The 60,948-nt window shown below is 34.8% G+C and overlaps 5 protein-coding genes across 6 annotated transcripts; all 5 read left to right on the top strand.

Annotated features, from left to right (window-relative positions):
• Positions 1-21,085: 21,085 nt before the first annotated feature.
• Positions 21,086-23,412, top strand: LOC120118726. Its single transcript, XM_039138728.1, has 2 exons — positions 21,086-21,264; positions 23,175-23,412. Exons 1-2 carry the CDS (start codon positions 21,189-21,191, stop codon positions 23,390-23,392), a joined length of 294 nt encoding a protein of 97 aa, XP_038994659.1. The 5' UTR covers positions 21,086-21,188; the 3' UTR covers positions 23,393-23,412.
• Positions 23,413-41,049: 17,637 nt separating this feature from the next.
• On the top strand, positions 41,050-43,614 carry LOC120118723 (exocyst complex component SEC15A-like). 2 transcript variants are annotated; one of them, XM_039138725.1, is made up of 2 exons: positions 41,050-43,113; positions 43,173-43,360. In XM_039138725.1, exons 1-2 carry the CDS (start codon positions 41,068-41,070, stop codon positions 43,266-43,268), a joined length of 2,142 nt encoding a protein of 713 aa, XP_038994656.1. In that variant the 5' UTR covers positions 41,050-41,067; the 3' UTR covers positions 43,269-43,360. The 2 variants fall into 2 exon arrangements, with proteins under 2 accessions (XP_038994656.1, XP_038994655.1); XM_039138724.1 differs by having other exon boundaries at positions 41,050-43,614.
• Positions 43,615-44,286: 672 nt separating this feature from the next.
• On the top strand, positions 44,287-47,190 carry LOC120118731 (CCA tRNA nucleotidyltransferase, mitochondrial-like). The gene is made up of 7 exons (XM_039138731.1): positions 44,287-44,618; positions 44,952-45,083; positions 45,566-45,683; positions 46,081-46,133; positions 46,320-46,369; positions 46,472-46,570; positions 47,073-47,190. The coding sequence occupies exons 2-6, from the start codon at positions 44,971-44,973 to the stop codon at positions 46,555-46,557; spliced, it is 420 nt and encodes a 139-aa protein (XP_038994662.1). The 5' UTR covers positions 44,287-44,618; positions 44,952-44,970; the 3' UTR covers positions 46,558-46,570; positions 47,073-47,190.
• Positions 47,191-49,257: 2,067 nt separating this feature from the next.
• Positions 49,258-49,743, top strand: LOC120118323 (serine/arginine-rich splicing factor SC35-like). Its single transcript, XM_039138389.1, has one exon. It carries the CDS (start codon positions 49,258-49,260, stop codon positions 49,741-49,743), a length of 486 nt encoding a protein of 161 aa, XP_038994320.1.
• A 2,915-nt stretch (positions 49,744-52,658) lies between these two features.
• On the top strand, positions 52,659-56,628 carry LOC120118322. The gene is made up of 4 exons (XM_039138388.1): positions 52,659-55,644; positions 56,093-56,192; positions 56,337-56,373; positions 56,491-56,628. The coding sequence occupies exons 1-4, from the start codon at positions 52,659-52,661 to the stop codon at positions 56,626-56,628; spliced, it is 3,261 nt and encodes a 1,086-aa protein (XP_038994319.1).
• The last annotated feature ends 4,320 nt before the right edge of the window (positions 56,629-60,948 follow it).

The raw sequence follows: 60,948 nt of genomic DNA, 5'->3' as shown, positions 1-60,948 counted from the left end.
AAAAATATATAATAACTAAATTTTACATATTATAATTTGATTGTGAATCTTTAAATAAATAACTTAGTTTGAATAATATTTCATTAAGAGATTTACTTGATCATTGTCTAATCTGTCAAGGCCAATTTTTCTATATAATCCATAATAATATTATTAATTATATACTGCTTGTATACGAAACATGTCCCTCGAATTGAACTTATAAAATAAATTATTATCGAATAAGATAAGATGGTTTATGATTATGATTAAAACATTATATTTATAGAAGTTCAATGGCACCACAATCAGGAGAGATAAACTGTTTATTTTATGTTGTAATATTTAAAAGTAAATAAAAATTATCATTGATTAAAAATAATAAAATTTCATTTATCTATATTTACAACTTCTTAAGAGCAATAATAAGCGTAAATAAGGAAAGTTGGTTAGTTAAAAAGTTTGAGGTAGCAACAGCTCGAAAATAAATAATTTTATTCTTTAATTTTTTTTCCACTTCTTTTAATCTTTGAAATTTTATTTTTTCATTAAATTAAATTGACCACAGATAAATGTAACAACCTCGTTAAGTCGATATCAGTTATTTTATCTTTTTATTAATACTGACATTAGTTATTTTTTCATTTTGTAAAAAAATAATATTTAAAAATAAAAATAAAAATGTATTTAGATTATTACAAATTTTAAAAAATATAAAATTATAAAGTATAGAACATTAAACGTTTTATTATTTTTTATTAGTTGATTCAATTTAATAAAAAAAATGTTAGGGGAAAATTAAAATGCCTTTTTGAAATATAAATTGAATAATGATAATGAAAAGATTTTATTGAGATTCACCCGTCATTAGCCACCATTACCGTTATTTTTATGTTATTTTATTGTTTTTAATTGTTATATCCAAATTTCACAGATATAAATTGGATAATGACATTAAAAATGAAGTAATTTTTAGTCCTTGGATTTTTTAATTATTTAATCTGGTCCTAAATTTGCTTTGGATACGATTCTTTAAGAGTGTGCATGCCGAACAATACCATAATATAATATTATATAAAATAAAAAAAATTAATTTCAAAAACTAATATAAATGAAATAGAAGTTCATGAATTAATTTAAGAAAAATGGTTAAATTCAAGAATTAAGGAAAAAACGAATATTGATCCAAAAAAGTTGATTGAAATCTAGCCCAAGTCTATTAATCTTGGATCCATTAAATTGACTATAACCCAATAGTCATTGAGCTAGGTAACCGAGTAGACTTTATTTTGTCTATTTAATGTCTAATTTGTGTAAATAAATTAAATTTATAATTAATTTAAAAATGAAAAATAAATCAAATTACTATAATTTCGAATAAGAAAACGAAAAGAAAAATATAATGTTTACTAAAATTACACATGAATTATAAGATTTGTTTGGTTCCGGATTATATTTGTTTAATTTTCTAATATTACTTGATGATAGTAAAGAAAGATTATTAATAGTTATGTATTATTAAAAAAAATATAGGAGTCATGTTATTATCATTTATTTCGTAGGTAACATAACTAGGTTTGTAAACGAGTCAACTTGAGTTTGAGTATTGTTAAGTTCGATTTGATTTGAAAAGTTTAAAATTAAACTCGATCGATTCGAAAGTTTGAGCTTAAAATTGTTAAACTTAACTCAAAATAAAAAATTAAAGCTCAACTCGACTTGAAAAGCTCGCAAACTTAATTTTTTAAAGTTAAACTTGAAATAAAAAATTGAAGATCAACTAGAGTTCGAAAAAACTTAAACTAAAAACAATTTAAGACTTAGCTCAATTGAATATCGAACTTGAGTTTTAACCTAAACCTTAAGTACATGAAATCTTTATATCGTATTTAAAAACAACAACAATATATAAATGTTAATACTATTAATAATTTATTTTAAAAATTAAAATTTTAATATATTACTTTTTAAATTACTCGTGAGCTTTCGAGTATGGTATTAAATAACTATTTCGGCTCGTTAAGAATTCGAGTCAATTTAATTCGAGTATTAATCGAACTTTAATCAAATCAAACTCGAGTAATTCGTGATCTATATCGTCTCATTTACTATCTTAAATATAACATTATCGTAAGAATGCTATATTTTCAGTAATTTTATCTTTAAAATTTCTTATTTCGTTATCTTAATTCTTTTAAATTAGAATCACTACTAGATTAAGTGGAAAGTTTGACTTGGTCCAAATATAAGTTAAATAAATTTAAAAAATATTTAATTTCAATTATAGAAATATATAAATATACTATAAAATAATACTGATTTGTTTTATAATATTATTATTATTATTATTATTATTAATTAAAGTCCTAATGGTATCTAAGGTCCTATTTTTTTTTTAAAAAAACGTGTCCTTCAAACTATTTTTGTATTCAATGTAGTCCTTAAACTCAAGAAAAAACTTAATATAGTTTTTGATCAACGGTTTTCGTCATTTATCTTTACAATGCTGATATGACAATTCTCGATGTTGATGTAATGATTCACGATAATAATGTGACAGTTTATGATGACTAATGATATACTAAATTGAATAGATTAGTTTTTTTCTATCGAGTTTGAGAAGTAAATTGGTTTTTAATTTCAAGGACTTATTTATTTTTTTAAATAAAAAAAATATAAAACATAATAAAAAATTAAAAAAAATTATTAAAAAATTATATATATATATATATATGTTAAAAATATTAAAAATATTGTTAAAAATGAATAAAAACATTTTTTTCTCATTTTTTTTTGTTACATATGAAAGCATTGTGTTAACAATGGGAAAGTCTCATTCTCATAGAAGCCCGATCCGAGTTTAATATTCCTTGTACTTCACAAGGTGCTTGGTGGATAACCGAAAGCCCCAAGCACGTTCCACGTCCAAGGTTAGCCATTTTTTCTGCAAGTCTGTTTGCTTCATGAGGGGTGTATTTAATTGTGACTGGCTGGTGGAGTTGAGACACCGCACCACATCTAGGGATGGGCATGGGATCCGAACTCGAAGGGTTCCTATCCGATCGGGTTATTTTAAAAAAATTTAGGTTCAAGTCGGGTCGAGTTTTTTAAATATGATGTTCGGGTCGGGTCGGGTTTGGGGTGAAAAATACAAGACCGACCCGCCCGAATTTTTTTTTATAATTTTACCTTATATATTTAAGAATAATTATAATAATACCCCTCTATATATTATTATTTTTAATTAAGTCACCGTTTTTATTGAATAAAAATAATATTTTTTTATTATTTTGGGTCGGGTCGGATTTTTAAGTTATGTATCGGTCGGGTTCGGGTCGAATGAAATATTGTTTTGATCTGGTCGGGTCAAGTATCGGGTAGAGGATTCATTGATCTCGGGTCGGGTCGAGTGGACGAAAACCCGACCCATGCCCATCCATAAGGTCCACATCTAGGTTTTCGTTTCCACCTACAGCTAGCGTACGTTACTATTCCAGGCTACTTGGAGGCCATCAAGGAGTGCCCAAACTTCAGCATGAAGCACGGAACAACGACCAATGTTCTTGGCATACCCTAGAATAAAATCTCCGTTTTTGTTACGCAGGGCACCACGGCTAGTCACCTTCATTGTCACTGGAACCACTACGCCGTCAATGTTGAGTTTAAAGTACCCAGGACGTGGGGTCTTCTAATGGTTTCCTTTCTGATTTGCATGATTCTCGAAGACCGTTGTTGGTTGCTCTTGAAGACCCCAGCCTAAGCTTTGGCCGATTGAACTGTTGCCATCGAAGCCCATATTCGCCCATTGAAGATAACATTTGGGTTCTTCCACAACTGCCTTATGAGAATTCCAAAAAGATGTCTCCATTGCCAAGCATCACTCACAATCCTTGCATTAATAGTAAGATTAAATTGAATCTAATGAAGTAAAGAATGAGAGGAGAAGAAAATCGTTCTCAGTCCATCCGGATCAACTGTGTCCAAATGGATTGGGCTTGGTGGCGATATCTGAAGATATGCATGGTCGTCTCTTCTACAGCACTACATATTGAGCAACTTTGGTCCGATGAGATTCCTCATCTCGCTCTTTCTACGTTGGGCATCAGACGATGGCGCAAGACAAGCCATATAAAGTACTTAACTCGTTGCGGGTCATTGAAGTCTCAGGCTAAGTTCCACCTTATCGCTCGGATATCAACCATCTTACTGGTGGATTTTAAAGGCGGACTTGTTCGTACAGTTGTCGGTATGCTCCCATCTCCACGTTGACTTGTTTTCTCCGACCTCATCATTCGGACCAGGTATGCTTAAATCTCATTGAAAGAGATCATCATCAAGCACTTACATAAGAAATCGAGGGTTAGTGATTCGATTGGGGTTGACAAGCTTCGCATGGGTGTTCATATCGGGCATCCACGAATCGAACCAAAAGATGGTGCTTCTACTGTTGTCTATGGACCAGCAAACATTTTCATGGATACACTTCCACAAATGTGAGAAAGACTTTCAAACAAAGGACTCGTTCTTTGCCTCGATGTAAGGCCACATAAACTGTTTAACTTTGTACTTGATGTGCGTAATGCGAACCAACAAGAGTTCAGTTGCATCAAAAAATTATACTCCAGCTTAACTAAAAAGGCTTCATTCTATGATCTGAGAGGACGAAGCCCAAGCCACCATGATTATAAGGTTGACAACAGGTTTTTCATTTTATCACAGCTTCGGATAGCAACCATTTGCATAAAATAGTTGAGTGTGGCTAGAAGTGTAGATCTGGAAAGTGTGACTCGTCCCGTCAAGGATAATTTAGTCACTGTCCAGTTACCTAACTTATTGCAAACTTTGTCGATTATGAACTGGAAAGTGCTTTTGGTTACTCTGCTGTGGAAGAGACATGCCAAAATACTTGCCAAGATCCTTGGATAGTTAAAATCCTATAGAAAATTAATATTGAATAACCACCTCATCATCAATATTGTTCGGAAAAAAAAACTCTTATTTTGTTCAAATTAACTTTATGACCGAATAACCTACTGAATTGGTCCAGGATCGCATTTAGAAGATTGATTTGGTTTGGGTCATCCCTTCAAAATAAAATTAAGTTGTAAGCAAAAAAGAGATATGAAAGAGGGCCTCTTGTGAGGATCATTGGCCCCCAAAGGCCAACATTTGTCGCGTACTATATGCAATGACCTAGATACGGAGAAAAAGGGTATCACTATGGAATTCCTCTCATCGGTTTGAACTCTTTAGTGAGAGCCTTCTTTCATAAGTTTCTTCCAAATCAACTTTAATAACTAGCCATTGAGTTTTACCCTTCTTTCGTTTTGTAGAGTGGATTGCCTCTTGAGCTACAAGGATATTATCAATAATGTCTCGACCTGCAATAAAACTAACTAGGTTCGAAGCAATAATTTTAGAAAATTTGCTTTGAACTTGGTAGCAATAATTTTTATAGCTAGTTTATATAGAACATAATAGAGACTAATCAGATGGAATTCAGCATAAGAAACAAGACTGTAAATTTTAAGAACAATAACAAGGAGGTTTTATTAACCTCGAATTTGATAGAGTTATCGTTAAAAATACCTTTAACCCAATTGCTCACCGAGTCACCTACCGTCTTTTATGAGTTTAGGAAACATACCTCTGATGAGAAACATCCCCATTTTTTTCATCTTATAGAGCATAGAAAAGAAATTAGAGGTCTCTGTACGAAGTTTTTCTTCATCAAACACCACTCTACGTTAATTTTCAAAGCTTGAATACGGTTAGATCTTTGCATATTCATCACTTGATGGTGAAAAAAATGGTATTACGGTCCCTTTGTTGGATCATAAACTTGATACATTATGGGAGCGCCTAAACTCAAACCCAAACTAAATTGATGTCATTGCTTACATCAATTAGATGAAGATGTCATTGCTTACATCAATTTAGTTAGGTGAGAGTTAGGTATTTGTAAACTTTAATGGTTTAAATTATTTTATTTGTGTGGTGTAAGATTGTTCTTGAGTAGTATAAATACCCCTCCCCATTTTAGTTTAAGCATCAAGAAAAATTAAGAGCTTCTAAGTGAGTGAAGAAGCAAAGTCTTATAAGAGTGAGTTGTAGTTCTTGTTTTTGAGTGAGAGTGGTCTTGTAATATTTGTTTGAGTTTTAATAAAAGTTGTTTGTGTGAGTGTTTTATTTCCAACAAAGTGGTATCAGAGCGAGTTGGAAAAATCGAAGGTCTCTACGAGAGGAATCCGCCGCCGCCAGAATTTTCTCAATCTGAGTTCTGACACACTGCCACGCATCGCCGGAAGACTGCTTCCAGAAAATCAAGTTGACTCACCGAGTTGAGCCGATTCAGCCGAGTTGGAGCCCCTTGACCGAGGTGCTCAAGTCCCTTTCAAGGTTTTTCGGCATTCCAGATTCATCCGTGCAATCGGATTTTGAAAAATCTCATTATATTGAGAGATATGGCAAATGATATGGCACCATTCCAAGTTCCGACTCTCAACAACAACAACTACGATAATTGGAGTATCAAAATGAAGGCACTTCTTGAATCACAAGATATATGAGATATCATAGAGAAAGACTATATCGAGATTGTGGATGATGTTGTTTTTGCTACTCTTACACCAGATCAAAAGACAACTTTGAAGGATTCAAGAAAGAGAGACAATAAGGCTCTCTACCTCACCTATCAAGCATTAGATGATGTTGGTTTTGAAAAGATCTCGAGTGCAAGCTCTAGCAAGTAAGTGTGGGAGAAGCTACAAACCTATTATAAAGGATCCAAGCAAGTGAAGAAGGTTCGTCTCCAAACATTAAGAGGTGAATTCGAAGCCTTATACATGAAAGCATCCGAGTCTATTTCAGATTATTTCTCAAAAGTAGTAGATGTTTCTAATAAATTAAAAAGAAATGGTGAAAAGTTAGAAGATTTGAGGATAATAGAGAATATATGCCGTTCGTTGGATCCCAAATTTGAGCACATCGTCGTGACGATTGAAGAAACTAAAAACTTGGAAAAAAATGACGATCGAGCAACTCCAAGGATCATTACAAGCATATGAAGAGAAACATAAGAAGAAGCATGGGTTTACTGAGCAACTCCTCAAGCTGCAACTCAAAGATATGCATGAAACCCAATACAATGATAGAAACCAACATGGCCTAGGTAGAGGTAGAGGCCATGGATGAGGTGGAAGTCGCGGATGTGGACGAGGCTGTAATTACAACAACAACAATTCCAACAACAACTATGAGAAAGGAGAAAGCTCAACACGAGGCCGTGAAAGAATCAATCCAAACTCAAGATATGACAAATCTCAAGTTCGATGTTATAATTGTCAGAAGTTTGGGCATTATACTTCAGAATGTAGAGCTCCCAACAACAAAATTGAGGAGAAGGCAAACTACGTGGAGGAAAAGACAGATGGAAAAGAAACTCTTTTTCTAGCACAAAAGGAAGCTGATGGTGGCCAAGCAAATTCCTGGTATCTTGACAGTGGTGCAAGCAATCACATGTGTGGAAGGAAAGACATCTTCGTGGAGCTAAACGAGTCAGTAAGCGAAAATGTTTCGTTTGGAGATGATTCCACAATAGCAGTGAAAGAAAGAGGTAGCATCCTTATCCGTTTGAAAGATGGGAGACATCAATTTATTTCAAATGTCTACTATGTGCCCAATATGAAAAGTAACATCTTAAGTTTAGGGCAACTAGTAGAGAAATGTTATGATATTCATATGAATAATTATAATCTTTCTATAAAAGATGATAAGAATAACTTCATTGCTAAAGTGCCGATGTCAAAGAATAGAATGTTCTTGATCAACATACAAAATAATGTTGCAAAGTGCCTGAAAGCTTGCTACAAAAATGCATCATGGCTTTGGCATATCAATTTGGGCATCTCAATTTTGGAGGTCTAGAGTTGCTATATAAGAAGTAGATAGTGAAGGGACTACCTTGCATCAACCATCCTGACCATCTTTGTGAAGGGTGTCTAGTCGGGAAACAATTTAGGAAAAGCTTTCCAAAGGAGGCAAAGACAAGAGCCAATAAGCCACTTGAGCTCATCCATACCGATGTCTGTGGACCGATCAAGCCAAGCTCTCTCGGTAACAGTAACTATTTTCTTCTCTTCATTGATGATTTTCAAGAAAAACCTGGGTATATTTCTTGAAACAAAAGTCAGAAGTTTTCGAAGTCTTCAAGAAGTTCAAAGCAACAGTAGAGAGAGAAAGTGGTAGAAAGATCAAAGCCATGAGATCCGACCGAGGTGGAGAATTTATTTTTAGGGAGTTTCAAGAGTTCTGTGAAGCAAATGGAATTCGTCGACCAATGACAGATCCTAGATCCCCCCAGCAAAATAGTGTGGTAGAAAGAAAGAACAGAACAATCCTCGACATGGCACGAAACATGCTCAAAAGCAAGAAACTACCCAAGGAATTTTGGGCGAAAATAGTAGCGTGTGCAGTTTACTTGTCAAACCGATCTCCAACAAGAAGTGTATGGGGAAAGACACCGCAAGAGGCATGGAGTGGAAGAAAACCTGGAATTTCCCACTTGATAATCTTTGGAAGTATAGCCCATGTTCACGTACCAGACGAGAGAAGAACGAAGCTTGATTATAAAAAAGAGAGTTTTATCTTCATCGGCTATGATATTAATTCGAAAGGCTACAAGCTGTACAATCCAGACAATAAGAATTTTGTGATTAGTCGAGATGTGGTCTTCAACAAAGAAGGAGAATGAGATTTTAACTCTCATGTAGATGACTTCAATTTCTTTCCTCAGTTTGAAGAAAATGAGCAAACAATGAGGGAACAACTAGGTGAACCTCAACAAGAGCTTGAAACTCCACCCAATTCACCAACATCAACCACTCAAGGAGACTCATTACCTTTGTCATCGTCAAGTGGGATTCAAAGTGAAAGAGTTGTGCAACGTACAAGAAGCCTTAGAGATCTCTATGAGGTAACTGAACGACAAGATAATATTACATTATTTTGTCTGTTTGCTGATTGTGAACCAGTAAGCGTTCAAGAAGCAATACAAGAAAAGAAGTGGAGAGATACGATGGACGAAGAAATCAAGGCCATCGAGAAGAATGACACATGGGAACTTACCTCACACCCAAGGGACATAAGGCGATAGGTGTTAAATGGGTGTACAAAACAAAGCAAAACGCCAAAGGAGAGATTGAAAGGCACAAGGCAAGGCTAGTTGCTAAAGGCTATAGTCAAAAGGTTAGAATTGACTATGATGAGATATTCACTCCTGTTACTCGATTGGAGACTATCATACTAATAATTTCTTTGACAGCTCAAAACAAGTGCAAGATACAGCAGATGTATGTAAAGTCTACCTTCCTAAATGGAGTTCTTGAAGAGGAAGTTTACATTCAGCAACCATCAGGCTACGAAGTCAAAGGGAATGAAGACAATGTGTTAAAGTTGAAGAAGGCTCTTTACGGGCTAAAACAAGCACCAAGGGCATGGAATAGCCGAATCGACAATTACTTCCAAGAGAATGGCTTCAATAAATGTCCCTACGAACATGCTCTATATATCAAGATCAAATATGGAGATATTTTGATCGTGTGCATCTACGTGGACGATTTGATCTTCACCGGAAGCAACCCAAGCATGTTTAATGAAATCAAGGATGTGATGATGAAAGAATTCAAGATGATAGATATGAGGCTCATGGCATACTACCTTGGCATTGAAGTTAAGCAACAAAAGGATGGAATTTTCATTTCACAGGAAAGTTATGCAAAGGAGATCCTGAAGAAGTTCAAGATGGAGAACTATAAGCCAATAAGCACACCGACAGAAAACGGGATCAAGATGTCCAAACATGAAGAAGGCGAAAGTATAGATCCAACATTCTTCAAAAGTTTGGTGGGAAGTCTACGCTATCTAACTTGCACGAGGCCTGATATTCTTCACGCAGTTGGATTGGTTAGTCGTTATATGAAATCTCCAACAACCACCCATTTTAAAGCCGCAAAGAGAATTTTTCGCTATCTGAAATGTACAATTAACTTTGGCTTGTTCTATTCAGTTTCTAATGATTACAAGCTTGTTGGATATAGCGACAGTGATTGGGGTGGAGACATAGATAATCGAAGGAGCACTATTAGATTCATATTTTTCATGGGAGATACTCTTTCACATGGATGTCAAAGAAACAACCGATTGTCACATTGTCCACTTGTGAAGTGGAATATGTTGCTACTACCTCATGCGTTTGTCATGCAATTTGACTTAGAAATCTATTGAAGGAGATATGTTTGATATAAGAAGAGCCTACCAAGGTTTGTGTCGACAACAAGTCAGTCATTGCCTTAACAAAGAATCTAATATTCCATGATCGAAACAAGCACGTCGATATTCGCTACCACTATATAAGGGAGTGTGTTGCAAGAAACGATGTGGAAGTTGAATATGTGAAGTCAAAAGATCAAGTTGTCGATATTTTTACCAAACCACTGACAAGGGAAGACTTCATAAGATTAAGAAACTTACTAGGAATCACAAGATCATGTTTAAGGGGGGTGTTGGATCATAAACTTGATCCATTATGGGAGCCTAAACCCAAACCCAAACTAAATTGATGTCATTTATTACATCAATTAGATGAAGATGTCATTGCTTACATCAATTTAGTTAGGTGAGAGTTAGGTATTTATAGATTTTAATGGTTTAAATTATTTTATTTGTGTGGTGTAGGATTGTTCTTGAGTAGTATAAATACCCCTCCCCATTTTAGTTTAAGCATCAAGAAAAATTAAGAGTTTCTAAGTGAGTGAAGAAGCAAAGTCTTATAAGAGTGAGTTGTAGTTCTTGTTTTTGAGTGAGAGTGGTCTTGTAATATTTGTTTGAGTTTCAATAAAAGTTGTTTGTATGAGTGTTTTATTTCCAACACCCTTTCAAGGACCCATTAGCTTCTAGATTTTTGCTTCCAGAAGTTTTTATGGTAAAATATTTCCTCCAGATTTAATGTATTACTCCCCTGCGAGAAGCTGATCGTTGTTGCTACTTTCTTGCACACTTTGAACCATGTATAGCTGCTTTTTAAGTTTCTGCTTTTCCTAGAAGATTTGCCCTTATATCTTCATGTTTCAAAGGTTAAGAGAGATGGTAATATTATGTAAAAAAAATAAGATTACCTTTGGTTGTCTAGTTGTCACAGACAAATTTGGTGAAGTCGGGGTGTTTAGTCCAATTAATTAGGAATTTAACGGTCGAGAATAGTGCGAGGTGATTGAACATGCCAAATAGAGGAGCAAGGGCTGGTGGTCTAACTTTATACGGGGGAGATGCTTGACGGATAAATTCGAAAAAAAATCCTACCGTTCCACATTAGTCACTGTCTTGTCCAAACTTTTGGATAAGCCCATCGAGACCAAGTAAACTAATGGCCTATGAACCCTAAATTTGATAAGATTTATTTATCTATGAACTCATAAAAAATGTTACACTCGAGCCCTCTTCTAGATTCACATTTCTTCTCGCCACTAGAAAGGATCACATTGAAGTCTACAACCAAAATTCATGGGACTCCCATAGTCAGCTAGAATATGTCACTTAAATCCCTCCAAACAACCTTTCATTTTTTTTCTTCGGGCTTCCGTAGACAATAGTGAGAAAAAGTGATATGGAGGCGTGTTCTAAGAGACTTTAACAATGATTAACTATAGATGCACCGCCACCACCTCCACCGGAAGAGACTTATTCCAAGGCAACCAAATTCTTTCAGAAAAATCGACTACCTCAACTTTGTACGAATTATCGAAGCACGTTCATTGGATGGAAAAATCATCTTTGTATCCGCTAATACGAGTTTCCAGAAGGTCCATCATATGAGGGTTATGCTCCTGGGTATATTCTTTAAGGATTCTTGGAAATCTCTGTCCACCTCATCCCTGTCAATTTCAAGTCATTAATCTAAAATCCATGAACAATGAGATGAGAGGTACCTTCAGTGGTTGTTGTTTTGGACAACGTTTACTTACTCTCGTTCAACACCTTGGGAATACAATTATAATTGGATTGTTGCGGAAGACGGCTATTGGATAGAGCAAAATCGCAACTGATAATTTGAGAAAATAAAAATGAAGATAAAATAGACACAAAATTTACGTGGAAAACCCCTAAAAATTTAGGGTAAAAACCACGGGTAACGGTAGAAGAATTTCACTATGAGAAAATAGGAATTACAACCTCTCTCGATCTACCAAAGAGAAAACAATGATAATTCTCTCTAGATAAAAAGGAGAAAACAACTCTCAAGAAACTCTCTAAAATCTCTCTAGTATTGGAAGAAAGCTAGAATGCTTTGGGATGATTTTGAAGCTAAATGAGCTAGAGTATTTATAGTTGAAACTTAAGGACTAATCTTATAAATACCCTAAATTACAATGACTAAAATTAATTATCTCATTACCCAATTTCAACAAAAATTAGGTGCCTAATTTTTGACTTTGACAAAGCACCATTTGGTGCCTAAATTATTTGACTTTTAACAATCTCCCACTTGAAGATTTGATTGGAATAATCATATCTTCACACCATTCTTTCTACCTTGTACCTTCATGTTGCTTACGTTTCTGACAGGCCACAGGAGGATCGACACCAGGTAAATTTATCAGGATTGATTGCCTTCGTCATAAAATTTGCTATGTTGTTTTTGGTATGGATCTTCTGCATATCTACCGTTCCTTCTTCCACCTTTTCACGAATGAAATGGTATTGAACTGGTATGTTCTTTGTCCTTGAATGAAATGCTGGATTCCTTGCTAGATGCAAGGCGCTTTGACTGTCACAAAACAGAGAGACATACTCTTGATTGTGCCCAAGCTCCTCCAATAGCATCTTCAACCAAATTGCTTCTTTACTGGCTTGTGTAGCTGCTACATATTTTGCCTCTGTTGTGGACATAGCCACAACTGACTGCAATTTTGAAACCCAGCTTATAGCTCCACCAATAATTTTGAACACATATCCTGTAGTATATTTGCTTTTATCCAAATCCCCTGCATAGTCAGAATCTACATAACCATTGATTAGTAAGTTTGATCCTCCGTAACATAATGCAACATTTAAGGTCCTTTTGATGTATCTGAGGATTCTCTTTACAATATTCCAATACTCTTTGTCTGGATTCGCCATGTACCGACTAACCACTCCCACTGCTTGTGCAATGTCTGGTCTTGTGCATATCATAGCAAACATTAAACTTCCCACTACTGATGCATATGGTACTCGAGACATCACCATCCTCTCTTCTTCACTGCTAAGACTCATACTGGAGGATAATTTGAAGTTAATAAGAAGAGGGGTAGAAATTGGCTTACAATCTTGCATGTTGAATCGTGACAAGATCTTCTTCAAGTAATTCTTTTGTGAAAGCCAAATCTTCCTATTACTTCTGTCTCGGTGAATTTGCATCCCTAGAATCTTGTTTGCTGATTCCAAGTCCTTCATTTCAAATTCCCTAGCCAGTTGTTCCTTCAATTCTTCAATATAATCTTTGTTGGGTCCTGCAACCAACATGTCATCCACATACAACAACAATATAACAAAATCGTTATCACCAGACCTCTTAAAATAAACACAAGGGTCTGCATTAAGTCTGTTGTATCCAAGGCACATAATGAAGGAATCAAATCTCTTATACCAACACCTCGGCGCCTGCTTTAGACCGTACAGAGATTTGTTCAACCTGCAAACCAAGTTCTTCTTTTCTTTTTCTTCAAAACCTTCAGGCTAGAGCATGTAAATCTCTTCTTCAAGATTTCCATGAAGAAAAGATGTTTTAACATCTAGCTGCTCTAGATGTAAGTTCAATGTAGCACGCATTACCAAAATTACTCGAACTGTTGTTAGTCGAACCACAGGAGAAAATATTTCATTGAAATCAATACCTTCTTTTTGAGCATATCCTTTGACCACCAGTCTTGCACGATACCTCTCAACTTGATCGTCACCATTTTGCTTGATTTTGAAGACCCATTTGTTACCAAATGGCTTCCTTCCTTGTGGTAGTGGCACAAGGTCCCATGTATTATTTTTATGGAGGGCTTCGATTTTTTCTTGCATCGCCATCATCCACAGTGAAGCATCTGAGTTGTTTATTGCCTCCTGGTATATTGATAGCTCACCGTCCTCTGTTAAAAGGCAGTATGCAATATTACCTTCTATAACATAATATGAGTGCCAATTGGGATGTCTTCTCACACGATCTGATTGATGAGTTGTTGGAGCTTCAGAACTCTCTGGTTCTTGTTCATCATGTGCTGGTTCTGCTTCAGAAGAATCTCCTTCTTCAAACTCTTTTTCCACATGTATCTGAGTAGTCTCTGACTTTTCAGCGCTATCATCGTCTTCTTTTCTTTGTAGTTTATCTTTTACAAAGATAACATCTCTACTAATGATCACTTTACGGGCAGTGGGATCCCATAAGCGATACCCCTTTACTCCATCAGCATACCCCAAGAATTTGCATTTTCTGGATTTTGGATCCAACTTTGAAATTTCTTGGGAGTTGTACATCACGTACACTATACTTCCAAATATATGGAGGTTTGAATAATCAGCTGGTTTTCCAGTCCACATCTCCATTGGTGTCTTCAGCTCTATTGCAGTTGATGGAGCTCGATTCACCAAATAACAGGCGGTATTGACTACTTCTACCCATTATGATTTTTCTAGGCCTGCATCCCTCAACATTGCTCTTGTTCTTTCTAACAAGGTTCTGTTCATCCGCTCTGCCACTCCATTTTGTTGAGGAGTGTTTGCCACTGTGAACTGTCTTTTGATGCCTTCTTTCCTGCAAAAGTTATCAAATTCTTCACTTGTGTATTCACCTCCATTATCTGTTCTGGAACACTTGATCTTATTTCCAGAATCAAGTTCCACCCGTGCTTTGAAGTTTTTGAAAGTGGAAAACACATCTGACTTCTTCTTAATATGGTACACCCAACATCTCCTGGAGTAGTCATCAATAAATGAGACAAAGTATTTTGCTCTGCCTAGGGATGTAACTGGTGCTTGCCATACGTCAGAGTGAACCAATTCTAGAACACTTTTGCCTCTAGAATTTGATGTGTTGAATTTCAACCGGTGCTGCTTACTTGTTATGCAATGCTCACACAATGGAAGTAATACCTTTGTTAAGCCTGGAAGTAGCTTTTGCTCCACAAGGACTTTCATTCCTTGTTCTGACTTGTGTCCAAGTTTCTGATGCCATAGCATTGCCGAATCTGAACTACATGAGGCAACAGAGGCTTCTACTTCTACCAAAGTCTCTCCCTTCAGTATGTACAAGTTTGCAGCTATCTTTCACCTTTCAGCACCACAAGCTCTCCACGGAACACCTTCATGATTCCTTTTCGTGTTTCAATCTTGCTTGCATTATTATCCAACAATCCGTAGGATAATAAATTTTTCTTCAGACCTTTCACGTGCCGCACATCTCGAACAACTTTAATTGTTCCATCATACATCTTCAATTTGATGGTTCCCACGCCAATAATTTCTAAGGCATGATCATTGCAACTATACACAGATCCTCCTGAGACAGGTTCATAATGATGGAACCATTTTCTTCTTGAGGTCATGTGATATGTTGCTCCCGAATCAATGAGCCATATATCTGCAAATCGTTTTCTTCCTTCCACAGTGGTTGACGCTTCACAGCATAGAGCATCTCCATCATCTGAAGTGTTTGCGGTATTGCCTTGTGGATTGAAGTTTTATTTAGACTCCAACAATCCTTCTTCAAATGACCCTTCTTTCCACAGCTGTAACACTTTAAATTCTTCTTGCTCCTCGACTTCGATCTACCATGTTTATGATTGTTGCTTTGGCCACGTTCTGTTGATCTCCCTCTCATCGTTGTCATCGTTGTCAACGCTTCTGCTTGTTGCAGATTTACTTGTCTGTCTTCCTTGTTCTTGCGCCTTTTCTTCTTGTAGAACAGCAGCTGCAACATCATCAAAGACTAGACTAGTGACATTACTGTTTGTCAAGTTGATGATGAGTTGATCATACGAATCCGGTAGACTTTGAAGTAGAAGTTCAACATGTTCTTGTTCTCCTATTTTACAGCTTAAGGATGTAAGCTAAGAAAATAAAGTATTCAGTGTATTTAAGTGCTCCGTCACTGAAGTAGATTCTGGCATACGGAGAGTGTACAATTTTCTCTTAAGGAAAATTTTATTGTGCAGCGATGTGGCCTCGTACAATTTGGTGAGATGGTCCCATATCTCCTTAGCTATCTTCTTCTCCTCGATGCTTGACAATACTTCATCTGCTAATGCTAGATGAAAGTTTGTCATAGCATTCTCGTCCATTTCGATCCATTTGTTGTCATCTGTGAAATCCACTGGCCTTTCACTGATAGTTGCTAGACAACCGTCTTTCCTCAGGATGGCCTTCATCTTCAATTTTCACAATGAGAAATTTCTCTCATTGAATTTTTCAATATCAAATTTCGTTACCATAGCTTCTATTATTGATAGCTCCCACTATTTCACTATCGTGAATAGTTCTCTAGAACCTCAAAGAATGGGTAATACCTTCTTATTTTCTTATATTGGAGGATCCACCTTTTGGTGGCAACCACAAAGACAATAAGCAGATATTACGCACTCAAATCTGGCTCTGATACCAATTATTGCGGAAGACGGCTATCGGATAGAGCAAAATCGCAACTGATAATTTAAGAAAATAAAAATGAAGATAAAAGAGACACAAAATTTACGTATAAAACCCCTAAAAATTTAGGGTAAAAACCACGGGCAACGGTAGAAGAATTTCACTATGAGAAAATAGGAATTATAACTTCTCTCGATCTACCAAGGAGAAAACAATGATAATTCTCTCTAGATAAAAAGGAGAAAACAACTCTCAAGAAACTCTCTAAAATCTCTCTAGTATTGGAAGAAAGCTAGAATACTTTGGGATGATTTTGAAGCTAAATGAGCTAGGGTATTTATAGTTGAAACTTAAGGACTAGTCTTATAAATACCCTAAATTATAATGACTAAATTTAATTATCTCATTACCCAATTTCAACAAAAATTAGGTGCCTAATTTTTGACTTTGACAAAGCACCATTTGGTGCCTAAATTATTTGACTTTTAACATGGATACCTTGCATAACATTGTTCGTTGTATCCTAGATGGATAGATGAGTCGGGGAATTACCTTTTGTTTTGATCCCTTCGTTCCTAAGAAAGTAAGGGGAAACTTTATCTTTTGAAACATAGTGTCTTTGACTACTAGAATTTAGGCTTTCGTTGAAGACGATGACGTTGTGCATCTTAGGGTTAAAGATGGTAGGCAACGATTATCCTTCTAAGCCAAGAGAGTTAACGAACATTGGGTTGGTGCTCGAAAAGAATTTTGCATCGTTTAACTTAACTATCTCAATCGTCCGAGGGTCATTAGAATGCATAAGATTCGTCTATTGTATGAAAGAATCATGGTCAAAATAGGGCAGTCAACAATCATATTTTGAGGGGGTATGAACACTTATTATTAGCGTATTTTGTAGGATTGTGGTCCCCAAAGAAATGATTTGGATCTTCTTCTACCTTTTTAGGTTGAGTTATGACTTTCCCTGGTTTTGTGGGCTTCGAACTTGATTGTCTATTGGAAGAGTCTCGAACTGTGATTGCCCTGCAATATTGGGTGGAGATTTGTTGTTTCCAGCATTTTTGAGAAGTATCGTAGAAGCTAACGGAACATGATTTGCTATCATACTTTCTCTATTTTTTGCTAGGTAACTTTCCATGCTTACGAGAATCACTATTTAAGGCATCAAATCGTTATCCCGACCCCTTAGCAGCTTATATTTGCTCTGATTTTTTGGTCGTCCCGAAAGGCTATTTTCGACGTCGTCTTTCTACCACCATCCAAGGACCATAAATAGCTTACTTCGGATTATCAACTTTGTTTCACTCTACTTCCTTTGCCACATTAACTAGATTGATCTCTTGTGATGTAGAGGTATGCAAGGAACTTGTCTGGCCGGAGGGGTTATGGTCGGAATTTTGGTTACTAGGCTTAGAAGCTTCCTTCAAATGGCCAAATCTTCTACATGAGAAGTAGATGAGAGGGAGTTTCTCGTATTTGACCATTTGTATCTTATTCTCAACCACCATTTTAGAGATCAAATGATGTATAAGATCCACATACACTACGACTCTAGCGAATCGTTTTTTACTGCTAGTATCTTTGTGAAAGTCTAGTTTAGCCACTTTGCCAACGAGACTCCCAATACTTCTTAGAATCATCATGTTACACATATATGCTGGCAATCCGGAGAGACGGACCCAGGCCACGACAGTAGTAGGATAAGCTTGAGATGTCAAAAATCCATCGTGCGCATGGTTGCATCATTAAATATTGACCGTATATAGTCCAAAGACCCTCAGCCAACACCTTGATATATGATCTTCTTCAGATTGAAAACACGTGAGGAAGTACATGTTCTCCAGATCCGTGAGTGTAAAGGGTTGAGACCACCACCACAGAGCATAGGTCTTATTATTGAGGGTGTTGAGGCATATTCCTCCCCAACAACTTAAGGATCACTGTTTTGACCATGTTGACTTTCAAAAGCTTGTACGCTCGATCAAAAAATTGGATGGAAGGAAGACCATACCTCATTCTCGTGATGATGTCCTCATCGAAATTGTAAATATCCTCATCAGTGAGGCTTTGCGGATTTCCATTCTTATTATCATCACGGTCTATTCAAGCTCGGACCGTTGCATAGAGTGGTTCATACACCGCCTAATCTTCTATTACCATCTCAACATCTTGTATTGATGTATCATTCGATTCCTTAAACCTCACTTTCTTGTTAACTTTAGCCTCGGTCAGAGAAGCGAGAGGGGAGGCTAAAGCCTTGTTTTTGCCTTTGGAAATTTCATAGCACATTTCAGAGCCTGGTTTATTTTTCTTTGTAAAGATAGTTTCTGGAAATAACAACATTCCTTCTTGTTTAAAATTTTAAAAGAATAACTTTAATTTTCATGAAATAGAGTTTGACAATGCGATTTGTGTAATTCTTTTGTCACCATCATTATATGGCTCACCGTAAAATTCCTTGTAGCTGACATCGATTGTTATCGTTGGTGACTTGAGAGGAAGTTCTCCACTAACCTTTGTATAAACTTGAAGAGTCCGAAAATAAATAATTTTAAATCATGCATAAGACACAAAATAAAAACTAATATCATCAATAATATGTTTATAATCATTTCCGCAAACATCATTTAATTTTTGACTGAATTGAAAAGCCTCACTTTACAGATGACTTCCCTAGGCCAAGATGTAAGTGTTAAGACTTCGTAGTTTTTTCAAAAAGTCATGGCACTACGACAGAAATTTTATATTTTTTAATATTTTAAATATATATTTTAAATTTTTAGTATTTTTTAAAAATATTTTTATATTTTAAATTTTAAATAAATTTTATTTTTTATAAAATAAATAAATGCTTGAATTTTTAAAAATCAATTTGATCATTGGATTCGATAAAAAAATCAATTTAGTCTATCTATCGTATCACCAGTCACAATAAATTATCACATCAGAATTATGAATAGTAACATCAACATCGTGAACTACCATATCAGTATCATAATAATGAAGTATGAAAATTATTAGTCAAAAAGACACATTTATTTTTTTTATAAATTTAAATACCACATTAAATATGGAATTGAGGACCATTTTTTATAACACATTTGTTTCATGTAATTCGTTTCCCAAAAAATGTTTTCCAGTGTTTGGTTGGAGGAAAACTGGTTGGTCAATGTAAAACATTTTCCTGGTCCATAGAATTTCCTTTGTGTTTTATGGAAAACGACTTACGGTCTGATTTTCCGTAAGTCATTTTTCGAACTTTTCACTTCAAAGAATAAATACTCAAAACAATTTTATTTTATGAATTTAATATTAATAAAATATTTTAATATTATTTTAATAAAAATATTAATTATTAAAATATTTAAAATATATTTATTATTATTTCTAATAATATAATATTATATTTTTAATATTATAATAAAATAATCAATTATATTATAATAATAAAAGATATTATATCTTTATTTTAATAATATATAATAAATTATTAATAAAATTTATATTATTTATTAATTTCATAGAAATAATATTATTAAATTATTAATAATGAATATATTATATATTTAATATTAATAATAATGTAATAATATTTTAATAAAGATATTTAAAATATACTAATTAATATTTTTAAAATATAATATAACACTATTACTTTAAAAATAATTAATATAATTTATAATATTTTTATTTCAATAAAATATACCAATATTAATATTTTTATTAATAAAATTATAAAAATAATATTTAGTAATAAATAAATTATTTTAATATTTTAAAAATAATAATATTAAGTTTTATGATAAATAATATTATTTATTATATTTAATATTTATAATAAATTTTTTTAAAAAAAACTCATCAACTAGTGGAAAAAATGTTTAAACAACATATTCCAAACATCGTAAAACGTTTTTCAGGAAAAAAATATAATTCATTTTACGGAAAACATTTTCCGGAAAACGTTTTGAAAAAATGTAATTCATTTTTCAGAATTCAAATTCCAGTAGTTTATTTTCTAAAATTCAATTTCTAGAAAACCAATTACAGTCAAACAAACAGATTCTTAGGGGTTGTTTGTTTGCCTCTTAATGGAACCATTTAGCGTTGAATGCTAAACCGTTCAGCATTCAACGCGTTTGTTTCGCACCTCTGAATGATTCAGTGCTGACTGATTCAGCAAAACAGTACTGAATGATTCAGCATAGAAGTACATTCTGAATGATTCAGTATAGAAGTACATTCTGAATGATTCAGGGCCATTATCAAACAACATGTCACATCCAGAGCTACAAAACCTTTGAATCATTCAACATTTAAATCATTCATTTTGAAGTAAACAAACAGTCTCTTACTTTCATGAGTTTAAAGCCCAGCCCCCTCAACCCAAATCGCACGTGTGTGATCCCACACGTTTCAACTATAGAATATATATTGCCAGCAGCCCTTGGTAGAGGAATTGGAAAGGCCCCGCGATTTCTTTACACGGCTGCCGTCGATTAAGTTCATTTTTACTTCCATTTTCTCGAAGAAGAAAAGACATGGCGTTGAACGGTGGGCTTAGATCGGCTTCTAAGCTTCTGACATTGTCCTCACAATTACTTATACACAAATCAGGTTGGGGACCCACTAACGATTTCTTCTTTTCTTGTATTTGTCTTCTGTTTTGTAGATGTGAAAATACAGGAAACTAGTGGAAGAAGAACATCTGGGTGTTGGGAATTCTTTTTGTTAGCTAAATTGAGGGTTCATAATTGCTAATGTAGATCTGTTTAATTGGTATTTGTAATTTTTTCACTTTTTATTTGTTTGTTGCTGATTTATGTTTCCGGCGTTCTTGATTGGGTTTTAAATTTTCTATGAAATATCTATATAAAATACATTCATACAGATTAGTTCTATATATTTTTAAGGGATGAGTATTGGTTAGATTGATAAACTTTTGAATACCCATGTTTTTGTAACGACTAAAAGAATTTTATGTTAATGAGGATAAAAATGATAGTGAATAGCTTATAATTGTGTATAAGCATTCTTCCTGGAAAGGAAAGTTTAAGGGAGTTATTAAATAGGCTTAGACGTTGATTTTGAATTGCTTTGTGGTCATAGCATATTTGTATATTGCTTTTAAATTTAGTTTCAAGGACCTCAACGACTGCTATAAGGTTTTTGTATTAATTGCAATGCTTTCTTATCACATTGTTGTGGAAAACTGTTTTGATGTGAATAATGTTGTTGAATTGATGAATCCTTGGTTATCTTTCTAATTGATTGTGTGGGTTGTTGAGGTATGGTTTGTTTGATGTTACTGCCATAGTTCTTTAGCCTATATATACATTTGAAAATGGCTGCTTTTTCTGTTCAATGTCTGAGGAAGTTTCTGTACTTTTACATGCTGAAATTTTGTTTAAATGATAGAAAATTTCTTTATTATTTTGCATTTATCTGACCTTTGTCTCTTGTGTTTATGCGTGCTCTATGCTAATCACTGGCTGTTACACAGTACTCACTCGTTGAATTTGATGTTTTACGTTTCTTCATCAGGAAATGGATGTAGAACATACTCATGCATGATATTTGCTTTAACTCTTATGACATTCTGATGTTTCCCCTTTTCCAATTTGTTCAAGTGTTTCATATTTAGGCAATAATATAAATATTATTATTCATTACTCAATAAAATTGTAGCCTTCAGTATAGGGCTATCAGAAGAAGTGTATCCATATCCTTACACCCTCATGTGTAACTTTGAAATGTTTTCTGTTTCTACTCGTACATGTCTTGAAGTATATTTGACTTGTAATTATTATTTCTTTTCTTTTGTCCTCTTTATTTACTTGATCGGATTTAGGCATTCTGTGTATTTACTAACATTTTATAAGTATATGCAAGGCAAATATGCTGGTGAGGATTTATAGGAGAGATAATTATGGTGGAATGTGAAGGTTCAAAATGAAGTGAACAAGTGATCGAGTGGATTACCGGATTAACCTTGTTCACCACTAATTATATTGGGGTTTTAGGCTTTCTTTTAGCTTACTTGTTCATAGTTGAATGGAGAATAGGAAATTTTACGTTGACCATTGTATTCTTCAGAACTGAAGGATCCTCTATCTTTGTTCGGTGCTAACTATTCCTAGTTTTTACTTTTTAACTGAGTTGTGGTTTGACCTCCCCCTACTGCTCTGTCTTTGACAGAGATGCAAAATAACTGCCATGACTCTGGGTGGAAGGTCTTCCACTTAGGAGAGCAACACGATTCCATTGATTTTGGAGTATAATCTAGATTTGAATGAGAAATTAAAAAAAAACCTATGGTTAGATGATAGATGTTGCAAATGGTGGGTTGCGGACATGAGTTGTGTTTGTTTTTGTTTGTCTGCCTGCTTGTGGCTCATATGACAGAATCCTCAAACGTTAAAAAGAAACTGTTTAGGAACTTCACCCTTTGTGATGTTATCTTTATTGTTGGTTATAATGTGTAAAACTCAAAATCAAGGGAGCTGCTTTTCTTGTGTTTGTGGCAGCCAGTAGAGGGTTTCATTCGACTGGAGTGAAGAGGATGGGGGGAGGTCATGGGCATGATGAACCGTATTACCTACATGCTAAGCACATGTATAACTTGGATAGGATGAAAAATCAGAAGCTGAAAATGTCTCTCGGAGTTTTGACAGCCTTCAGCATCGGTGTGTTTGTTCCCGTCTATGCTGTCATTTTCCAGCAGAAAAAGACTGCATCTGGCTGAGTTTTCAATGCGTGCAATAATTGAAAGTACTTGGGAGTTGGTAATTCCATTGTAATCCCTGCTTTTGAACTGATTTGGTGTTATATATTTACATTTGAGTTTCTGTTGACAATCCATGCACAATATACATGGGAATTCAGGATTCGATAGTAATAAAATCAATGTACTTGGAATTGCATGGGAAGGGAATTTGCTTTTATCATTCATAATTTTTAATCCAATTACCAATTCCATGGTGTGTGTTCTTCAATCCTTAATATGAAAACGGAGGTACACGTTAGCAAACACTTCAGTTTCATGTTAAGTGTTGACGAGTCTCATGGACGTAAACTTTCCTCCCTTAAACTCCATCGCTTATAACTTGATTTCGTCGATGATTTCATATGCAATATGATGCAGAAATTTTGATTTAATAAATTTATTTATTTTTATGTTGGATGTATTTAATCATTTACATGTTGGCCATTATTTTATCAACAAAATTTACGATAACGTAAGTATAATAATAGTTAACAATGAAAATCGTTGAACAAAAGTCTTCATTATTGGTCAAAAGGTTTCATTGTTGGTCAAAAGGTCATGACTAATGAAATCTTCTGATTTTAAGGCTCAATAACAAATGGAATTTAAATAAACTTTTCATAATAGTCGGAGGATATTTTTATCCCTATTTTAAAACTATTAATTTTATGAATACTAAACTTATATTTAGAAACTATCTGATACATTAAAAAATAGGGTAAAGTATACAAATGGTCTCCTATTTAGGGATAAACATTCGATCGAGTCGAGTCAAATTTTTTTGAGTTATTCAAGTTGACGAGTCATATTTTACAACTCGAACTTAACTTGAAATTTTTCGAGTCAAGCCGAGTTTAAGTTATTCGAGTTGAGTTATTTGAGTTTTTATACTAATTTTATTATAATTATTTATAGTATCATGACAATGATTGTTTCCAATTTTTCGACTTTCTCTAATCATATATATATATATAATTCTTTTTACATTATATTGTTATTTAATAAATATATTCATAATATTATATTTGAAAGAAAGTATTTTGAGGGTATATTGACGAGGGTATAAAGGAGTCAATGAATTTGTAACACCAAAATCCAGTTTGACTCGAAGATCCATAGATTACAATGTTACATGGGACTACCGAAATAGTAACCCAAAAAATTTCTTTTAAAACTATTTACAATCACTCAAAATGATCCATCCATAGTGATAAAAATAAAATGTAATAATATGAGTTTACAAAATAATGGGGAGCTCCCAAAATACATCCAAAAGTAATACAAATATTGAGTATCAAATAGAGTTACGAATGAAAACATAAAAGGGTCTATAATAGTATATGCCCTCTAAAGATGACTCAAGATGTACCCTGATGGTCTCTGCTGGTATGTACTATTGCATTGGAAATTAGTGACGATAACTCCCCACGATCTGCCCCTAAGAACCTACACACAAAAACAAATTCCGAACGCCGAGCTTACGAGTTCAGTGCCTCACTAATAACTGTACTATACTACATGCATTCATTAAATGAGATAGCTGGTGGCACATGTCCAAACATGAAAAATACTGATTTAACTACTAAATATGCATCATGGTGCTACTGAGGGATTTGCATCTCGAAGCTCACGCACCCGTTTAGCCTTTCTGAGATACCCTCGGGTATTTAGGGTGAGATCCGGAGCTACATCGGAAACGTACACCCACCAACTTACTCAGTCGGCTGCTAAAGTGCCTTGCCACTGACTGAGATATCCACTGACTGTCGTATTCTGCTAAATAGAAACTCGGGTGTCCTGGTTGTTTCTCGAGCATTAATCAAGGTTAGTTTTATGTAATCATAGTTATTGTTTCTACTATTATGATATTATTATTATCGTTCTCTGTTGAGTTAATCGATCGACGGAATATGCCAAGAGGGGGGTGAATTGGCAATAAAAATTTCGGTGGAAGCTTTTGCAGAAAATTGAAAATATTTTCACAGCGATTTAGAGTGGTTCTACTTTCTCAACCAAAGTCTACGTCCACTACCTTAGCTATCCACACTAAGGATTTTCCACAAATTCACTAATTTGTCTTTCTTTTGAGGACAAAGATTAACCTTATAAATCCCTGAAGAATTATACCCCAAATTCTTGAGAACAGTCTCTCCCAAAGAGAACAATACAAATTTTGCAAACTTGCAAGAAAAGCCTCACAAGGCAAGATGTTTGCACAATTCTAGAACAAAGAAAGAACACTCAAGAATAATACAATTGAGCACAATAAGTGTTCTTGAAAGCAAAAATGAATATTGAATGAAATAGGCTTGAAAATGCTCAAACTTGAGGTTTGATGCTTTCTCTTTGATTCTCTCTTGATTCTTGATAATTGTTGTTGATCAATGGCTTCTAAGCTTGTTTAAATACTCCTTGGATCACTTCTGAACGTTGGGAATCATTAGTGGAGTCAATAGAGCCGTTATTGTGTGAAAACAATTAATAAAATAGCTTGGAGCGTTGGGGGTATCAGTACCCCTACATAGGGTATCGGTACCTACCGTGTAAAATTCAAATATTTTGACCGTTATGAGACAAGGGGTATCGGTACCTCCTGGGGGGTATCGATACCCTCCGAGCAATCTATTATTTCTCGGAGCCAAATCTTACATAGGGGTATCGGTACCCTCTTGGGGGGTATCGGTACCCTCTGGGCAATCTGGTTTTTCGGTTTAAGATTTATTAAGAAAATATTTTTGGCTCGATTAAGGCTCGAAATACTTTGTAAAATTGTTTAAAAGATTAAAACACACTTTTATACTTGAGTAAGGATTGAAATTGACATTTGAAAAACTTGAAGTAATATTTTGATATTCGAATAGTTTGATCGAATATATATTTAAAAATTATTAGAAAATATTAAAATCCAATAACATTTAATTTGTTATATCGAAACATCAAAATGTTTTCAACAATCTCCCCCTTTTTTATATAACAAAACATTTTAGTAATTTTAAGTTTTTCTAATTTGAAAATCATTTTTAAAATCAAGTTTTGAAATTACTCCCCCTTACTCTAATACTTTGAAAATAAATTACTCCCCCTTACTATAATAATTCTCCCCCTTTTTGTTAAATTAAAAAGATACTAAAAAGTTTTAAACAAGATTTTTGGAGTTTAAGCCACTTGATAGATTAAGATAAAGCGTAAGATGTTAAGATCACAGTCAAGAGAAATGTTAGCCATTAGTTCCATAATTCAATATTCAAAAATAATGTGAATGGTAAATTGGTCATATTGCAACTATAATGTAATTGATGCAAAAGCATTAAACCAAACCAAATAAGCATTCAAAGTTAAACATTCAACATCCATAACAAATTCAAACATTCAATCCAAAAACATTAAAATGTTTAACAAGTGAAAGTTCTAAATCCGAAGTTCAATCTTAAGAAAAATCGAAACTAGGCAAGTTAATTGGAGGATCAGGAGGAGATAGATGTGTCCATATATTGGTCACATCTCGTGTAAGCAAATTGAGACTATCGTTTATAGAATTGAATCGATTATCCATTGCTTCACGATTAGCTCGAAACTCTTGTTGATTCTCCAATTGTTGAGCCCCCATAGGATATAAATGAGACTCTATAGATGTAAACCGTGAATCCATTGATGCATACCGGAAGTCGAATGTCTCCATAAAAGATCGAAAATATGGAGGCATTTGATCCTCTTATTGTTCTTGTTCCTCGTGCTGCTCCGGCTCATAATCGGGAACTTCGTCAATGTCTTGCATCAGCTGTTGAAGTTTAGTATCATCGTCCGCTCCTGGTGCTGGTGGAGCTCTTAAAGAACTAGCTCCCTGTGTATGCTCAGCAGATCGAACCCATTACCCAGTTTTCTTATCCTTTATCCATCCCAATTTTGTTAAGAAAATGAGGTTAATTTGATTTTTGAGAGGGATGGCGGCATCAAGGCTTACCCTAAGCTCGGCTTTGAAAAATAGATTACTTAGAAGACAATCGTAAACTAGAGATGCACAAACATTCTTATTAGGAACTAGGTTTACGATTTCTACGAGTTCGGAGAAGATAATATGAGGTAGGTTAGTTTTATTATTGTTTTGGATACAATGTATCCACCAATGATCTAAAGCTCTAAGAGTGGAGTATTTTCCTTTGGATGGTCGAAACCACCAAGGGATTATCAGATGAAGAAAACGATCATGGAGATCTAATGCACTCGCACTCCCTTTTCTTTTATAAGGAGTACCTACCGTTTGTTTTTCATTGTCTAAGCCGACATTATCTAATCCATATGCACGAGCTATGTATTTCGGGTCAATATAGATGAATTTTCCTAGAATGTAGGATCTAATTCCTAAGGTTTCGGTTTTATCCCGGTTTTGGACACAAATGGCATTGGAATAGAATATTTGAACAAGTTGATAATAAACTATTAGTTTGAGTTCAAAAAGCTTATCAAATTTCCATTCTCGTAGGGTAGGAAGATATCTAAAATCTATTTCTAACATAGCTTAAAGAGATGAGATTCATTCTTCTTGAATTGTATATGACTCAAAATATTGAGAATACCTGAAAAAGAGATTTTGTCTACGACCAAGTTCATTGAAGCATGAATTACGAATAGTCATATCAGGATCATCGGGATTAGGAATTTGTTGGATAGAAGGTGGATATAGAGGAGGGTTAGGAGGTTGGTTTGAACAACTAGTGGATGTTCTAGGGCATTTGTGAGACATGACTTAGGAAATCAGAATAGACAAGATTAACCTACAATTTTAAAACACATGTATGCAATAATATCAATCCCAAAACTCAAATGAGTCCTCAATATTTTAAGGTTCTCTAAAATAATTCTAATGGGCAATTTTAAAAAACCATATTTGAAAATAATGTTTGAAAATCAATACACGTATAGTTTTCATGAAATCAACATAACTAAATCAAAAACAACAATTATAATTCAAAACATTTTTTTAAATTTCGAAAATTTCAAAACATTTTGAAAAATCTTGTGTTTTTTATGAAATTAGTTGTAGATTATAGTTCTAAACCAAAATATAAGCAATGCCCAATATACATTTCAACCTAGAACTAATTAAAACTAGTTCTATGTTCAAAATCAATAAAATATAGTTTTTAGAAAAGTTACCTTGAAAGATGAAGATTGAGTGGATTTTGATGATGTTTGCACTAAATTAATGAAGCTAGTAGGTTTAGGAGTTGAAAATTGAGTGAAATACGACTTGAAATCGTTGATTTTAAGTAATGTAGAGATTAGGGATGAGTGGAGGTGTGCACGTCATGAGAGAAGAAGATTAGAGGGTTTTTGGCAAAAAAGAGGTTCTGGGCGTTTAATAACCAGAACCCGTGGAGGGTATCAGTACCCTCGGGGAGGGTATCAGTACCCATTCAAAGGGGTATCGGTACCTATTCAAAGGGGGTATCGATACCTCTTGCACTAAAATGATAGAAATCTGATCTTAGAATTGCTAATTTAAACAGCTCTAGTGGTATTGGTAACTCTTATTACGAAAATTAACAATGTTCAATCAATTTAAATCTATCCTTAAACATAATTTGAATATATAATTAATTCTCACTAAGAATCATAAACTCCCCCTAACTAATAGCAAAAAATGCAATCAAAAGTGTTATTTTTATAAGCATTTTCTAAAACTAATTAAAAGTGTTAAACTTATTTTAAACACTAAGTCAATGTAGGTTGGTCAAACCTAATTCTCTTCTAAGTGTCCAAAATATTTCTTTGTCTAAAGGTTTTGTAAAGATATATGCTAATTGGTGCAAAGTATCAATATATTCTAGAACTATATCTTCTTTAGCGACATGATCTCTAATGAAATGATGTATAATTTCAATGTTTTTAGTTCTAGAGTGTTGGATGGGATTTTTAGTGAGCCAAATAGAACTAGTATTGTCACACTTGATAGGTATGGTACCTACTTCAATTCTATAATCAAAAAGGTGTTATTTAATCCATAAAACTTGTGCACAACAACTACCCGCTGAAATATATTCCGCTTCAGTGGTAGATAATGCAACACAATTTTGTTTCTTTGAAAACCAAGAAATCATCATATTTCCTAGGAATTGGAAAGTACCAGAGGTGCTTTTCCTATCTATTTTGCATCCTCCATAATTTGCATCTGAGAAGGCATGCAAGCTAAAGATAGAGTCTCTAGGATACCAAAGTCCTAAACTAGGAGTATCCTTAAGGTATCTAAAGATCCTCTTAACAGCTAGTAAATGTGATTCTTTAGGGCATGATTGAAATCTAGCATATAAGAAAACACTAAACATAATGTCCGATCTACTTGCGGTTAGATAGAGCAAAGACCCAATCATTGACCTATACAATTTAACATCCACACATTAACCTCCTTCATCTTTGTCAAGCTTTGTTGATGAGCTCATTGGAGTGGCATGAGGTTTCCCATTTTCCAATCCAAACTTCTTGAGCATATCCTTGACGTACTTAGCTTGATTAATGAAGGTGTCATCTTTTCTTTGCTTGATTTGGAGTCCCAAGAAAAATGAGAGCTCCCCCATCATGTTCATCTCAAATTCACTTTGCATTAGCTTAGAAAATTCTTGGCAAAGAGCATCATTAGTAGAACCAAATATTATATCATCAACATAAATTTGAACTACTAAAAAATCTTTACCTTTATTCTTTAAAAACAATGTAGTGTCAACCTTCCCTTTTGAAACACCTTTTTCAATTAAAAATTTTGACAATCTTTCATACCAAGCTCTAGGAGCTTGTTTTAAACCATAAAGTGTTTTTGTCAATTTAAAAACATGATATGGAAATTTTGAATCTTCAAAATCAGGAGGTTGTTCCACATACAATTCTTCTTTTATAAAACCATTTAAAAATGCACTTTTAACATCCATTTGATATAATTTAAATTCATTGAAACATGCAAATGCTAATAACATTCTAATTGCTTCCATTCTAGCTACTGGAGCGTATGTTTCATCATAGTCTATACCTTCTTCTTGAGTATACCCTTGAGCAACAAGTCTAGCCTTGTTTCTCGCCATATTACCATTTTCATCAAGCTTATTCCTAAATACCCATCTAGTATCTGCAGTAGATTTATTACTATGCCTTTCAACTAATGTCCATACTCTACTTCTCTCAAATTGATTTAACTCTTCTTGCATGGCCATAATCCAATGTTCATCATTTAATGCTTCTTTAATATTCTTAGGCTCTATGCATGAAATAAATGCAACATCTAGAATAGTCATCTACCAATACAAATACATATAGTTTTCCACCCAAGCTAGTAGAGTATTACAATTGATTCATTTAGATCTTTTTCTAATGCTTCATCTTTAGTACTTAAGAATATAACCCAAGTATATCTAGAATAGTCATCTACCAATACAAATGCATATTGTTTTCCACCCAAGCTAGTGGTTCTAGATGTCCCAAAAAGATATAAATGGATCAATTGTAATACTCTACTAGTGAATACGTCATTAATGGATTTAAAAGAATTTCACTTTTGTTTTCCTTTAGCACAAGCATCACATATTTTATCATTATCAAATTTTAGTTTAGGTAACCCTCGAACTAAATCTCTTTGAATTAACCGTTGTAAAATACTAATATTAGCATGTCCTAGTCTCCTATACCATAACCAACTATCATGCTCATCCTTAGCAACTAGGCATAAGTTAGTCATATCTATAGAATCTATATGCACCATGTATATGTTTCCTATTCTATGACCAACAAGCATAATCCTTTATCACATAATTGACTAATACTCAATAGATTATGCTTTAATCCATTCACATATAAAACATTCTTAATTTGTATGGAAGGGGTATTACCTATAGTGCCTATACCTTCAATATGACATTCTGAATTATCACCAAAAGTCGCATCTCCTCCATTTTGGCGTTAAGCTGTATGAACCGGCTCTTATCTCTGGTCATGTGTCTGGAGCATCCACTATCAAGGTACCATGAATTTGAATTTGTTTCCCTTGCCTTGTACCAATGCTCATTTTCCTACAAACATAGATTAATTTCTGATTTTTGGTACCCAAATTCTTTTGGGTCCATATTCATTAGTATTCAAAATCCTAGTCCCCTTGGGTATCTATTTATGTAGGATATCCTTATCTTTAGTAGTAATGAGTTCTTTAGGAAGCCATATACTTCTAATGATTTTTCCATTTGAGGTTCTTTGGAGACTTATATGGTTGTAATTTTTAAAACTTTTTCTAACAAAGTTGGATTTTGAACATTCTCCATTTTCAAAACGTTTTGTTCCAACTTTATCAAAAGAAGCTTTAAGATCATCAACTTTATTTTGATGATCATCATTGATCTTTGAAAGTAAATTTTGCAAATCAGAATTTTTCTTTTCAAACTCTTCTAGTTTGATTTGCAATTCTTTGACCTTACTTTCAAGATCATTGTTGGTTTTGGAAATAAGACTATTTTCATTTTTTAATTTTGAAATATCATTTTTATATTTTGAAAATAAAGTCTTATAATCCAAAGTCAACCCATTATAATCCTCTAATAACTCATCATAAGATAAATCATCTAAATCAAATGAGTTAGAGGTTACCTGAGAGTTTTCCTCGATGGCCATCAAGCACAAGTTTGCAACTTCTTGTTCCTCTTCATCGGAACCTTCTTCATCGCTCCATGTAGCCACATGAGCCTTGTGCTTCTTCTTTGATTGGCCATTTTTCTTCAATAGAGGGCAATCATATTTGACATGCCCTGACTTTTTGCACTCATAGCAAATGATAGGTTCTTTCTCCTTCAGTTCATTTTTGAAGCCTTCATTTCGTTTGAATTTTCTTTCTCGGTTGTGCCTCATCAATTTTCTGAACCGTTTGGCAAATAATGACATCTCCTCGTCATATTCATCTTCATCCGAATCACTTTTATCTTTTTGTGGATTTGAGAGCAACTCCCATATTCTTCTTCTTCTCCGTCTCTTTCTTTATCTCGTCCGTCTTTTCGGGGTCTACCTCATCTTGAAGCAAGATTTCATGAGTGAGGAGAGAACCAATAAGCTCATCGAGAGTTAAGGATTTTAAGTTCTTAGCCTCGATGATCGTCGTGTTCTTTGATTACCAAGATTTTGGAAGAAGGTAAACTAACTTCCTCATAAGCTTCTCATTTGGAATGATCTCTCCAAATGATTTGAGACCATTGACAATCGTGGAAAATCTATCCGTCATAGCTTTGATATCTCCATCCGGTTTCATCTTGAAAATTTCATAGCTATGAGTTAGAAGACTAATTTTAGATTATTTTACCTCGTTTGTACCTTCATGAGTGACTTGTAGTTTATCCCATATCTCCTTGGCAGTTGTCAAGATGAAACTCTCCCGTATTCATCCGGTCCAAGAACACAAAAAATAATATGGATAGCTTTGGAGTTGAGCTGAAACATTCTTGTCTCTCCTTCACTCCACAATCTTGGATGAGTGGAAGATTTGATGTATCCATCTTCTATAATATTCCATGCTCCCATGTTACTTTCTTGAATGAAATACATCATCATATTCTTCCAATAAGCATAATTAGCTTAATTGAAGAAATGAGGCTTGTTGACGGGTAATAAATCAAGACCGAAGTTGTAGTTTGAAGTGGAGGCCATTGATGACTTGATTATTGATGTAACTCTTCCTGAATCGACTCAAGAGGCGATTAAACCTTCAAATGAGTGAGGCTTTGATACCAATTGTTGAGTTAATCGATCGAAGTAATAGGCCAAGAGGGGGTGAATTGATAATAAAAATTTCGGTGGAAGCTTTTGCAGAAAATTGAAAATATTTGCACAGCGATTTAGAGGGGTTCAACTTTCTCAACCAAAGTCTACGTCCACTACCTTAGTTATCCACACTAAGGATTTTCCACAAATTTACTAATTTGTCTTTCTTTTGAGGACAAAGAGTAACCTTACAAATCCCTCAAGAATTATACCCCAAATTCTTGAGAACACTCTCTCCCAAAGAGAACAATACAAATTTTGCAAACTTACAAGAAAATCCTCACAAGGCAAGATGTTTGCACAATTCTAGAACAAAGAAAGAACACTCAAGAATAATACAATTGAGCACAATAAGTGTTCTTGAAAGCAAAAATGAATATTGAATGAAATAGGCTTGAAAATGCTTAAACTTGAGGTTTGATGCTTTCTCTTTGATTCTCTCTTGATTTTTGATAATTGTTGTTGATCAATGACTTCTAAGCTTGTTTAAATACTCCTTGGATCACTTATGAACATTAGGGATCATTAGTGGAGTCAATAGATTCGTTATTGTGTGAAAACAATTAATAAAATAGCTTAGAGCGGTGGGGGGTATCGGTACCCCTACATAGGGTATCGGTACCTGCCGTGTAAAATTCAAATATTTCGACCGTTATGAGACAGGGGGTATCGGTACCTCCTGGGGGTATCGGTACCCTTCGAGCAATCTGTTATTTCTCAGAGCCAAATCTTACATAGGGGTATCGGTACCCTCTGGGTAATCTGGTTTTTCGATTTAAGATTTATTAAGAAAATATTTTTGGCTCGATTAAGGCTCGAAATACTTTGTAAAATTGTTTAAAAGATTAAAACACACTTTTACACTTGAGTAAGGATTGAAATTGAAATTGACATTTGAAAAACTTGGAGTAATATTTTGATATTCGAATAGTTTGATAAAATATATATTTAAAAATGATTAGAAAATCTTGAAATCCAATAACATTTAATTTGTTATATCGAAACATCAAAATGTTTTCAACATTCTCACTTAAAGTCTTATTTATTGTATTAGAGTGTATTTGGGGTACCTCGGGTCTTATCATTTAATCCTTGGATTATTTATCCAAAAATGTATGTGGGTATCGATATTGACCTTTCAGTATCGATAATGAACCTTTGGTATCGATACCCACCCGCTGGTGTCGATACCCCCTGACTGATGTGGTCTATTTAACTGAAGAAGTATCGATACTTAATGATGATGAGTATCGATACTCTGGTTCTTGGGTATCGATACTTGACTGAGTATCGATACCAAATTTTTGTTTGATGTTTTGAAAAAATCCAATACCGATACCCCTACTGGGAGTATCGATATTCCTTCCCTGGTATCGATACTCATTGAATGAGTATCGATATTGCCCTTATAAAACTACCCAATTTATGTCTGACTGAAGAATAATATTGATACTGTCGCTACTGGGCACCCTGTTTTGGCATGAAAATTCTATCTTTACATTACCCAAATGACCTATTAAGGTCCCCAACAGATGTTTTAGTGTTTTATTTTATTATAAGTGTCATAAAGAGGTCTTAAGCATACTGAAAACACTTAAATGGTGAAATCTACCATGAGCATACTTCAAGCTTTGCAACTTACCAATCTCATCTAAATGAGCTACATGTGGTATATATGAGTCAAGAGTGAGCTACCTGATGATTCTAGGATGTTGGAAACATCAAAATCTCAACCCAAGGTATTGAATCCTTTAACCCTCACAAAACTCGTTTCTTGAAAACTATCACCAAACCTTGTAAATAAGGTATTGAAACGAAGCTTGAGATGAGTAGATTAGGTTTCTTACCTCTTGGATGCTGAAAAAAGTCTGAATTTCTATAAAGGTTTCACATTTTACTTAGAAACCAAGGAAGAAGATGAAGAAGAAGGGACCTTGGGGGGGGGGAAGAAGACAAAGGTAAAGAAAAAAGTAATAGGGAATCAGGCGTGAGATCATTATTTCATAAATGGCGACCAGCCTTTATTTTTTAACAGGGGTCTAATTACACACTGGGTCTTCCTGGTTTTAGGTGCAAACTAATAACACCCATTTTCCCCCCTATTTTGGGTTTATCTCAAGCCTAAATCTATTTCAATTTGGGTCAAAACCTCCTACAAGCTATAGATTAATCCAAGGCACATCTCGGGTTAGCCCAAAACTTCTAACCCGGGATTCAGGGCGATACAGAATTGATGGGAAGAAAAAATTTGCGAACAAGTGTAGTTAAAAGACCAAATTGAGTAAAATACAAAGTTAATGGAGTAAATAAAAAGAGAGAGTGCATTTTTAGTAAAACAAAAGCAAGAATTGAAGTTAAATAGGTATTCTATTGTGGTATATGAGCATGTAGTTCAAAATTGGTAAAAAAAACGACTTAAAATAAATAATAAATTAAAGAAATAAGGAAATTATGAAAAATTAAGAGACTGGATTAATTTTTTTTATCATTAAAAGGAATTGAAATTCATATATATATTCTATGATGATTTAGAAGCATGTGGTTCAAATTAGGTAAAAATTGACTTAAAATTAAAGAGGAATTAAAGGAATAATGGAATTAGGGATTAAATAGTAAAACTGTCAAAATATGTATTCAAAATTTATTTTTTGAGTAACTCAAATTTTCAAATTTCAACTCGTCTCGAACTCGAAAACCAAATCGATAATTCGAGTTGACTTAAATAACTCAAAATTGAAAAAACATGATTTTTCGAGTCGAGTCTAGTTTCGCTCACCCATACCTGATTATTGAGCACTGTTTTATTGAGTTCTTGGACTATTAAAAGTTATAAAATGATCACAGACTATTCATATGTTCCAAACTTGTCATTTTCCGTTAAAAAAATGACGACTATCTGAGCTGGATGTTAACATGCTGACTGAAATATGATAAAATCTGATCTCAGAATCTCAAACGACTATCATATCCTAATCAACATGTTAATGCCAATCTTAGATGACAATCGATTTTTTAACGAAAAAAGACGAATTTGAAATATATAAATAGTTGAATGATCATTTTGTAACTTTTAATAGTTGAGGGTCTCAACAAAAGCAACGTTCTATAGTCGAAGAACCATTTTGTAGCTTTTAATAATCAACGACTCAATAGTAAAATGTCCTATAATCGAGGAACCATTGTACTCTACCCTAAGAAAATAAGTGTATAATATAATTATGTTGTTTGATAATAGTAAATATTAATTTTAAAATGTATTAGTTTATAATTTTAACTTTTTTGTGCGTGAAGGGTTTATAATTTTAAATCATATAGTATTTCATATTATTTTGATATTTTAAATATAATAATTTGAATATTTAAACTTTTATAAAGATAGAGCATAATATATTTTAAATTTTTAAAGAATATTATCAATTTAATATTTGTAATATTAAATGATATGATAAAATACAAAAACGTTCCCCCAATTATAAAATATTACTTTATTAAGTCCTTCGACTATTAAAAGTTACAAAATGGTCACCTGATTATTCATTAAATTCGTCATTTTCTGTTAAAAATTTAACTATCGTCTAAGTTGAACGTTAACATGATAACTGAGATATGATAGTTATTTAAGATTCTGGGATCGGGAGTTATCATATCACAATCAATAGTTTAACGTTCAGCTCAGACTATCGTCAATATCTTAACAGAAAATGACGAGCTTAGAACATAATGAATAGTTAGGTGACCATTTTGTAACTTTTAATAGTCGAGGGACTCAATAAAGCAACACTCTATAGTCAGAGGATCATTTTGTAACTTTTAATAGTCAGGGGACTCAACAAAGTATCATCCTATAGTCAAGGGACCAATTGTATACTTTACCTTAATGATAACTAGCATATACTTACATTGCTTAACATTTTTTTTGAATTTTTTATGAGGGAAAATTTTGATTTTTTATTAATAAAAAAATTAATATAATAAACAAACATAATTGGAATATGGCTTAATTATTAAATAAGTGCCCAAACTATAATGTTTTTTTCACGAATAGGTGCCTAAACTATTTTCTGAATGATCCTGATCTCTACTGTTACAAACGTTACCGCTTTAGGTGCTCAAGCTATAACTGTTCTTGGTTTTCTCTTATAAGTGTCATGTGTCACATTCTGGTAATTTTGAATTTTTAGATTAAAAATATTATTATATATATTTATAAAAAAATCCTAATTTCTCTTAAATTATAAAAAAAACTCGAATTCATAAAAAGTCTAAATCCCTAACCCTATCCCACCATCGTCACCTTTTTCGACAATGATCACCACTGCCGACATAGTCTTTGACATCTTTCTAGTCATGTGTTGTTGTTGTTGTAGTTGTCGCCGACTGGCCGTCAGAATCGCGTGTGATCAAAATTTTCATCATAAGTTTTGCGGGGTACAAAACGTCGATTGACCATTGATCGGTCGTCAAACAATCATGATTTTATAGTGGTATTGATCACTGAGGGGTGGTGAGGTAGTGTGGAGCTTCGTCAACCACAAAGGGTGGCGATCGATGTGGGTTTAGGGGTTGAAATGAAGGTTTTTAAAGTTTTGGGGCTATTTCAAAATCTTTGTTTTTTAAATATAATTTTAATTTTTTAATTTCATATAAAAATTTTAAAATTACTAGAATGTGACACGTGTCACTTAACGGAGGAAATTAACGACGTTTATGGCATGACACCTAAAGTAGTAACGTTTGTAAAGTTAAGCATAGGGTCATTTAAAAAATAGTTTATGTACTTATTGTGAAAAAACGCTATTGTTTAAGCACTTATTTTATAATTATGCCTTAAAACATTAAATGTTAAAAAATTTTACTTTTAGAACAATAAACTGAAAAGTACCAACCTGCTTGGCGATGGAATCATAAAGGTTTTTGTTCAGTCAGCTCAGTTTTCTATGAGATGCAGAGTAGAAATTGGGATGTGGGGGACAAGTGCTGGAATTTAGCTTGGGACTTTGATGGTCCGTAAAGGGTTCGACAATTTCTTTGGCTCATCCTCCTTATCTGGCCAATGACCAACTCGGAAAGAGCTAGACGTGGTCTGACAGCAGATTCGATTTCTCCGGTTTATCAAGGGGTGAAAGAACAATTATTCATGTCCTTCGGGATTGTCCGACAGCTGAAATGGTTTGGGAGCAATTAGTGCCGATTGATAATCTTAATAATTTCTATCATTTACCTTTGTTTGCTTGGATTCAAACTAACATCTATGCCTCTACAGGATTGGACCAAGAGGCCTACTACTGGAGACACATATTTGGAATAATTTTAGGGCATTTGCGGAAGCAACGTATTAGTTTTGTTTTCAATGGACATGTCTGATTATCGATGGAAATAATGCAAACCTTGCGGACATGGGCTCAAACTACTGGTGCAAACAACTTTTTCTTCCTCAATCTATCATTAAGAAGATTGAGCAACTCTGTTCTCGATTTTTCTGGAAAGGTTCTGATAAAGCGGCTACTGGAGCTAGAGTAAGTTGGGAAACGATATGCAAACCGAAACATGAAGGCGGGCTTGGGTTAAAGGACTTAAAAACGTGGAATAAGGCATGTATGATCCAACTAATTCGAAGTATCCTAGCAGGTGAAGGCTCATTGTGGGTTGCTTGGATAAATAACTATGTCCTCAACGATAAAGACTTCTGGCTCATCGATAGTGGTACAAACACCAGCTGGAGCTTCAGGAAATTACTCAAACTTAGGCGAGAAGCCAACGTTGTATTCTCTACCGGAGCAACATCAATTCGTGCAATTTGGGAAGTGACAAGAGTTAAGCGAGACAAAGTTCTCTGGCATAATCTGATATGGTTTCCTCTCCACATTCCTAAACATAGCATGATCGCTTGGATGGCTATCTTGAACAGACTTCCTACTAAAGTCAGACTACAACATATGGGTATTGTTACAGATGGTTTATGTGTTTTATGTAATGAGTCTCAGGAAACAAGAGATCACATGTTCATAGAATGCCCACTTGCAAGCTCTCTCTGGAAGGAAATCTTACTGCTAACCGGCTGGTGGAGATCTTCATTGTCTTGGGATCAACTATTATTCTGGGTATCTAGCACTTGGACAGGTAACTCCCTCCTTATAAATATTTTGAAGCTTGCATGGACTGCATTTATTTATTCTCTTTGGGAAGAAAGAAACAAAAGGCTATTCAGAAGAAGCTCAAGAACAATTGATGAAATTCTTAAAGCTATTAAGGAGTTTGTTAGAATTCAACTAAGAGATAGGATAATCAATAGAATAGATAGAGTCAATATCTCTCTTTGTATTCAATGGGGTATTGACTAACCATATTACTATGTTGGTTGTTCATGCTCCACACAGGTTGTTTTGATGAATGTTCTGTAACTGTTTTGATGTATGCACTGTAGCATTATACTGCTGCCATTGGGTAATAATATTCTTTTATTTATCCAAAAAAAAATCTTTGCAGCAAAGATGGAGACCTCCAAATGGTAGAACGATCAAATTAAATACCGATGAAGCCTCCAAGATAAGAACCACCAAAACTACTACTGGAGGAGTACTCAGGGACAGTGTGGAAGATTGACTAGGAGGATTTCATCGTAACATTAGTCGATGCCCAGCCTTTCATGCTCAGTTATGGGGCCTTTATGATGGTCTGCAACTAGCTTGGAATAGTGGTTTCAAAGACGTTGAAGTTGAACTTGATAACAAAGAGGTTATGGAAACACTTAACGCCAGTCCACATATGAATAAAGTCTCAATCATCCAAAAGATTTGGAAACTCCTCCGATACCAATGGAAGGTGAAGCTATCCTATGTTAGACGCGAAGCAAATGGAGCGGCCGACGTTTTTAGCTCATTTGGATACAAACGATAGGCTGGAAATCAAGATACTTCTCAGTCTGTCTCCTGAAGAAACATACTCAGCTTGGATAGAGCAGGTTGAGGCTCGACATTCTCACACTGTTTTTGACAGTGCTTGTTTGTTACTTAAAAAAAATTCTTAACCATTTGATAATAAACACTCATATTTCATCATGTAATTAACTTAAATTTTAGTTTTCACAACGTATATTAAATTTATTATTTTATTTTATATACACTATAAAATAGAAAAGCTTAAATATCAAAATATTATTTTTATTTAATTTAATATATATTATTAAAAATATTTATATATTTTCAAAATTTTAAAGATATCTATATTGTATATTTTTATATTATTTTTAATATCATTATTCTTATTTTAATAACTTAAATTTCTTTAGAATATATTTATCTAAATAAAATAATTACAAATGATAACATTTTAAAATATTATTAAAATTCTTACTTAATTTAAGTAATATAAAAAATTATACTAAAATGTGAAAAAACATGGTAGATGGTCAAAATCATATGCAGAGAAGTTTATCATTGGTGAAATTCCATTTTGTTGAGTCCGTCGTCCCCGAAACAAGTGACAAACAATCCGGAGAAATGAAAATAAAGGAGAAAATCAAGACAGAATGAAACAGTCAAGAGAAATGCACAGAACACACAACTGATCTCCATTTCCCGTCATTACGAAAATTACAAGAAAAAGAGAACCCCATCTTTCCTTTTCAACCATCTCGGATCAGACATTCATCTGCCTTGTTTCCAGGTACAATTATTATTGTTATTTTCACCTTACAAATGTGTTTTTTTTTCTTTAAACCAGTGTTAAGTATCTGACAAATTTTGGGTTCTTTTGTTTCTTTATGTTTTGGATCAAATTGGGATCTCTTCCGGAACATTCTCTGTTTTTTATTCTTTGAATATTTGGATTTGCAGCGTTTGTCTGTTTGCTTTTTTTTTTTTATATATATAACGATGGATTCGAAATCACACAAGAGGAGAGCAACTATAGATAATGGTGAGACAGGGGAAGACTTGGTGCTTGCAACTTTGATCGGCAATGGTGATGATTTAGGTCCCCTTGTTAGACATGCATTCGAAATGGGGAGGCCGGAGCCGCTTGTTCAGCAACTGAAGCATCTCATGAAAAAGAAAGAAGTGGAGATTGAGGAGCTCTGCAAGACTCACTACGAGGAATTCATTCGTGCTGTTGATGAGCTTCGGGGCGTCTTGGTCGACGCTGAAGAGCTTAAAAGCGACCTCGCCAGTGATAATTTCAGGTTGCAGGAGGTAGGGAGTGCTTTGCTGCTCAAACTTGAAGAGCTTCTTGAATCTTATTCCATCAAGAAGAGTGTAACTGAAGCTATCAAGATGTCCAGGATTTGCATTCAAGTGTTGGAGCTTTGTGTTAAATGTAACAAGCACCTTTCACAAGCCCAGTTTTACCTTGCTTTGAAAGCTGTGGATTTAATTGAGAAGAACTACTTGCAGAATATCCCTGTGAATAAAGTCAAGATTGTTATAGAAAAGGCCATCCCTATGATAAAAACACATATTGAGAAGAAAGTGACTGCACACTTTAACGAGTGGTTGGTTCACATCAGGAGTTCCGCTAAGGATATTGGGCAGACCGCAATAGGACAAGCCTCATCGGCTCGCCAGAGAGACGAGGAAATGCTCGAACGGCAGAGAAAAGCCGAGGAAATGAACATGGCTGGCATGGATTTCGTGTATCAATTAGAAGTTGATGATGTTGCTGAGGAATCTGTTTTGAAGTTTGATCTTACACCCCTTCATCGGTCGTATCACATCCATACCTGCCTTGGACTCCAAGAGCAATTTCGGGATTATTACTACAAAAACAGATCAATGCAACTCACTTCAGACTTGCAAATCCCTTCCTCGCAAGCATTCATTGAATCACATCAAACATATCTGGCACAAATTGCAGGTTACTTCATTGTGGAAGATAGGGTCCTAAGGACTTCCGGAGGTTTGTTGTTGGATGAACAAGTTGAGACAATGTGGGAACAAACTGCGGCTAAAGTGGCACCAGTTTTGGATAAACAGTTTGCTCTAATGGATTCCGCAACTCACCTTCTATTGGTGAAGGATTATATCACTCTTCTTGGGGCAACTCTTAGGCAGCATGGGTATGAAGTGAGTTTGATTCTTGAGGTATTAGATAAGAGCCGAGAAAAATACCACGATCTTCTTGTTGAAGAGTGTCGTCAGCAAATTGAGAGCATTATTTCTAATGATACATGTGACCAGATGATGATGAAGAAGGATTCGGAATATGATAGTAATGTTTTGGCATTTCATCTTCTGCCTTCAGATACAATGCCAGCTTTTCCATATATTGCACCATTCTCCTCTATGGTGCCCGATTCCTGTCGTATTGTTCGATCCTTCATCAAAGGCTCCGTTGATTACTTGTCATATGGATTAAATCCTAATTTTTATGATATAGTGCGCAAGTACTTGGACAATCTCTTGATTGATGTGCTTAATGAAGTGGTCCTTAATAAAGTTCATAATACCGGCCTTGGTGAGTCTCAAGTCATGCAGCTTGCTGCAAATATATCGTACCTCGAACGAGCTTGTGACTTTTTCCTACAATATGCTGCTCAATTGTGTGGGATTCCAGTTCGATCCGTCGATCGGCCTCGAGCTGGTTTGACAGCCAAGGCCATCTTAAAAACATCAAGAGATGAAGCCTATCTAGCTCTCCTGACTCTGGTAAATAGTAAGTTGGAAGAGTTCATGGCACTCACAGAAAACATAAACTGGACATCAGAAGAGCTAGTCCAAAACAACAACGAGTACATGAATGAGGTCGTTTTTTACCTCGAGACGCTGTTGTCAAAAGGACAGCAAATTCTTCCATTGGATGCTTTATACAAGGTTGGAAGCGGGGCTCTCGAGTATATATCGAGTTCCATCGTTGCAGCATTTCTAAGCGATAGTGTGAAGAGGTTCAACGCCAATGCAGTGATCGTAATCAACAATGATCTAAAGATGCTAGAGAATTTCGCAGACGAGAGGTTCCAAACCACGGGGCTAAGCGAGGTATACAGGGATGGCAGTTTCCGAGGTTGCTTGGTCGAAGCTCGACAATTGATAAACCTGTTGTCCAGCAGCCAGCCAGAGAATTTTATGAATCCTGTAATTAGACAGAAAAATTACAACGCCTTGGATTACAAGAAAGTGGGCATCATTTGTGACAAATTCAAGGATACGGCAGATAGCATATTTGGGAGTCTTTCTAACAGAAACACCAAAACAAATTCACGCAAGAAGTCCATGGATATGCTCAAGAAAAGATTGAAGGACTTCAATTGACAACAACTATAACAAAATGAATTTTAGGGTTTAAATGTTGTTTGCGTGCATTACAAGGCGAAGCCTTTTCTGTTTCTGTTCCCGTCTTCCTATTATCTCCAAGTGATAGTATCTATTTTGGTCATATATTATAAATATTTATTTTAATAATGAAATTTTTATATCATTTCTCGTTCTCAAAGTTCTGTAAAATTTATTTATTATCTGTTTAGATCTCAATTCAGTTAGAAAATAATTTAAACATCCTTATTTTAATTGATAATTAATATACTATTTTTATATAATTTTTAATTAGAATAATGAAAATTTATTATTTTAAATTTATTAACCGATTAATACAAATAGAGTACTGTAGAGACGACATCGATCTTTTTAATTTAGTTTACTCTATTCGTAAACATCAATGTTCGAGCCCTTAATTTTGCTTAAGGGATCAAGTGTTTTATCTCACTAGACCAACTGATTGTGGGTGATATTTTCGGATATTGAATATAAACAAATTATAATAATTCGAAAGATTATAGGTTAAATTTATAAAGTGAAACAATTAAAGTATATTATTACTAAATTTATGTTTAAAAAATAAAAAAATTTAAGATCAAATAATCATCGACGATAAACATTAATTGTTAATAGTAATAAGTGAGGATCGATATAAGAAATTTTGACTGAATTACGAGGTTAAAAGGTTTTAGAATTTTTTTCATAAAAATATGAAATAATGAATAAATCAGGTCGTATTAATATTTCATTTATTTTAAATTAAATTATTGAATTATAATAAATTAATAATTCAGTGATCAAAATATAAAATAAATTGGAAAAAAATAGAAACATCATGTGATACGATGCGGCTCTCTTTGATCAGTGCCATAAAGTTGAAGGCCAAGGCGCCTCTTCTGCTGATTTCCTTCTCTCTGCCCACAGCCAAAAGTACTGTCTTTTCGCGGAGTTTCAGCTCCCCCAAATGCAATACCCTTATCCAAACTAAAAGCCCCAATATCCTAACCTCTATTTCCTCGCCGTTTCTCTGCTGCCGAGCAGCCATGGTCGCTGCCGCCTGCATCGAAGTCAAGGAGCAAATTGAGTTGACAGAGACGGAGAAGAAGATTTTCGATAGGCTTTTGAACACTCTTTGTCACTTCAATCTCCTAACTCAGCTTCGAGTTGCTGGTGGATGGGTCCGTGATAAGTTGATTCTACTTGCATTTCGAATAATTTATTAATTACAGCTGACTTCTTTCTTCTTTTTTTTAATGGATTATATGAGTAGCATTCAGTGTTCAAAAGAAATATTAACAAGTGAAAGAGAGAGATGCATGGTTATATAAAATATGGCAGATTTTAACTTGTCTACTGTTTATCTGTATTATTGCCTCCGGGAATCCTGTTTCTGAGGGTCCTTATTGCACCACATAACTCATAACGTGCATCCTCTGTCTGTATGAGTGCTTCATAAATGGATTCTGACGTTCCTATAGATTGACTTATGTTGTATTTAATTTGCTTGGCAGCTTCTCAGAAAAGAGTGCTATGACATTGATATTGCACTTGATAAACATGTTGGGTAGTGAATTTGTTGATAAGGTTCAGGAATACTTGTCATCTACAGGGGAAGTGGCACAAGGTCTTGCTGTCATTCCAAGGTATATTCATTGTACAATAAAAATGGCATCTTTCACTGCCTTACTAGCTGAGCCAATAGACATCATATTGTTATTTTATACAGTTTTAACTTGTTTCCTTTTGTTTTAGGACTTCAGTTGGATGTTGCTTGAATAATATAGTTTTGCAAGGGTAATGCAATAATCCTCAAGGGTAGCAATTAGAGTCCTGAACTAACTCTTGTTTGTGGAGCATGGAAGGGGATCAAATTTGAATTCACTGCAGTGGATACTTTAGATAAACAAAACTTGGATTTGAAGCAATTTTCAACTTCTAGGATATTATAAATTTCATCTGGATAGTGTGTATGCATTTTGATTTTTGGCTTTTATTTGCATATTAAGTTCATTGTCTTTGTTGGCTTTTCCTTATATAATTATATATTGGCTCATAGTATTTTGTTTGTTATTTTTTTTTTTTTGCATTATTTCTGGCCAATATACAGTATAATTTCATTTTGCAGTAATCCTGAGCAATCTAAGCACTTGGAAACTGCAAGGATGCACCTTTTTGATTTATGGATTGATTTTGTGAACTTAAGGTGTGAAGATTATAGTGAGAACAGCCGCATCCCTACGATGGTAAACAATATAACAAATATTGATATTTAGTTTCTATATAACTGTTTTTTTTTCTTTCCTTTTTTTTTCAACCTGAAGGGGAAAAGATCACGTTTAGAAATCTTAGGTTATTATACTATATATGTTCCACTTCTGACTTTTGAGGATAGATGACCTTAGCCGTCAGTTGGGGGTGTTGAGAATGAAGTATACTGGAACTTTGCAATTTATTAAATGATTTGTTGTTGTAGAGAAATGTATTGTTTACTTATCCTAGCAACGAAAACATATGAACCTGTTAAAAGATGGTTTCATTGTTTAACACAATTTTTTTCTGTTTCTTATTTAGTTTATATGTACGGTACCTAGCTGCTACATTCATAAGTTTTATTTACTGTTCCTTCATGTCTTGAATTAGAAATTTGGTACTGCTGAGGAGGATGCGTACCAAAGGGATTTGACCATTAATAGGTAAGCTTCTTTCCTTTTAATCACGTGTTATAGCTAGGAAATGATCATTATACTTCTCTGAGTATAATTAGCTTTTGGAAAATGAGTAATTCAAATAATAATGTTTTTTTGAACATTTTTTTTTTGCCTTTTTCTTGATATCATTTGTGTTCACGGAATTAATGGAGTTTTCTCCTCACTTACCAGCTTGTTCTACAACATTAACACCAACTTAGTTGAAGACTTAACTGAAAGTGGTAATACCTTCTGCCCACTGATTTTAATTTTTCGATAATTCCACATATTCTCGGGTTGCATTTATGTTTCATTTTTATTCCTTCTCATTTAATAAAATACAGGACTTGAGGATCTAAAATTTGGAAGGATAGTGACTCCATTACCTCCGAAGGCTACATTTTTGGATGATCCCCTAAGGGTTCTTTGAGCTATTCGTTTTGGTACTTTTTTTCCCTCTAGTGTCCTTCACCCTTTGATTGTTTATCATGGAGGGAATTTCCTTCATTCTTGTGCTCTCTCCCCCCCCTTTTCTTTTTAAATGAAATTTATTAGCATTGCATTTTCTAACCACGAGTGCAGCATGTAAGAATTTGGAGTCGGAGGCATAGCTAGTGTTGTGGAGATAAGTTGAGATTATATCAGGAATTCAAGTCTTAGGCAGAGAAACTATAGAAAAAAGTGTTGTGCTGCTGAATGATAGCTTCTGAATTATGTTTGAATGACTGTTTTAATTCTATCTATGAACAGAATAAGAAAATAAAATAAGTAGAATTTCTGAAATGCTTGGATTCTTGTTCTTTTGCAAAGCAGGCCGACTTTCTTATGCTTCTAGCAACTTCCTCGTGCAATCATTGCTGCATGGTTACCCTTTTCCTGTTTTTTGACCTCTGAATATACGTACACCAAAGGAGATGCATTATATGACTTTATTTTGTTGATTAGGTGCAAAGTTTGATTTCATACTGGACGAAGAATTAAAGAAAGCTTCTGCTTGTGATGACGTCAAAACAGCTCTTGCAGCAAAAATTTGCAGAGAGCGCATTGGAACTGAAGTATGTTATTTCATGTCTTGCACTTTTGTTGCTCTGCATAAAATCATATTTTCCGGATATTCATGGTAACCTGTTCAGAATATTCTCTACTGTGTGTACCTTGTTAAACTTATTAACTGTTCTTTTTCCATGTTGCTTGTCTTCCGTGCAGATTGATCTTATGATCTCCGGAAACCAACCTGTTAAAGCAATCGACTACATTTGTGATTTGACTTTATTTTGGATCGTCAATCTCCCTCCGAAGGTTGAGCCTGCTGTATCAGAAGAATGCTATAGGTTGTTAGTAATTTAATAATGCTATTTATTATTCATTCTAGACTTGCTTTTTTCTTAATATTATATTTGTTTTTTTTTTCAATTGGAGGATGCATGTCAAGTGCCACAAATTGACAAGATATTAAGTTGCACTTCTTTAAATATGGGGGGATAAATTAAATGATTCAAGGTAACTGATATATAATATATTAAGTTTCATTTCTCTAAGGCTAAAGAGGAAAAAAATTTGAGGTACTTGTGACAGACATAGCATGTGTACAGGACCATGCCTTGTCAAGGCAATATACCTTCAGTTTGGTCTTTGGCTGGTGCTTGCTTTACCTGTAGTTGGTTTAGGGTAGATGGAAGCTGTCGTTTGTAGATATTGTTTTTTAGTGTGCCAGAAGAATGCCCAAGTGTACTGAGAAAATATAGGTTGAGTTTGGTTTTTGGCTGGTGCTTGATTTATCTGTAGTTGGTTTGGGGTAGGCAGAAGCTGGCGTTTGTAGATATTGTTTTTAGTGGGCCAGAAGAATGCCCAAGTGTACTGAACATTCTTTTTGAAATTTCTGAGTTTCCTAGTCAAGTATTGTTCCTTTTACAACTATACAGGCTTTCTGCTGCCTATTTGGATGCTTCGTGGCAACTTATTCAACTTAATGGATGCTCCAACTTTGATGTGAGTAATGGAAGATCTAAAAGTTTTTTTTTTTCATTCTCCGTTTAGCTTCTATCATCCTCACTTGGCAGCAGCTTCATTTATTTTTTATTTTCTCTATTTTCCTTTGGGTATGTGTTCTGTTATCTTCTGAGTTATGGAATGTGAATTGTTGGATGAACAGAGAAGGCTCTGTTTGTACTCTGCTTTATTTCTTCCATTGTGCAGTGCCACACAGGGTATCAAATAGCGTTCCGAAAACGCTATAGCGGCCGCGATATTGCGGTCGTGCCACCGTCCGAAACCGCTATTCATGGTTTTTGCGGTGGGTCACGGATTCACACTGATTGCGGTCGATTACGCCCGCAATTTAACGAGAAACGGACGATTGCGCCGATAATGGGACGCAATCACCTTTATTCAACCGTGGTTGATTCACTGCAATCAACCATTCAACCGTTAAGAAAAACAAAAAAGAGTGAAATGGGGTTTCGAACCGTATAGAAGATGCAATCTTCACTAGAGAGATTTGGGGTTTCGAACATGGAAGAGTGAAATGGGTGGGGTGAAAATTGAAAAATTTGAACTGGGAAATGGGGATGGGAAGAAACGAAGAAGATGGGTTTGAGAGAAGTGGGAACTGGGAAGAGCTTAGAAACTTCTCGGCCTAATGAGTTTTATTAAAAAAAAGAAAATAGGAAAAATTATTTCATGCACCACTGATGAAAATTTGTTTTACAAGCTAGGTTCTAAACCTTCTAAACTTCTAATATTGTCATATATTTTATTTAAGATTTATGAGTTATCATTTTAGAATTTAAGGTTTATATTTTAGAGTTTAAATGTTATAGATTGGAGTTTAGAGTTCTTAAATAGGACGCACAATAATATTAAAGTTGAAAATTTTCCCTGTTAAATTTTATATATTCAGACCAAACTGAAAAAAAACATACAAATATTAAAAATCACATGTCATCGTTAATTGATTATCTTATCCTATCATCGGATTTTTAAAGTCTTCTATTTGGTTAAACTATATTATATATATGTCAATTTCGCTTAGAAAACATTTTAAAATCTTTAAAAATGATTCCTTATAATTGTAATTATTTTTATTGTGTTTTAAGATAAGTTGTGCAAGCTAGTAGGTAGGTAGAGAGATATGAGCGCGTTAGGTAGAGAGAGAGTGAGAGAAAAGTCAAAAATTTCCATTGATGCTGATGAGGAATGGACAATGTTCATTGATAATCTTAACAAAAGTGTTTCCAGAGGGGTGTTAAGGAATTATTTTAGTCCTTATGGTCAGATCTTGAGGATTTTCATCCCTCGTTTTTTAGAAAAACCAAATTATAAATCTTCTACTTTTGCTTTCGTCCAATATGCTCGTGAGGAAAGTAGAAACAAGGCAATCCGGTTCGTGAATGGGAAGTGGCTTGATGGAAGAAGAGTCTCAGTAGGGATCGCTAAGTATCAAAAGGTTAAGAGAAGGGAAGCTGTGGAGGGGAAGAGAATGTTGGAGATCAGGTCTGAGATTAAAGATGCACCAGGATCGGGGAGGAGAGCTGTGTCGTTGAGAAGCTTGAGAGATAACAGATCGTATAAGGATGTGGTGAACTCTGATTATGATTTGAGAAGGAAAACAGTATAAGGGGCAAACTTGCCGGGTAACAATCAGAGTGTTCCAACTGTGAGAAACGTTTGGGACATGCATATTCCATCAGATAATTCGAAATGGGTTAAACGTTCACTATCAGGGATAATGAAGTCTTCTTTTGAACATAACTCGGTGAAGGACGCTCTGGAGTTAGAAGGCATGGAAGTTCAAGTTGTTAGATGGGGTTATGCATGGAATGCATGCATAATTACTTTCAACTCGGTGGAGGAGGCCTCACAGGTATGGATGAATAAAAAGGAAAAGTTGTTCTTATGCTTTGATTGGTTAGCCCCAGATTTGAACGAGGATGGAGTTCCGTCGGCACTTTGCCAGATTGAGTTATTTGGATTGCCTTTACTGTGTTGAAATGAGGCATTCTTAAGAAAGCTTACAAGGAAGTGGGGTCAGTTTCTATGTTTAAACAAAGATTCAGAGAGCAGATCGGACCTCTCGACGGCAAAAGTTCTGCTCAGGGTGGAAAGTCCTTATGATATTCCTGATAAAGTGACGATTGGTTCGTATGGTAGATCGTTCAAAGTTACGATCACTCTGGGATCTGTTTTGATTAAACCAGAGGAAGAAGCGGGAAGGAAGAAGATGGAGAAATTTTCAAAAAAGAGGAACAATGGTCATGTCGTGTCAGAGGTGGGATCTGGCAGACATCTTACTCGGGCTGAAGACAGGGATGAGTCTGCAGAGGATGCTAGGCTTAAAGTCATTTCTTGGCTAAATTGTGGGCAGAACAGTGGAGTGAATGGAGTCAGTGGGGGACATGTCCAATCGAGTAAGTCAACAGCAGATAATTCTGATTGTGGGTTGTCAGGTTTCTTGGGAATTAAGACAAGTCATAATGACAATTACTTGGGCTTGGGATTGAGAGATACAATTGATCCGGTAGACTCAGTGCAATCTGAGGAAAATGAGGCTGCATTATTTCGAAATAAAAAATGGGTTCCCAGTGGGCCAGCATTTAATCTTAAATGGGTTGGGGACAAGTTTGTCTTACAACCCAATGTCAGTCCTACAATTCACTTGAGTGCTGCTGATGAGGGGGAGGATAGGGGGGCGAAAGTCAATTTTCAGGGGGGAAAGGAAGTGAATCCAAGTGAACAGGGAGATGTTATAAGAAAGCATAACTACATTGGCTCAAAAAGCCTGGAGGGGGACCACATTATTAGTTTGCAGATTGATAATGATGTAGAGGGGTTTAAATGTACAGTTGATAAATCGGAAGGTGGTAAGCAGATGGAGAAGGTTATGAATGATAATTTATGTAACTCTAATGAGGAAATCTTCTCAAGTTCGAGTACAAAGAATAGAAATAATGAGATTCAAGAGGGAAGTACTCCATGCCACAAGAAAGATGACCAGTTTAAAGCAAAGGAAAGTCATCTAGTTCTTATTATTCAGCAGGATCAGTGTATTCCTCGGTCTAAAAGCCTTAATAAGCGAAAGTTGAGAATAGCCCCTCGTCGATCAGGAAGTGTTTGCTCGGATACTGAAGTGTCTATCAGCTTCTATGATAGAGTTTATAGAAAGGTTCTTAGAAGTAAGGTCAGGGAGTCAGTGGAGCAAGTCAGGGAGGTTTCTCAGTATTCCCAATCTTCTGTTAAAGCTAGGATTGAAGCTGCTGCTAGTAGGGAGGTCTGTGAAATGTTGGGGATCACCTTTAAAGGGGGGCAGCAATTACTAGAGGAGGAGATTTTTAGGATGGAATTGAAGGGGTCTTCTCAATGACCTTGATGGTTTCTTTGGTTTGATGTGGAGTTTATGATTGTCAATTTTATGTCTAAGTTAAAATTAATCACATGGAATATTAGAGGTCTTGGGAGAAGAGAAAAAATAAGAGCAGTGGCCAGACTCGTTACTAGAGAGAAACCGTCTATCCTATTCTTACAGGAGTCAAAACTGAATGTTTGTAAAAGCAATTTATGGAGGAGGTTAGGAGGTAATCTATTGAAAGGTCATGTCTTTCTTCCAGCTGAGGGTTCTGCAGGAGGTCTGATAAGTTTGTGGAATGATAGTGTTTTTGTGGTCAATGCCGAACATAAACATAGCATATTCATAGCATTATCAGGAAAGTTCAAGCTGTATAATTTTGATTGTGTTTTAATAAATGTATATGGTCCAACAGTTGAAGCGGATAAAGATGAATTCTTTAGGGAGCTGATGTGTTTTGTGCAGTGTTTAAACCTGCCAATCTGCATAGGAGGGGATTTTAATGCTTATTTGGATACAAGGGAGAAATGCGGTGTAGCTCAAAACTAGCATTCCATGGATTTGTTTAGATCCTTTGTTCAACATTTTAATCTTATGGATTTACCATTAGTTGGAGGAAGATATACTTGGTGCAACAACAGAGAGTCTCCTACTTGGGTAAGGCTTGATCGGTTTATTATCAGTGGTTCTTTCCTAAATCAATTTCCTAATATGATCCAAAAAATGTTCCCAAAATCCCTTTCGGATCATAATCCTGTGGTGTTAGTAGAAGAATGCAACAATTGGGGACCAAAACCTTTTCGATTATACAACTATTTGTTAGAGGAAGACGGGTTTGTTGAGTTGATTGAAAATTCATTGTCTACGGTGAAGGCGAATGGTCGAAGGGGTCTATTTTCTCTACTTCGAGGAACAAAGCAGAAGATCAGGGATAGGCCTTTTTCGACTCAAAAGGGGATTTCTGAAAAAATTTCTCAACTAGAAAACTTGATTAATGATCTGGAATTCAAATTGCAAGAAGGAGGGATTTCCATTCAAGAAAGGGATTTGTTGATTCTCTCCAGGAATAAATTATGGAAGCTGCATAGGAGGGAAGAGAGTATTTGGTTACAAAGATCAAGATTGAAGTGGATCAAGGATGGGATAGGAATACAAAGTTTTTCCATTTAACAGCTTTAAATAGAAATAGAATGAATTCAATTTTGGCCCTGAGAGTGGCTGATGAAGAAATTTCTGATCCGAAGAAGCTGAAAAAATTTGCCTTTGAGTATTTTAAGGAGAACTACAGCTCTAAAAATACGCTGGAGGTAGAGGACATTAATCTCAATTTCATGACATTATCAGAGGAGCAGAAAAATGGACTTGAGGTACGGTTTTCAGAACATGAAGTTAGGGAAGCAGTGTTTCACTCAGACAGCTCCAAAGCCCCGGGTCCAGATGGCTTCACGATGAGTTTCTTTAAAAAATTCTGGCCTGTTTTGAAGGATCATTTAATGAAGTTTGTGGATGACTTTCACAGAGGAATGAGTTGGGAGCATGGGGTCAACCATGCTTTCATTACTTTGATTCCTAAAAAACTCAACCCTGAAGTTATTGAAGATTATAGACCAATTAGTCTTGTTGGAAGTTTGTACAAAATTATCTCTAGAATCTTATCGAGGAGATTGGTTTCTGTTATTAAAGTTTTGATCAGCCCATTACAATTCGCCTTTATTCCGAGTAGGCATCTCATTGATTGCGCTTTTATGGCAAATGAATCTATAGATTACTGGAGGAAGAAAGGTAGGAAAGGAGTTGTTTTTAAAGTAGATTTTCGCAGAGCCTTTGACTCAGTGGAATGGCCAATTATTTTGAGGTTATTGAAGATAATGGGTTTTGGAGACAAATGGATTTCTTGGATGGATTATTGTATTTCTTCTGCTTCAATTTCAGTCCTAATTAATGGTTCCCCTATTCAAGAATTTCAGATGGGCAAAGGGCTGAGACAAGGTTGTAGTCTATCTCCTCTTCTGTTTAATATTGTTGGTGAGCTATTGAACTTAATGTTGAGTAAGGCTGCTACCCTTGGTCTTTTTGAAGGATTCAATATTGGTATTGAAGAGAATCTTTTTAAGTTGACTCATCTGCAGTTTGCAGACGACCTAATCTTATTTTGCAGAGATTCTTCAACTCAAATTCTGAATTTAAAGAGAGTATTGAGGGTATTCAGTTTAATTTCAGGGCTTCATCTTAATCTATCCAAGAGTAAATTGTTTGGTGTTAATGTGGCAGAAAACAAACTAAAAGATTTAGCACTGGAAGCAGGTTGTGGAGTGGGATCTTTTCCTATGACTTATCTAGGTCTTCAGATAGGAACAAAGAAAAATTCAGAGTTATTGTGGGAACCAGTTTTACATAAAGTTTTCACCAGATTAGCAGGGTGGAAAGCTGCTTCTTTATCGTTGGCTGGAAGATTGGTGTTGATAAAATCGGTATTGTCCTCCTTACCTATTTTTTACCTCTCCATTTTCAAAATTCCGTTTAAGGTCAATCAGAAAATTAACTCAGTATTGGCAAGATTTCTTTGGGGTGAAGAATCTGACAAGAAGAGGGTTCATTGGGTTCATTGGAGTATAGTTTGTCAACCATTGGAAGAAGGAGGCTTAGGAGTATTGGACTTAAGTATGATTAATAGAGTTTTGCTAGGGAAATGGGTTTGGAAGTATGCAAATGACAAAGATTCTCAATGGAAAAAACTGATTTGTTGTATTCATAATGTCAGTATGGACTCTCTGTCTATAGGCAAGGTTGTTTCTCTTCAAGATTCATGGGTGTGGAGAGGAATTCGGAGTAACTATGAGAAAAAGGACGAGATTGGGGATTGTTTGAGATCCAATTCGAAGATCCAAATGGGGAATGGTAGGTCAATTGATTTTTGGAATGATATTTGGGTTAATGGATCTACTCTTAAGATTCAATTTCCTAGAATCTATGCTCTGTCGACTAACAAAAGGGGAAAATTGGTTGAATTTGGTGGATTTGTAGTTAATGGTTGGGTTTGGAACATTCAGCTAAGGAGAAACCTTTGTGACTGGGAATTGGATCAGTGGCTTTCCTTAATGCTTTTGATTGACAACATAACACCGAATGAATCAGTGGATGATTTTCTGGGGTGGTCGGGGAAAGGGGATGGTTTGTTCTCGGTAAAATCCTGTAGAATGACTATCTCAAGCAGAACTGGAGGTCATTTTCAATGGAAGAAATGGGTGTGGTCCGGATTATCTCCTCCTCGAGTGGAAACATTTCTATGGCAGTTTACTCATCAGAAATTGGCGGTAAGAGTGGAATTGAAGAAAAGAGAGGTCAATCTAGAAGATGTTTTATGCCCTTTTTGCATCAAATATGAGGAATCAATTCGTCATCTGTTTTTTTCATGCTCGATTGCAGAGGAGTTGTGGTATAGATTTTTAAGGTTTTGGGACATCTCTTCGGTCATGCCCGAAGATCCTCCTTCCTTTCTTTGCTCTTGGTCTTATCTAAGGGAGTGTTCTAATATTTGGAAGTTCATTCCAGGTGTTGTTCTATGGTCTATTTGGAAAGCTAGGAATGCAGTGGTTTTTGAAAACTGGACATTAGATAATTTATCCCTATTCTTCATTTCCAGGTTTAGGTTGGCTAAATGGTTTTTAGCGAAATTTCCTCGTGCTAATATTCAAGTTGACCTACTAGTAGGGGATCCATCGCTTGCAGACAATTTGCCTATAAAATCCTACAATAAGGAGAAGGTTCTTAACTGGTCTCCGCCTCCTCCGAATTTCTTTAAATTCAATGTTGATGGTGCGGTAAGAGGTGATGGGCTGCAGGGAGGTATTGGAGGAGTCTTGAAAGATTCGGATTGTTCTACTTTATATACCTTTTCTTTTGCGGTTGGACCTGGTCCTCCTATGTTAGCTGAACTAAAAGCTATTAAACAAGGGATTGATCTATTCATTTCTTCCGAATGGGCTCTGAAGGGAAGACTAATCCTTGAGACAGATTGTAAAACAGCAGTTGACTGGATTTTGATGCCATTTTCTGCCCCTACTTTTTTCAATACTTTAGTTGGGGAAATTGAGGCCTTAGTTTCTGCTAGGGGTATTATTGTTAGATGGATTCCTAGGACACGCAATTGGGAGGCTGATAAGCTAGCTAAAGAGGGTATTGGTTGATGTTTGAGCTTTATGGTCGTTTTGGTTTGTATTTTATTTCGGACAATTTATTTAGTAAGCTGTAATCTTATGTAAACATGGTTTTAATATAATGAGGTACTCTTTTCCTCCTTCCGCTAGTTGCCTCTTTCACAAGAGCCAACTATGAGGGAGGTTTTTAATGAGACCTCCTATTCCTATCAAAAAAAAGATAAGTTGTGCAAAATTTAAAAAAATTCACGACCGCGACACCCACAGTGAATGCGATGGCATCTGTTATGTCCGCAACCGCGATAAATGCGACGCAACCAAAAACGTGACCGCGAACGCTATTTAAAACCCTGGTGCCACATACAAGGATCGTAAAGATATAATGGCACCAATCCTGTTCCTTCCATAAGCTTCTATGCATGAAGGCTTTATTCTTTCTTTTTGGTATCACTTTTTTTGTTATTTAGGTAGAGCATTGTGCGAGATTCTGATAAGGTTCTATATATACAATGCAGTTGATTATTATCATTATTATTTCTATATATTGGACACTGCACTTACTGACAAGTATTTGTTGAATAAGATGTTCTTCATCCTGCTTGGTTTATATTGTTCAAAATATTTTTGTTTATGATAAATCCATGAGTTGCTGTTATGACTCTAAACCTGTATAACTGGGCTGCAGATTCATGTGGTCAAATACATTTTCAGGGATTCTCTTAAGCGAAAAGCCAGTGATGCTGACACAGTGAGTATAGATTTCCTCATCTCCTTTCATATTGCTTGTTTTTCTTAGGATTGATTCGTTATAAACTGAATTGACAGCCTTCTTTTAGCATTCATTACCCATCTCTTTGCTTTGTAGGTCATAAGCATCCACAAATCATTGGAGAAATTATTGTCCTTGATTCCTTCTCTTTTATCAAATGAGGATGTCCAAATCACTGAGGTTGGCTGGGGAGAAGAATTTGATGTCCCTATACTTCAAAATTGCGGGTATTGACAGGTTTCTATTTTAAAATTTTCTCTGTGTAATTTGTTTTCTCTTCTAAGATAGATTTTCCAGAAAAGTTCATTATAAGTCGGTTCTTCAGAAAGCTGACTTTTCATTATATAACCATCTAGTGAGAATTGATATATTTTATTATATGTACTATAATTATATATATATATATATATATTTGATAATAGCAGTATTGTTTTAAGTATGACACATCAAAACTGGATAAAAAATTTGCTGGGGAACGTTTTTTCTTTTGGAACTGACCAAAGCATGCCTGGAGGCTGGAGCGTTCCTTGAGAAATATGCTTCTGGACATGCATTCTAGAACTAGAATAATGAGCATGGTTTGAATGCTCAATCATTTATCTTGGATTCAATCTGTTTAGGATATTTATGCTTTCTCATAATTAGTTATTTCTATTGAAAACTTCGCTCATCTTTACATGTCTTTGTCTATCAACTTGGTTTTCTTTTCACTGTTAAAACAGTTCAACAACTGGAGTGCTTTTTGGATTTTACTTTGGTAATTTATTATTCTTATACATACAGGGTTTCTGCTCAGAGAAATTAAAGATTTTTGGCGAGTTGCTTTGTTGATGTCTACATTGCTATATCCCACTGATATTGATTGCAGTAAGGATATTATAGACAAGCACTTTCAACTGGACAAGAGAAAAGGCATATTTGAGTCAGTCGAGAATGCCATTGTTAAATTAGGTATCAACATTCTCTCTTTCCTATTTGTAAGTTTTATGTTCAATCCTTGCTGCAACTCCTATTCCTGGTCTATTTAATTAAGAGGTTAAACAATCCCTTGGGTTTTGTTTATTCATGTGAATTATAATCTTTCACATAGACCTTGTTCTTAGTGTTCCCTAGCAGAACAGAATAATCATGCTGCTTCTATTCTTGCTCCACTCACGTGGTTCTTACTTCCCTGATTTTGTTTGATATTAAACGATTACAAGATCTAATGTCTGGTTGCTGACTATGATTTTGTTTACATATATCAAACTGTAAAATTATTTTTGCGTTGTCATCCAGACAGCCAGAAAAGAGTTTAATTTTCTTTTGCATTTATAAATTTCTTTTGTGGTCCAAGCACTACCTCTTTAGATCTTCTGATGTCTGATGGTCAATTAATTTGTTCAAGCTGAATTGCGAGCATCTGATTTTCAAATTTTGCATGAATGCAGGTCTTGAGAAAGTTTGGGATTTAAAACCATTGGTCAATGGGAAGGATATCATGAATGTTTTGCAGCTTAAAGTTGGAGGGCCACTTGTTAGGGAATGGGTATGTAACATCCTCAATACCGGGACCAAATTGAAAAGGAGGAGGAATAGAAGGATAAAATGGTCATTTGCAAGGAAAATAATTAAGTTTGGTTATATATTAGCCACACGTGGAAGTGAGGGAAGCAAAAACAAGGTTTCCAGAGTTCTCTTCTCCTCTCTTCTTCTTTGTACGTGAAGGTTCAAAACAAAGGTGAGATTTCTCATGAGCTGATTATTTGTTGAAATTTAAGTTTGGTTTTGATCATTAGATGCTAATTAAGCTTAAGGAAAGCTTAATTTGTTTTAAAACAACAAGATGAAGGGTGTAGGAAGAATTAAAGATTAGAAGTTCTTGAATGAAATTTTGAAATAAAGTTCATAATTAGAATTGGAAGTTGAATTTGACTTGTCACTAACTTGATTAAGTAATATGAAGTGTTAGAATTAGATTTAGAACATGTTGATATTTGAGTATGATTTTTGAATGCCATATAAAGGATAGGATTTTGAGTTTAAAGGAGTGATTATTGAGTAGTAATGAGTGTAAGTATATGTATGCAAGTTAGGGATATTAAGGGAAGTGAAATATGAATTGTTGAGCTGAAAAGGAAGTAAATTTCGTGCTCAAAATGTAATTTTTGGGTTGTGTGCATCAGTACACATTCAATGGGTACCGATGCAGTCTCAACGGAATAAAAATATCGAATGCGATTAGTGCATCGATGCATAGGTAGTGCATCGATACACCCCCTTAAGATGAAAACATTGAATGTAATGTGTATACCGATGCATAGGTAGTGCATCGATGCACACGTTAAGGGATGCATCAATACACTGTAGAGTGCGTCGATACCTACCTTATTTAAGAGATGAAAGTAGCTTTTCTTTTAGTCTAAGAAGTGATAGATTAGAATATATCAATTAGTATACTGATATGTATCAATGTATTACTATGTAGATATAGAACGTAATCTTGTTCCGGAACAATCGAAGGATTAGGATCGAGTCAAAGCAAACAAGGATAAGGTGAGTGTATATCCTAGATAGAGTTATATGCAGATAAGACTTGCGATAAGTCTATCTCTTATAGTTGAATTTATGATTTTACATTCATGTACATGCATTTATATATATATTATTATTGTTATAGTGATTTTATGCATAATTCGTCTATGCTTTAATATGAAATTATATGAATGAATTCAATGATACGAGATCAATTCAGGTTAGTGAAATAATGGAAGTGATCATATGTATGCATGTGAACTGAATTACGTATTTATATGAAAAGTGATGAAAGAGATATGAAATGAGAAATGTATTCATATTTAAGCCCATGTTATTTAATATGAGAGTTGTAGGTATAATTGGCATGCCAAGAGTCGAGGGATTAACAGTGGTCCTTCGGGACATAGTGGTCATTCGGGACAAATATTCAGTGCCCCTAGTGGGATTTTATTCGAGCTGTCAGGACATAGTATGTATTTTGTTGTGTATAGTGTGTTGGCATGTAAGAAAGGTGTTAGTTATGAATGCTCTGATCGATTTTGTTTTGTTTTGGTCAACTTATGTAGATTAACAACTTTTATTTTAATGAAAGTTTAAAATTTCCTTGATTTTCGTCAAGAGTCAAAGTTTGAAAAGTCAATGTGACACTTCAAACTTGTATCCGGGTCGGGTACGGGTTGGGGGTGTTAGTAGGGCATAATCAGCTATCCTATATAAATTATATACATAATCTAGAACTTGAAATGCTAATCTGTTATTTCTTTGGCAGCAACAAAAGACTCTCATGGCAGCTGGCACACTCTTCTGGGACTGCAGAGGAATGTCTTGATTGGATGAAGAAACACATTCGAAGCGCATAAAGATGGAGTAACTGATTGATTCTTTGCTATTTTCTTCAGTACAAGACTAGCTGGTAAATTTTGTCTGATTGGTTTTGGATGTCTCAAAGAAAAAGGAACAGTTGGATATGAAAAGTTATGTTGCTCCAAAATGATTGTTCTGTACATAAAGCACAAGGTTAGATCCCTAAGCAATTTGTCTATGCTCTAATCTTATTTTCAGTTTTAATTAAGCTAGTTTACTTGAATTCTTCCTTTTAGTTCCCTAAATTACTAATGTTAGACACATATTCCAACGGGTTGAAGTATCTAGATAGTCTTATTGTATGACTAAATGTAATTTGTACCTTGATTTTCAAAAGCGCACCTAAGGCGTCAGGCGCAGGTGGGTGCGAAGTAAAACGCCTGTGGAGAGCTAGGCGCAGCGCAATACGGGAAGCCCTCCCAGGCTCGTGCTTCAGGGGCTTTTTTGCACAGGCACAAGGCCCGCACTTCTGCCGCCTTAAGGGTAAGAGATAAATTTACCTGCTTAGCGCTCTCTTGCCTCTTCCACCAAAATCATACTACTAACACTGTTTCTGATCCAAACTGTGGCTACACATCTGATGCTTTCTCTTTGTTTTGGTGCAAGGAAAGGAAAGGCCACCATGTTTTGTTTTATCATTTCTTTTTTAACTTTTCAATTTTTGATACTCTCTTTTCTTCATGTTTTATATCATACACTACATTTATTTTAAGTGTTATAAAGCTAAATTGTTGTTAGGAGTGGTCGCCTGCTAGCACTCTTTATTTTCTTTTATTAATCATAATGGCAGTTTCAATTTTCAAAAAAGCTACACTGCTTTTATTTTATTTTTGAATGAAAGAGCATGCCGATCCTCAGCTTGCACAGCAAATTGGACTTCCTGAGGCGGTGTATCATAACCATTGTTAGGAGTTGTGCCGAGGCACTTTCTATTTTCTTCTATAATTATAATGATAGTTTCAAGTTTGTAAAAATAGTAAAACGTTAAATTAAATAATATTTATTTAATAAATTTTATTGAATATAAAAGTTAACTTTTTATAATAGTTTAGAGTGGTGAGAAGATTAAGTGTTTTAGGGATGAACTAGTAGGTAATGGGTGTAGATACTCTGGAATTAATATATATATTTTTTAACATAAAAAGTGCGTCTGTCTTAGGAAAGGCGCACGCC

Source organism: Hibiscus syriacus, unplaced genomic scaffold (genome assembly GCF_006381635.1).
Source record: "Hibiscus syriacus cultivar Baekdansim isolate YM2019G1 unplaced genomic scaffold, ASM638163v2 tig00110328_pilon, whole genome shotgun sequence".
Taxonomy (NCBI): Eukaryota; Viridiplantae; Streptophyta; class Magnoliopsida; order Malvales; family Malvaceae; genus Hibiscus; species Hibiscus syriacus.
The sequence above is the reverse complement of the archived record's forward strand: the minus strand, read 5'-3'. Positions and strand labels throughout refer to the sequence as shown.

Excerpts from the sequence above, each read along its gene's own strand:
- LOC120118323 (XM_039138389.1), top strand. The coding sequence starts at position 49,258 with ATGAGCGCGTTAGGTAGAGAGAGAGTGAGAGAAAAGTCAAAAATTTCC.
- LOC120118723 (XM_039138724.1), top strand. The coding sequence starts at position 41,068 with ATGGATTCGAAATCACACAAGAGGAGAGCAACTATAGATAATGGTGAG.
- LOC120118322 (XM_039138388.1), top strand. The coding sequence starts at position 52,659 with ATGAATTCAATTTTGGCCCTGAGAGTGGCTGATGAAGAAATTTCTGAT. Across the intron at positions 55,645-56,092 it reads TGATAAGCTAGCTAAAGAGG|GTAGAGCATTGTGCGAGATT; the intron begins GTATTGGTTGAT and ends TTTGTTATTTAG. Across the intron at positions 56,374-56,490 it reads AAGCCAGTGATGCTGACACA|GTCATAAGCATCCACAAATC; the intron begins GTGAGTATAGAT and ends TTTGCTTTGTAG.
- LOC120118726 (XM_039138728.1), top strand. The coding sequence starts at position 21,189 with ATGGCGTTGAACGGTGGGCTTAGATCGGCTTCTAAGCTTCTGACATTG. Across the intron at positions 21,265-23,174 it reads ATTACTTATACACAAATCAG|CCAGTAGAGGGTTTCATTCG; the intron begins GTTGGGGACCCA and ends TGTTTGTGGCAG.
- LOC120118731 (XM_039138731.1), top strand. The coding sequence starts at position 44,971 with ATGACATTGATATTGCACTTGATAAACATGTTGGGTAGTGAATTTGTT. Across the intron at positions 45,084-45,565 it reads GGTCTTGCTGTCATTCCAAG|TAATCCTGAGCAATCTAAGC; the intron begins GTATATTCATTG and ends TTCATTTTGCAG. Across the intron at positions 45,684-46,080 it reads ACAGCCGCATCCCTACGATG|AAATTTGGTACTGCTGAGGA; the intron begins GTAAACAATATA and ends GTCTTGAATTAG.